General features: G+C 50.4%; 6 protein-coding genes and 1 non-coding gene across 8 annotated transcripts; 4 read left to right on the top strand and 3 right to left on the bottom strand.

Annotated features, from left to right (window-relative positions):
• Nucleotides 1-3,635: 3,635 nt before the first annotated feature.
• Nucleotides 3,636-4,508, bottom strand: LOC134731237 (ubiquinol-cytochrome-c reductase complex assembly factor 3). The gene is made up of 2 exons (XM_063608520.1): nt 4,151-4,508; nt 3,636-4,063 (listed from the first exon to the last, which is right to left on the bottom strand). Exons 1-2 carry the CDS (start codon nt 4,382-4,384, stop codon nt 3,902-3,904), a joined length of 396 nt encoding a protein of 131 aa, XP_063464590.1. The 5' UTR covers nt 4,385-4,508; the 3' UTR covers nt 3,636-3,901.
• Nucleotides 4,509-5,275: 767 nt separating this feature from the next.
• On the top strand, nt 5,276-8,545 carry LBHD1 (LBH domain containing 1). The gene is made up of 3 exons (XM_063608519.1): nt 5,276-6,130; nt 6,209-6,371; nt 8,229-8,545. The coding sequence occupies exons 1-3, from the start codon at nt 5,981-5,983 to the stop codon at nt 8,543-8,545; spliced, it is 630 nt and encodes a 209-aa protein (XP_063464589.1). The 5' UTR covers nt 5,276-5,980.
• A 360-nt stretch (nt 8,546-8,905) lies between these two features.
• On the bottom strand, nt 8,906-10,804 carry CSKMT (citrate synthase lysine methyltransferase). Its single transcript, XM_003828495.5, has 3 exons — nt 10,668-10,804; nt 10,038-10,335; nt 8,906-9,581 (listed from the first exon to the last, which is right to left on the bottom strand). Exons 2-3 carry the CDS (start codon nt 10,102-10,104, stop codon nt 8,926-8,928), a joined length of 723 nt encoding a protein of 240 aa, XP_003828543.1. The 5' UTR covers nt 10,105-10,335; nt 10,668-10,804; the 3' UTR covers nt 8,906-8,925.
• LOC112441275 (small nucleolar RNA SNORA57) lies at nt 10,412-10,560 on the bottom strand. Its single transcript, XR_003029212.1, has one exon. It is a non-coding gene; the product is annotated as a small nucleolar RNA SNORA57 (small nucleolar RNA).
• Nucleotides 10,726-13,169, top strand: C9H11orf98 (chromosome 9 C11orf98 homolog). Its single transcript, XM_063608521.1, has 4 exons — nt 10,726-10,869; nt 11,027-11,151; nt 12,653-12,750; nt 12,827-13,169. Exons 1-4 carry the CDS (start codon nt 10,831-10,833, stop codon nt 12,934-12,936), a joined length of 372 nt encoding a protein of 123 aa, XP_063464591.1. The 5' UTR covers nt 10,726-10,830; the 3' UTR covers nt 12,937-13,169.
• Nucleotides 13,170-22,293: 9,124 nt separating this feature from the next.
• On the top strand, nt 22,294-28,782 carry INTS5 (integrator complex subunit 5). Its single transcript, XM_003828491.5, has 2 exons — nt 22,294-22,453; nt 25,633-28,782. The coding sequence occupies exons 1-2, from the start codon at nt 22,374-22,376 to the stop codon at nt 28,610-28,612; spliced, it is 3,060 nt and encodes a 1,019-aa protein (XP_003828539.3). The 5' UTR covers nt 22,294-22,373; the 3' UTR covers nt 28,613-28,782.
• Nucleotides 28,783-28,909: 127 nt separating this feature from the next.
• On the top strand, nt 28,910-50,448 carry GANAB (glucosidase II alpha subunit). 2 transcript variants are annotated; one of them, XM_003828483.5, is made up of 25 exons: nt 28,910-29,070; nt 35,588-35,692; nt 35,844-35,952; nt 36,201-36,328; nt 40,284-40,463; nt 40,908-40,973; nt 41,769-41,838; nt 42,012-42,099; nt 42,182-42,278; nt 42,538-42,718; nt 44,101-44,254; nt 44,449-44,684; nt 44,780-44,906; nt 45,009-45,088; nt 45,327-45,470; nt 45,600-45,696; nt 45,989-46,090; nt 46,272-46,515; nt 47,929-47,993; nt 48,156-48,232; nt 48,346-48,420; nt 48,596-48,709; nt 48,833-48,945; nt 49,115-49,215; nt 49,356-50,448. In XM_003828483.5, exons 1-25 carry the CDS (start codon nt 29,033-29,035, stop codon nt 49,463-49,465), a joined length of 2,901 nt encoding a protein of 966 aa, XP_003828531.1. In that variant the 5' UTR covers nt 28,910-29,032; the 3' UTR covers nt 49,466-50,448. The 2 variants fall into 2 exon arrangements, with proteins under 2 accessions (XP_003828531.1, XP_003828530.1); XM_003828482.6 differs by lacking the exon at nt 40,908-40,973 and having other exon boundaries at nt 28,950-29,070.
• The last annotated feature ends 789 nt before the right edge of the window (nt 50,449-51,237 follow it).

Below are 51,237 nucleotides of genomic sequence, written 5' to 3'. Positions count from 1 at the left end.
CTGCCTCGGCCTCCCAAAGTGCTGGGATTACAGGCATGAGCCACCACGCCCGGCCTGCTGCTTTATTTATTTATTTATTTATTTATTGAGAACACGAGAGTGCCTTTTCATTTTAAAAATGTTTGGAAATATGCACAGCTTTGATACAGCTTTGGGGTGCTCCAGACACCCATGGCCACTTCATGTAAACCACTGAGAATTTCTTTTTTTTTTTGAAATGGAGTCTTGCTCTGTCACCCAAGCTGGAGTGCAGTGGCACAGTATTGGCTCACTGCAACCTCCACCTCCTGAGTTCAAGGGATTCTTCTGCCTCAGCCTCCCAAGTATCTGGGATTACAGGCGCGCATCACCATGCCCAGCTAATTTTTTGTATTTTTAGTAGAGACGGCGTTTCACCATGATGGCCAAGCTGGTTTCAAACTCCTGACCTCAAGTGATCCACCCGCCTCGGCCTCCCAAAGTGCTAGGATTACAGGCGTGAGCCACCATGCCCGGCCACCACTGACAATTTCTAGAGTACTTTGAGAGACTATACAATATGATCATGATCAAATTTTGTAATTAAACCTAATGAGGGCAACAGACACTTCTCAAATAAGAGATGTGTCCATTACGGGGCTCCCCTACTCTTAAGGTACTCACAAGGAGGCAGATAAACGTTTCTTTTTTTTTTTCCTTTGAGATGGAGTTTTGCTTTTGTTGCCCAGGCTGGAGTGCAATGGAGCGATCTCAGCTCACTGCAACCTCCACCTCCCGGGTTCAAGCGATTCTCCTGCCTTAGCCTCCTGAGTAGGTGGGGTTACAGGCATGCACCACTATGCCCAGCTAATTTTTTTTTTTTTTTTTTTTTTAAAGAGACAGGGTTTCACCTTGTTGGTCAGGTTGGTCTTGAACTCCTGACCTCAGGTGATCCGCCCGCCTCTGCCTCCCAAAGTGCTGGGATTACAGTCTTGAGCCACTGTGCCTGGCCAGATAAACAGTTTCTTTATTCATCCTCCTCCTCTTCATCTTCCTCTTCCACCTTTTTCCAGGCAACTTTAGCAGGACCCTTTGCATCATCAAACCAACCTTTCTACTTATAGTCAGGAACATCCTTCTTATACTTTTCCTTCAGCTTTGCTACCTTAGTGATGTCATTTAAGTTATTTCACATCTCACCCAGAAAACCTAGCTTCTTAATAGAATAGGAATAGTGCCTATTTCTTGGGATTGTCATGAGGGTTACATAATGCTGGTATAAGATGCTTTAGCATAGTGCCTGGTACCTAATAAGTCCCCAGTAAGCATTAGCTACTAAAAGGATAATTTTATTTACTTATTTGAGGTGGAGTCTTGCTCTAGATCCCAGGCTGTAGTACAGTGGTGCAATCTCGGCTCATTATAACCAACGTCTGCCAGGTTCAAGCAATTCTGCCTCAGCCTCTCGAGTAGCTGGGATTGCAGGTGTGTGCCACCACACCCAGCTAATTTTTGGTATTTTTTAGTAGAGATGGGGTTTCACCATGTTGGCCAGGATGGTCTTGAACTCCTGACCTCAAGATCCACCTGTCTCAGCCTCCCAAAATGCTGGGCTAAAAGGGTTTTTTTTGTTTTTGTTTTTGTTTTTTTTTTTGAGACATCTCCTCACTCTGTTACCCAGGCTGGAGTGCAGTGGCACGATCTCGGCTCACCGTAACCTCTGCCTCCTGAGTTCAAGCGATTCTCCTGCCTCAGCCTCCCGAGTAGCTGGGACCACAGGCACGTGCCGCCATGCCCAGCTAATTTTTGTATTTTTAGTAGATACAGGGCCTCACCATGTTGGCGCTTCTCTCTGCTTTTTAAAACCAACCAAGAAGCACTGATGAGCTTCTCTATGATAGTCCCTCTGGCTGCTGATCACCCCACCCTGCTGTCCTGTCAAACTGCTCCTGACTCCACTCCTTCCTGGACTAAGAGAAAGGCCACAGTTACTCTGTAAAGATCACATGTAACACGTGTTCCAGCAGCTGAAAAGAGCACCAATACTTATATCTGGGTTTACACCCCAGTGTTAGAAAGCTTTATTTGGGCCAGGCATGGCGGGTCATGCTTGTAATCCCAGCACTTTGGGAGGTTGAGGCGGGCAGATCACCTGAGGTCAGGAGTTCAAGACCAGCCTGGCCAACATGGTGAAACCCTGTCTCTACTAAAAATACAAAGATTATCCTGGCATAGTGGCGCACCCCTGTAGTCCCAGCTACTGGAGAGGCTGAGGCAGGAGAATCGCTTGAACCCAGGAGGCGGAGGTTGCATTGAGTTGAGATCGCTCCATTGCACTCCAGCGTGGGCAACAACACAAATTCTGTCTCAAAAAAAAAAAAGGCTTTATTTGGTGTTCTGACTTTAATAACAGCAGCCTTTTTTTCAATTGCAGTCTTGCTTGGGAACCACAGGATAGACAAAAGAGGAGCAACTTGGTTGACTAGGCTGTGGGGCTTTGACCCCACTTATTTAATCCCCTCAGTGGCAGCTCCAATAAATCCTGACCAGATTCAGAGATTGGGGACCACTTTACATTTCTAAATTAATGTTTTACAATAATCCTCGTAGTTATGACCTTTCATAGAACAGGGCTGAGGTTTGTAACATGCTGGAGTTGAACCAAGATCTGTGACTCAAAGCACACTCCTTTTACTACTAGTAAGTCAGCCTCCTAAGCTTGTTTAACCAGAGGTTAAATAATGGCCACAGAAAGCATTGTGGCATATGTTAAGTGCTAGATGCCCCTCCAATCTCGCTCCAAGGACAGGAGTCCTGAGTGTCCACTATAGGCATCCATTACTTCAAGACTTCCCAGGATAGTTCAGATTTCAAGAATGTCCCACGGTTATCCCTGGAAGTACACTCCAACCTGACACCACATGACCTGTTTTGAAAATGTGGTTGGCCGGGCGCAGTGGCTCACGCCTCTAATCCCAGCACTTTGGGAGGCTGAGACGGGTGAACTGCCTGAGGTCAGGAGTTCGAGATCAGCCTGGCCACATGGTGAAACCCGCCTCTACTAAAACTACTAATATCAGCCGGGCGTGGTTGCGGACGCCTGTAATCCCAGCTACATGGGAGGCTGAGTAAGGAGAACAGCTTGAACCCAGGAGGCAGAGGTTGCAGTGAGCCAAGATTGCGCCACTGCACTCCTGCCTGGGTGACAAGAGCAAGACTCCATCTCAAAAAAAAGAAAAAATGTGGCCGCGGCAGGGCGAGGTGGTTCACGCCTGTAATCCCAGCCCTTTGGGAGGCCGAGGCGGGCGGATCACCTGGGTCTGGAGTTCGAGACCAGTCTAGCCAACATGGTGAACCCTGTCTCTACTAAAAACACAAAAGTTAGCTGGGCTTGGTGGCGCGCACTTGTGATCCCGGCTACTCGGGAAGCTGAGGCAGAATTGCTGGAACCCAGGGGCGGAGGTTGCAGTGAGCCGAGATCGTGCCACTGCACTCCAGCCTGGGTGGCACTGACTCCGTCTCAAAAAAAAAAAAAAAAGAAAAGAAAAGAAAATGTGGTCAGATACCTATCGGGATCAGCCTCTTCTGGTGGGGTGGGACAGGCAGCAGCTCCAGGCCGCGCCCCCAGCACCGACCACGCGTCTCTAAGCATTGGTAGGTGTCGACTGCAGGGCTCATTCTGGGTGGAGGAACATGATTTTATTGGTTCTTTCAGTTCACCACATCCGACTCGCGTCTCGGCCCTGGCCCGCCTTGCGGACCTTAAAGCAGTCAGTCCAGGGTTTGGGGGAAACGTGCTCACCCGACGGCAGCTCACAGGACCCCGGAGAGTCCTGGCATGGTATCTCGGTCCGGACTCTCCGCTGGGCCCACGAAGGAGAAAGGCTGCCTCGGATTCCTGCGCCCGAGCCAAGGTCCGGCGCCCACGGAGGCAAGTCCGGTCTCACGGTGACCTCCCGCCGGCGCCGCCTTCGCCGCCAACCATCCAGTTCTTCCTCCAGGCCACGTTCTCCTGCGTGGTCGCTGCCTCCTGCAGAGTGGCCAGCAATAGCTGCTGGGTCCTGGCCGCCTCCTCCCTGCTCCTTGGGTCCTGCAGTGGCATCTCCTGAGGGCAGGAAGGGGAGTTCGCAGGAGCTCCAGTCCGGGGCTCTCCACCCGCCCACCCATCCTCGGGATTACCAGTTGCTTCTACCTTTAGCATTTCCTGCTTCCGCCGCTCTCCCGGGGTCACGATAACGAGGAGCGCGTAGCCCACGCCAGCCCCTGCGCCCAGCATTGCGACTGAGATCAGCATTTTCCGCAAGGAATCCATGGCCGCCTGCACAGCCAGCGGAGCGCCCACGGGAGCTCCCCGCAGCCGCAAGCTGTTGCCGCGCGGTCTCACTACCCCTTGGCGCAGGCTAGAGCGCCCTATAGCAGAAACCATAGATAAGCGGCCGGCTAGAGAGGACCTGCTCGAGGAAACGTTTGGAATCCGGAGCGCTTGGATCTCAGGTTTAGCTGAGGGGGTTGAGGTGTCCAAGAAGTGCTGGCACCAAGGGCTGAGCGCGGGGACCCTGTGTCCTCAATTCCGGGGTGGGATTGCTAGGGGGAGAGTGTGTGTCTTCATGGTTGCCGTGGGTTTTATGATTGCCCATTTTTCTGTCTTCCGACGTTTCCCGATCAGTAGAGGCCCGAGCTGTGCTCTGTGGTTTCCTGCAGTCACCCGCGCGTTTTCAACACAGCGCATGGAGGGCATCTACACACATACACATCCCTCTCCATCCCCTCAACTCTGGAACAAACACTCAAAGTCAAGTATACTGGTTGGAGAAATGGGTAATAGTTACTTATCTTTAACATTTATTTTACAAACCTATTCCTTTTCTCGTCATGGTACACACTTGGTATTGTTTGGGTTTTTTTTGGTTTTGTTGTTGTTGTTAGTGTGTGGGCGTGGTTTTGTTTGTTTTTGGAGACAAGGTCTCGCTCTGTCGCCCAGGGCTGGAGTGCAGTGGCGCGATCATGGCTCACTGAAGCCTCGACTTCCAGGGCCCAAGCGATCCTCCTGCCTCAACCTCCCGAATAGCTGGGATTACAGGCGTGCACCACCACGCCCGGCTGGTATTGCTTTTTGTTTTGCTTCGTTTTCTTTTTTGCTTTTTGAGACAGAGTCTCACTCTGTTGCCCAGCTGGAGTGCAGTGGCGTGATCTCGGCTCACTGCAAGCTCTGCCTCCCGGGTTCACGCCATTCTCCTGCCTCAGCCTCCCGAGTAGCTGGGACTACAGGCGCCCGCCACCACGGCCGGCTAATTTTTTGTATTTTTAGTAGAGAAAGAGTTTCACCATGTAAGTCAGGCTGGTCTCGAACTCCTGACCTCGTGATCCGCCCAATCCGCCCACCTCGGCCTCCCAAAGTGCTGGGATTACAGGTGTGAGCCACCGCGCCCGGCTGTTTTGCTTTGTTTTCAACCACTAAAAGGCTGGATTCGTGTAACATACTGAATTCTGCTTTACAGAAGAAAACACCTCTTAGCTGTGTGACTGATTATAGGCAAGTTCTTGTGCCCCGGTTTCTGCATCAGAAAATGAAGCTTACAACAACAGTACTTGTCTCACAGTTTTAGGATAATTAAATTAGTTATATGTAAAGCAATTAAAACAGCTCCTGCCAAAGATTAAACACCATATAAATATTCATTAAATAACATACAAACATACCAGGTTGGGAAAAATCAGTAAGCATAGGAGTCAGGAAATTCCAAGTTGGTTATCACAACTCTTGGCCCACAGGGCTTTAATCCAGGTGCCCTTGTCTCCTACCCTTGTTGCCATCCCAGTGTCTCCAGGGAGTAAGTAGAAATAAAGATCCTATCTCACCTCTTGGGCATTTTCCCCTCCCCTGAAAGCGTATAATCGCTTAGCACAGTCGGTGCTTAAGGGGCCAGGCTCCAAAGAAGATTAAAGGAACAGTTTGTGGGGTGCACTGGGCAGCAGTACTCTCCTCTGAGTTCAATCATCTTGCACTCTAAGAATCACCACCATGGCCCTTGTGCCAGGGAGAAGCAAGGAGGATGGGCTTTGGACTAGAAATAGCCCAGGCTCCTCCCAGCATCCAGAAAGTCCCAGGCTGCCCAACCCTCTCTGGGACAGAGGAAAAATTGGCAAGGTTGAAGGTCACCAGCACATTCAGGTTAGTACTTCCTCAGCCTGTGTCTGGCAGCTGGCTTACCCTCCAGTTTGGCCCAACCTCCCTGCTGTCCCTATTCAGGATTTCTCTCAAAAGTCCCATCTGCCGTCTATTGTGGTGGAATCCAGTGAGGTGAATGAAGAGAGTGGGGATCTCCATTTGCCCCATGAGGAGCTGCTGCTGCTCACTGATGGTGAGGAAGAGGACGCTGAGGCCTTCTTCCAAGACCAAAGTGAAGAGCCAGGTGAGGGAGGTGGCTCATTCAGGGGGCCACTGTGAGCTGAATGTTCTGGGCAGAGCCAAGATGGAAGTCAGTTACGGCCCCTGCATTCAGCAGTGCCAGGCACACAGCAGGTGCTCAATAAATGTGAAGATGTGGGAGAGAAAAGGCAGCTGGCAAAGTTGATGAATTGTAGAGAGCAGTTCTGGTATCAGAATGGGTGCCATCCTTTAATCTGTACTTTCTTTTTCTTCTTTTTTTTTTTTGAGACTGAGTCTCGCTCTGTCGCCCAGGCTGGAGTGCAGTGGCGCGATCTCAGCTCACTGCAAGCTCCGCCTCCCGGGTTCACGCCATTCTCCTGCCTCAGCCTCCCAAGCTGGCCAGTCTTGGGGTAATTTTATCTTTTCCTGCAGCAATGTAAACATTTTGAAAGTACAGATTAAGGCTGGGCGCGGTGGCTCACGCCTGTAATCCCAGCACTTTGGGAGGCTGAGGCGGGCAGATCACAAGGTCAGGAGATCGAGACCATCCTGGCTAACACGGTGAAACCCCGTCTCTACTAAAAATACAAAAAATTAGCCGGGCGTGGTGGCGGGTGCCTGTAGTCCCAGCTACTCGGGAGACAGGAGAATGGCGTGAACCCGGGATGTGGAGTTTGCAGTAAGCTGAGATCCCACCACTGCACTCCAGCCTGGGCAAGAGCCAGATTCTGCCTCAAAAAAAAAAAAAAAAAAAAATTACCCCAAGACCAACTACCTAAAAATAGTTTACATATTCGATACCTTCTCTTCTAGACTTTTTTCATCTCTGTGTACTGTTTTCTTTGTTTGTTTGTTTTGGTTTTGGTGTTTTTTTTTGAGACAGAGTCTTGCTCTGTCCCCCAGGCTGGAGTGCAGTGGCAATGACCTCTGCTCACTGCAAGCCCTGCCTCCTGGGTTCGTGCCATTCTCCTGCCTCAGCCTCCCGAGTAGCTGGGACTACAGGCACCCGCCACCACGCCCAGCTAATTTTTTTGTATTTTTAGTAGAGACAGGGTTTCACTTTGTTCGCCAGGATCTCCTTACCTCGTGATCTGCCTGCCTGGGCCTCTCGAAGTGCTGGGATTACAGGCGTGAGCCACCGCGCCCAGCCCCGTCTGTGTACTGTTACAGAAGCTACTTTTTTTTTTTTTTTTTTTTTTTGAGACAGAGTCACCCTCTGTTGCCCAGGCTGGAGTGCAGTGGCAGGATCTCGGCTTACTGCAACCTCTGCCTCCTGAGTAGCTGGGGCTACAGGTTCAGGCCACCACACCCGACTTTTTTTTTGTATTTTAGTAGAGATGGGGTTTCACCATATTGCCCAGTCTGGTCTCAAACTCCTGAGCTCAGGCAATCTGCCCGCCTCAGCCTCCCAAGAAGCTACGTTCTTTTGAGCATTTACTATGTATCAGGTACTATGCTAAACACTTTTACTTCATGATTTTCAGAACAACCCAATGAAGGTACTTCCCCTTTATAAATGAGAAAATTGAGGCTGTGAGGTTAGGCTCTTAGTGATATAATTGCTCTATTTTTTTATAAGCAAAAAATACCACAGAAATGAATTTTTAGCTCAAGTGCAGCAGTTTATCATGGCCCATTGCAGCTTCGACCTCCCAGGGTTCAAGCAGTCCTCCCAGCTCAGCCTCCTGAGTAGTTGGAACTACATGCCTGTGCCACTATCCCGGGCTCATTTGTTTTTGTAGAGTTAGGGGTGTCACTTTATTGCCAGGGCTCAAGCAATCTGCCCACCTTGGCCTCCCAAAGTGCTGTGATTATAGATATGAGCCAGCATGCCTGGCCTAGTTTTGTAATTTGATAATATATCAGTAATATTTTTCTCCCCTCTCTTCCTCCATCCCAGGCTGGGCTTGGAGCCCACAGGACCCTAGAAGTCCTTTAAGAACATTTAACGCTGGACTCAGCTGGGGGCAGGACGAGGATGAAGAAGATGCTTGTTGGATTCTTGAAGACACAGCGTGTCTGGAAGCCACCAACCACTGTCCCTTCTGGGACTCAACAACAGGCTCCCGTGTTTGTAGAAGCGGCTTTGTGGAATATTCCCATCTCCTGCCTCCTAATAGCTTTGAGGGTAAGTATTGTTCCCTCCCCCTCAAATATCTCATCCAGGTTTATGAAGCTCCTTATACCCATCCTCTTACAATCTCCTTTTACAGGTGACAAAAATGAGGCTTACAGGTTAGGCCACTAGATTATACAAGTCAGTCAGCGCAGGGGTTTTGATTCAGTTCCTGTCTGCTGCTTTTAGGAGCTCGTTAGTTGAAACTGGGGAATGACCCAATTGTACCTTCTCTTTTCAGCATTCATTTTGTGCTAAATATTGCGCACATCATTGTATGTAATCTCCGTAACTCCAAGTTATTCTCACTCTGCAGATGAGTAAACTGGGGAACAGAAACATTCAGCAATATGGCACCCAGCTAGTAAATGTGGAAGCCAGGACTCAAATTCTCACTTTGCAGCCAGATAGCTTGCAAAGACAGTTCTTCAGCCCTCTCCTTGCCCACAGAAATACTAGGGTCAGGACTACTAAAATGTCTTTAATGAGAGCCTTGAATCAAGTAAGCAAAGTAGGTGATGCCCCTGAACGGGCCTAGCTCCTGCACAGTCACAGTCCAGCCATGGGACCCTTGTTCCAGGCAGGGCAGTCGCACATCAGGGTCCTCATCTGAGAACTGAATCAGGGTCCCCTGAGGGTTTAGAACCCTCAAGCATTCTGATAGAAGCTGGTAAGCCCTAGGCAGACCTCCCCGGGCAACAGCATCCCATGTGCCTTTGTCCAGCAGTAGTTGGAAAGAGCCTGAAGAAGCCACAGCCCCCAGGTTCTGAGCATCGGCGTGCATGAAGTGGAGGCTTGAGGCAGGGTGCCCAGGGCATAGAGGTGTTTGGCCTGGGCCACCCTCCAGGAGGCTATTCATGTGGGCCACAGCCACAGGAGAGAAGTCCACCCCCAGCACATCCACTGGGTGTGGAGATTTGGTGTAGAGGCCTGTACATAGGCTGGAAGTCCCACAGCCCACATCCAGCACTCGCAGAGGACTGGCAGCCTGTGCCTCCTGCAGCAATGGCAGTAGGAGCCCCTGGACTTCCTCGTATCCAAAGAACCAGTCGAAGGTGGGGACAGTGCCCAAACGAGGCTGGGCATGCAGCCGATCCCAGAGACAGCGGTCTGCCAGGCAACTATCAGCCAGTGAGCCTGTGGGCACGGTTGGAGGGTGTCACTTGGTCTATGTCGCCACTGCAAAAACGTCGTATATACACACTGGCGTCTTTTTTTTTTTTTTTTTTTGAGACAGGGTCTCACTCTGTGACCCAGGGTTGAGTACAGTAGCACAATCATGGCTCACTGAAGCCTCCACCTCAGCCTCCTGAGTAGCTAGGACTATAGGCGCCATCGTGCCCGGTTAATTTTTTTTGTAGACAGGGTCTCGCTATGCTGCCCTAGGTTGGTCTCGAACTCCTGGGCCAAGCGATCTGCCCGCCTCGGCCTGGCAAAGTGTTAGCATTACAGCCGTGAGCCACCACGCACGGCCCACCGTAGGGTTTGAGAATCACAATTTCAGGGACTACACTCCTGAGTCACGAGGAACCCACCTTACCCTCCCCAATCTGCCCCCACCTTGCCCTCCCCACTCTGCCCCCACCTCCCTACCCGCAAAGGGGCGGCACGTCCCCATCATCAGGCTCGGCAAGTGGAGCATTCGACGCAGCGCGGCCATCTGGAGATTCGGGTAAGTTCGACCAGAGAACCTTATGTGAAGCGTCCACCCTACTCCAGCCGGAGAGGCCTGAGGTCCAGGGGAAGATCTGCAAATTCCGCGTAGCAAAAGGCGGCGTACAGCTTCCCCGAACTCTGCAGTCTCGGAAAAAAGAACGCGGACAGACTATGGTAGGAACGGCCTTTATTGGCTGCAGCGGGAAGTGGAGGAGGGTATACAGCGTCCGCAGACCTGAAATCAAATGAGAAAGTGTGAGCACCCCGATGGAGGAGCCAGCTGGATCTCGGTTGTCCTTCTCCGAGATTCCCGGTGTCCCGGCGCTTGAGGATAGAACCAGCGGATGGGAAGCCGCCAGCACCGAAGACATGACGCCGAGGGGGCCAGAGCCCTTTCCCTCTTCCTCCGTACATTACGGGGAGCGGTACCACAAGCCCGATCCCCGCCAAGAAAAGGAGGGTCCTGAGACCCCGCCTAGAGCCTTCCACCCGGCACCTCCACTCCTCCCGGCACCCCCACCACTCCCGGCCGCCCAATCTGGCTACTACAGCTAAAACCGCACTTACTAGCTCATCGCCCTCCAAAAGACTTCCCGAACCGCGGAGCTCCTTTATATAAACCGAGGACCCGCCCCCGAGTTGCGATTGGCCCGCGGAAGGCCGGGGCGGAGCCCCGCGGATCTGGCGCTGAGCGGAAGTACGGACCGTGAACTGGCGTGGAATCGCGACTATGGGAGCTCCGGGGGGAAAGATCAACCGGCCCCGAACGGTGACTGTGTGGGGGCCGCGACTTTGTTTCCTCAAGCGTCCCTGAGCCCTTTTATCTCGCACGAGATGGGATCAGTGGGGGGCCGGGGCTGCCTGGTGGAGGGGCCCCGGGTCGCGGCGAGCCCACTCCATCTGATTCGCATCTTTCTCCCCGGCAGGAGCTGAAGAAGAAGCTGTTCAAACGCCGGCGGGTGTTGAATCGGGAGCGGCGTCTGAGGCACCGGGTGGTCGGGGCTGTGATAGACCAAGGGCTGATCACGCGGCACCACCTCAAGAAGCGGTCGTAAGTACTAGACCCTCTTCCTGTTGGTCGTCTCTACCGAGTCTTCCTCCCTGCAGAGCTCCGGAGCAGCTTCACCTCTCAGCTCACCTTGTGCACTGACGCTTATGCGGGGAATGTCTGTCGGCTGTTAGTTCCTAAGCTCTGATAGCCTCTCACAATACCTGTAGCAGACAACCTTTCTTTGGGTTTTGGATTCTGTTAAGAATCTCAGGAAAGCCGGGGGTGGTGGCTCACACCTGTAATCCCAGCACTTTGGGGGGCTGAGGCGGGCGGATCACCTGAAGTCGGGAGTTCGAGACCAGCCTGACCAACATGGTGAAACCCCGTTTTTGCTAAAAACACAAAAATTAGCCAGGCGTTGTGGCCGGCACCTGTAGTCCCAGCTACACGGGAGGCTGAGGCAGGAGAATTGCTTGAACCTGGGAGGTGGAGGTTGCAGTGAGCCGAGATCACGCCACTGCACTCCAGCCTGGGCCACAGAGTGAGACTCCGTCTCAAAAAAAAAAAAAAAAAAGAATATCAGGAAATCTGTTGGCTCTCCACTCTCCAAGTAATGTTATACATTCACACAGATTTTTATAAGTAAACTTATTTTTACATACAGAAAAGTGCACACATAGGCGCATAAAACTCGAAGAATTTTCCCAAAGGCACTCATAGGATTTCACTTGTAAGTTTCAAGGCCTCCTGTGTCTTGAGGAAGAGTTCCCATCCCATTAATTACTTTCTGTGTCCTTTTTTTTTTTTTTTCCTCTTTTTTGAGACAGAGTCTCCCTCTGTTGCCCAGGCTGGAGTGAAGTGGCATGATCTCGGCTCACTGCAACCCCTGCCTCCTGGGTTTAAGCTATTCTCTTGCCTCAGCCTCCCGAGTAGCTGGGATTACAGGCGCTCCCCACTGCACCCGGCTAATTTTTGTATTTTTAGTAGAGACGGGGTTTCACCATGTTGGCCAGGCTGGTCTTGAACTCCTGACCTCAGGTGATCCGCCCACCTCAGCCTCCCAAAGTGTTGGGATTACAGGCATAAGCCACCGCCCCCGATCTATGTCCTTTCATTAGCTTCTTCAATGTAAATATTTAGGGTTTCTATTACTATTTATATTATATTTATTTAATACTTTTCCTTTTTTTTTTTTTTTTTTGAGACGGAGTCTCGCTTTGTCGCCCAGGCTGGAGTGCAGTGGCGCGATCTCGGCTCACTGCAAGCTCCGCCTTCTGGGTTCACGCCATTCTCCTGCCTCAGCCTCCCGAGTAGCTGGGACTACAGGCGCCCGCCACTGCGCCCAGCTAATGTTTTGTATTTTTAGTAGAGACAAGGTTTCACCGTGGTCTCGATCTCCTGACCTCGTGATCCAGCCGCCTCGGCCTCCCAAAGTGCTGGGATTACAGGCGTGAGCCACTGCGCCCAGCCTATTTAATACTTTTTCTATAGCCAGAACTATTTGTGTGACCTCAGTTGGTTCAGGTTAACCTAGCTCTCTTTATTTCCACTTACCCATCAGGTCCAGTGCACGTGCCAACATTACGCTGTCAGGGAAGAAGCGCAGAAAACTCCTCCAGCAGATCCGGCTTGCCCAGAAAGAGAAGACAGCTATGGAAGGTGAGGCTGGGACAGAGGTGGGTGAGGGGAATCCTGGATTTATTTGGGTTAATACTTCCTTCTTCCCTTTACTCAGTGGAAGCCCCTTCAAAGCCAGCCAGGACTAGTGAACCACAGCTCAAAAGGCAAAAGAAGACAAAAGCCCCCCAGGATGTAGAAATGAAGGACCTTGAAGATGAGAGCTAAACCTCTTCCACTAGAAGATTCTCAACTGGAGCCAGCCTTCAGACTCAGTGGTTGTTTCAGAGGACTTTGACAAAAGCAAGGCCCCTTTTCACTCTCCAGATTTCCTCCTACCTAATGGCCTACTGACCTCCCCTAGAGGGATGTCTTTGGAAGGGAAGAAGGTATAGAAGAAAGATTGGAGAAGGGCCTCTCTAGCAGTCAACTCCATTTGTAATAAAGCCCTAGCACTCTGAGATGTGTGTGATTAAATGTAGGAATGGGGATGGGTCATGAAAAGATTGGGGAGTATGGAAACAAGACAGTGAGGAAGCAGTACCCACAGCTTCCTTGTGCAAATGCAACAAGATGCCAGCCTCTGCCCTCAAGAGTGGTGGTGCCTGGCCGGGTGCAGTGGCTCACGCCTATAATCCCAGCACTTTGGGAGGCCGAGGCAGGTGGATCACCTGAGGTCACAAGTTCGAGACCAGCCTGGCTAACCCTGTTTCTACTAAAAATACAAAAAATTAGCCGGGCGTGGTGGTGCACGCCTGTAATCCCAGCTACTTGGAGGCTGAGGCAGGAGAATCGCTTGAACCCCGGAGGCGGAGATTGCCTACCGGGGTATTGCTTGAGGCCAGGAACTCAAGGCTATAGTGTGCTGTGATCTCATCTGTCTCCTTAGTGAGTGATACTCTAACTTTCCATTTATGACAAAGATACAGGTTATTCGAGAAGTTGAAGTTACAGTGAGCCAAGATGGTCCCACTGCACTCCAGCCTGGGCAACAGAGTGAGCCATTGTCTCGAAAAATATAGATAGATAATTGTAGGGATAGCAGAGGTAAAGGTCCTGATACCAGTTCTGCCACTGCCTCTGTGTGACTAAGGTAGGCAAGACACCTTACCTCTTCTGTCTTACTTCTTTTGCTGCATTATATTTTCATTTTAATTTATATATATATATTTATTTATTTTATTTTAATTTTTTTTTTGAGACAGAGTCTCACACTGTAGCCCAGGCTGGAGTGCAATGGCATAATCTCAGCTCACTGCAACCTCTGCCTCCCGGGTTCAAGCAATTCTCCTGCCTCAGCCTCCTGAGTAGCTGGGATTACAGGCACCTGCCACCAGGCCTGGCTTATTTTTTGTATTTTTTAGTAGAGACAGGGTTGCAGTATGTTGGCCAGGCTGATCTTGAACTCCTGACCCTGTGATCTTCCCACGTCGGCCTCTAAAAGTGCTGGGACTACAGGTGTGAGCCACCGTGCCCGGCCACCCCTGACTAATTTTAAAAAATTTTCTGTAGAAATGGAGTTTTACCCAGGCTGGTCTCAAACCCCTGGACTCAAGCGATCCACCCACCTTAACCTCCCAAAGTGCTGGGATTACTGGTGTAATAATAATAAAAAAAAAACTTTCAGTAAAGAGAAGAGATTAGTAAAATGAGCCCCCGTATATGCCCTCTACTTAGATTTACCAGTTGTTAACATTGTGCTACACTTCTGTATCTGCATTTTTCTTGTCCTTATTGAATGAAATCCTTTGAAAGTCAAATATAGACAACATGAAACCTTACTCCTAAGGACATCCTTCTATGTAGCCAAAATACTGTAATCACAGCTAAGACATTTAACATTGATTAAATACCTAATATGTATTTTTATTTTATTTTATTTTACTTTGATACAGAGTCTTGCTCTGTCGCCAGGCTGGAGTGCAGTGGCGCGATCTTGACTCACTGTAACCTCCGCCTCCAATGTTCAAGGGATATTCCTGCCTCAGCCTCCTGAGTAGCTGGGACTACAGGCACCTGCCACCACGCCCACCTAATTTTTGTATTTTTAGTAGAGACAGGGTTTCACCATGTTGGCCAGGATGGTCTCGAACTCTGACCTCAGGTGATCTGCCCACCTCAGCCTCCCAAAGTGCTGGGATTACAGGCGTGAGCCACTGCACCGGCTATTTTTCTGTATTTTTAGTAGAGGCGGAGTTTCACCATATTGGCCAGGCTGGTCTTGAACTCCTGACCTCAAATGATCCACTCACCTCGGCTTCCCAAAGTGTTGGGATTACAGGTGTGAGCCACTGTGCCTGGCCCACCCAATGGTTTAGTAGCCATGATGATCATTACCTGAATTAGTTATTACTGTGTTACAAAATGGTGATTTTCCAATACTGTCATTCATTCATTCATTCATTCATATTCCTATGACATTCTATAAAGAAGAGCCCAGGCCATGCATGGTGGTTCACTCCTGTAATCCCAGCACTATGGGCAGCTGAGGCCAGGGGATCACCTGAGGTCAGGAGTTCAAGACCAGCCTGTCCAACATGGTGAAACCCCATCTCTACTGAAAATAAAAAAATTAGTCAGGTGTGGTGGCCTGCACCTGTAGTCCCAGATACTCGGGAGGCTGAGGCAGAAGAATCACTTGAACCCGGGAGGGGGAAGTTGCAGTGAGCCGAGATCGTGCCACTGCACTCCAGCCTGGGTGACAGAGCAAGACTTCAGCAACAAAAAAGAGCCCTGCCCCTTTTTTATTATCACTATGAATTTACAGATTTTTTCCAATGTTACAATTTATTGCTAACACTTTTTCATGCTGAAATTATGACAAGTTTGGCAAATAATAGCTTCTTCAAGTTGGTCCCTAAGTCCTTATGACACAACCACAGTATTTGAGCACTTCATTGCTTTCTGGCACAATAATATATTCCAGACTCACCTATTACTTTCCCTGCCTAAGAACTTGGAGTCAGCAATTTCACTAGTAAAAAATTATTATGTCCAGTTGTTTTCCCTGTGCAATATTTCACTTAATGTTCAGTGGTTTTTGTTTGTTTTCTTTTCTTTTTTTTTTTTTTGAGTCTCGCTCTGTCCCCCAGGCTGGAGTGCAGTGGCGCAATCTCAGCTCACTGCAAGCTCCGCCTCCTGGGTTCACGCCATTCTCCCGCCTCAGTCTTCCCAGTAGCTGGGACTACAGGCGCATGCCATCATGGCCAGCAAAGTTATTTATTTATTTATTTATTTATTTATTTATTTATTTATTTTGAGACAGAGTGTTGCTCTGTCACCCAGGCTGTAGTGCAGTGGCGCAATCTCGGCTCACTGCAACCTCCGCCTCCCAGGTTCAAGCGATTCTCCTGCCTCAGCCTCCCGAATAGCTGGGATTACAGGTGCACGCCACCACGCCCAGCTAAGTTTTTGTATTTTCAGTAGAGATGGGTTTGCACCATGTTAGCCAGGATGGTCTCAATCTCCTGACCTTGTGATCTGCCGGCCTTGGTCTCCCAAAGTGCTGGGATTACAGGCGTGAGCCACTGCGCCTGGCCTTATTTTTTTTTTGAGACGGAGTCTTGCCCTGTTGCCCAGGCTGGAATGCAATGGCATGATCTCGGCTCACTGCAACCTCCGCCTCCCGGGTTAGAGCGATTCTCCTGTCTCAGCCTCTCGAGTAGCAGGGATTACAGGCATGCGCCACCATGCCCGGCTAAGTTTTTTTAATCTTTAGTAGAGACAGGGTTTTAGTAGAGACAGGATGGTCTCAAACTCCTGACTTCGTGATCCGCCTGCTTCGGCCTCCCAAAGTGCTGGGATTACAGGTGTGAGCCACCGTGCCTGGCCATTTTTTATTTTTTGTAGACATGGCTTCGCCATTTTGCCTAGGCTGGCCTCCAACTCCTGGGCTCAAATGATCCACCTGCATCGGTCTCCCAAAGTGTTGGGATTACAGGCATGAGCCACCACGCCCGGCTAATGTCCAGTTTTAAACACAGGAAAAGTATTCTTTTGACATTGAACTGGCCGGTTGTGATGGCTCACGCCTGTAATCCCAGCACTTTGGGAGGCTGAGGTGGGCGGATCACTTGGGGTCAGGAGTTTTAGAGCAGCCTGGCCAACATGATGAAACCCTGTCTCTACTAACAATACTAAAACTAGCTGGGTGTGGCAGCACATATCTGTAGTTTCAGCTACTTAGGAGGCTGAGGCAGGAGAATCGCTTGAACCTGGAAGGCAGAGGTTGCAGTGAGCCAAGATTGTGCCACTGCACTCCAACCTGGGCGACAGAGCGAGACTCTGTCTCAAAAAAAAAAAAAAAAAAAAAAAAAAAAAAAAAAAAACACGAAAAAAACGAAGGCCGGGCGCGGTGGCTGAAGCCTGTAATCCCAGCACTTTGGGAGGCCGAGGCTGGCGAATCACGAAGTCAAGAGATCGAGACCATCCTGCCTAACACGGTGAAACCCCGTCTCTACTAAAAGTACAAAAAAATTAGCCGGGCGTGGTGGCGGCCGCCTGTAGTCCCAGCTGCTTGGGAGGCTGAGGCAGGAGAATGGTGTGAACCCAGGAGGCGGAGCTTGCAGTGAGCCGAGATTGGGCCACTGCACTGGGAGACAGAGCAAGACTCCATCTCAAAAAAAAAAAAAAAACGAAAAGAAATTGAACTGTGTTCAGATGCAGTAAGGAAAGGAGAGGAGGAGATAGGAAAGAGAAAGAAAGACATTTTCAACGGCTTGGCATGCTCAATCCTTCATAGTTTTGTTCTCTCTGTGCCTAACAGGGAAAAGGAACTTACTGTGTTCTAGGAACTGTTAGAAGTTGAGTGTAGCTCTCGCCTGTAATACCAGCACTTTGGGAGGCCGAGGCGGGCGGATCGCGAAGTCAGGAGATTGAGACCATCCTGGCTAACACGGTGAAAACCCGTCTCTACTAAAAATACAAAAAATTAGCCGGGCGCGGTGGCGGGCGCCTGTAGTCCCAGCTACTCGGGAGGCTGAGGCAGGAGAATGGCGTGAATCCGGGAGGCGGAGCTTGCAGTGAGCCGAGATCGCGCCACTGCACTCCAGCCTGGGCGACAGAGCGAGACTCCGTCTCAAAAAAAAAAAAAAAAAGAAAAGAAAAAGAAAAAGAAAAGTAGGGCCAGTAGGGAATATGAATTTTATTCTAAGTATAATGAGAAGTATTAAAGTTGTTTCTTCTAGCTGTATTTTGCTTTTTATTATAGAAAAATCTCAAACATTTACAAAAGTAGACAAAATATGAAAATATTACTCATTGCCCAGCTCCAACCATCAGTAATCCCCTGTTCCCAACTTATAATTTCTTCTTTTTTTTGAGACAGAGTTTTGCTCTTGTTGCCGAGGCTGGAGTTCAATGGCACGATCTCGGCTCACCGCAACCTCCGCCTCCCAGGTTGAAGCGATTCTCCTGCCTCAGCCTACCTAGTAGCTGGGATTACAGGCATGTGCCACCACACCCAGCTAATTTTGTATTTTTAGTAGAGACGGGGTTTCTTCATGTTGGTCAGGCTGGTCTCGAACTCCCAACCTCAGGTGATCTGCCCGCCTTGTCCTCCCAAAGTGCTGGGATTACAGGTATGAACCACTGCGCCCGGCCCAACTTAAAATTTCTTTTCTTTTTTTTTGAGCCGGAGTTTCGCTCTGTCATCCAGGCTGGAGTGCAGTGGTGAGATCTCGGCTCACTCTAACCTCCGCCTCCTGGGTTCAAGCGATTCTCCTGCTTCAACCTTCCAAGTAGCTGGGATTACAGACACCCGCCACCATGCTCAGCTAATTATTTGTATTTTTAGTAGAGACAGGTTTTCACCACGTGGCCAGGCTGGTCTTGAACTCCCGACCTCAAGTGATCCGCTCTCCTCAGACTCCCAAAGTGCTGGGATTACAGGTGTGAACCACCTCGCCTTGCCACTATCCCCATTTTAGAGAGGCAAAATCAAGGTACAGAAAAACTTGCCCGTGGTAACTAGCTAGAAAATGATAGAAGCACTTGGGTCCGGGCAGTCTAATTCCAGAGTCCTTCAAACTTCCTCTTGTCACTGTTGTCATTCAAAGAGGAGTTTCTGTATCTAGCATTTACGCTAAGCTCTACATAAATTATCTCAAGTGACCTTCACAAAGTGTGTGAGATGGAGGTGTCATGCTCGTTTCACAGACAAGGAAACAGTTTCCAAACAGCTGGGTCACTTGCTCAGGGTTATTTTACTAATAAATGGCAGATAGGAATCCAGATCTGTCCAACTCCAAAATGAACACCCTTAGATTATGCAATCTCTAAGGTCAAGAAATACATTCTAGTCTCACAGCTGGAAGAATTCATCTGGTTCAAAAGCTTCCTTTCACAGATCTGAGGCCCTGAGAAGGGAAGTGTTGGGTCCAAGTTTGAGGCAGAGCTAGGGGTAGAAATTGCCTCAGATTTACCGTCCTAGAATGATGCTTGGTAATAGGTGGTAGAAACACTGTAAATGATTGAAATTCTAAAATGTAAGAACAGACAGGGCACTGTGGCTTATGCCTATAATTCTAGCACTTTGGGAGGCTGAGGTGGGAGGATTGCTTGAGGCCAGGATTTCAAGACCAGACTGGGGAACATCTCGAATTAAGAAAATTTAAGTAAGTAAAATTTAAGAACAAACACAAAATCATGCATGAGGGCTGGGCGCAGTGGCTCAGGCCTGTAATCCCAGCACTTTGGGAGGCCCAGGTGGGTGGATTATCTGAGGTCAGGAGTTCAGGACCAGCCTAGCCAACATGGTGAAACCCCGTCTCTACTAAAAAATATAAAAATTAGCCAGGTGTGGTGGCGGGCGCTAGGAATCCCATCTACTCAGGAGGCTGAGACAGGAGAATCGCCTGAACCTAGGAGGTGGAGGTTGCAGTGAGCCGAGATTATTCTGTTGCACTCCGGCCTGGGTGACAGAGCGAGACTCTGTCTCAAAAACAACAACAACAACAACAAAACCTGCTATATCCTCATCACCTATAACAGTGTCTGCCTGGCATGTAGTAGGTTCTGTTTTTTTGTTTGTTTTGTTTAAGACGGAGTCTTGCTCTGTTGCCCAGGCTGGAGTGCAGTGGTGCAGTCTCAGCTCACTGTAACCTCCACCTCCCGGGTTCAGGCGATTCTCCTGCCTCAGCCTCCTGAATAGCTGGGATCACAGGTGTTTACCACCACGCTGGCTAATTTTTTTTTTTTTTTTTTTTTTTTTTGAGACTGAGTCTCGCTCTGTTGCCCAGGCTGGAGTGCAGTGGTGCAATCTCGGCTTATCACAACCTCCACCTCCCGGTTTCAAGGGATTCTCCTGCCTCAGCCTCCAGAGTAGCTGGGACTATAGGTGGGCGCCACAATGCCCAGCTAATTTTTTGTATTTTTAGTAGAGACGGAGTTTCACTATGTTGGCCAGCTTGTCTTGAACTCCTGACCTTGTGATCCCCCTGCCTCGGCCTCCCAAAGTGCTAGGATTATAGGCATGATCCATCATGCCCAGCCCGAGGATATAGCTTTTAACAAAATAGGCCAAGTCTCTATTGTCAAGCAGCTTATTTTCTGTTTCATTCAATAAACATAATAAAAATAGCTAATGCTTATCTAGTGCTTATCATTGCTGGCACCAAGTGCTATACAATGACCATACTACACATTTCAATTTTCGTAACAACCCTTTGAGGTATTTGTACTATTAATATTACCTCCTCATTTCCAGAAGAAGGAACAGTTATGGAGTGGTTAAGTAAAGTATACAACTAGTCGGTAGAAGAGCTGGAACCTGATCTAGGTACACTGGCTTGAGTGAGGGCTCTTGATGAGGTGTTCTGGCTCCCTATACAGTTAGCAAGCTCTATCTCTGGCAGGTGTGGGGCTGTGAGTTAGACGAAGGTCCCTATGCTGGGAAGCTGTGGGAGAGAGAGAAGCTTAAATAATGAAGACGGATGGAAGGCTGTTATTCATACTTGCTACTGGGAGGACATCTTCAGGCTAGCTAGCCCAATTTGTTTTGGGCTCCCTCTCCCTCCTTCTCTTTCTTAGTTTTTCTTTTTCTTTTATGAGTTTTCTCTTCTTTCCATCTCTTTTCTGCTTTCTCTCTTCCCTTTTCTCTCTCTCTCTTGTAAAAGTATTTTTGTAGGAGGGGTGCAGTGGCTAACACCTGTAATCCCAGCACTTTGGGAGGCTGAGGCGGGCGGATCACCTGAGGTCAGGAGTTTGAGACCAGCCTGGCCAACATGTCTCCAATTAGCTGGGCGTGGTGGCACATGCTTGTAGTCCCAGCTACTTGGGAGGCTGAGGCAGGAGAATTGCTTGAACCTGGGAGGTGGAGGTTGCAGAGACGAGACTGCACTCCAGCCTGGGCGACAGAATGAGATTTTAAAAAAAGCCTGGGTGCGGTGGCTCTTGCCTGTAATCCCAGCATTTTGGGAGGCTGAGGTGGATGGATCACTTGAGGTCAGGAGTTTGAGACCAGATTGGCGGACAGGGGAAAACGTTGTCTCTATAAAAATAAAAAAATTAGCCAGATTTGGTAGTGGATGCCTATAGTACCAGCTACTTGGGAGGCTGAGGCAGGAGAATCTCCTGAATCTGGAAAGTGGAGGTTGCAGTGAGCTCAGATCTCACCACTGCACTCCAGCCTGGGTGAGGGAGTGAGACTCTGTCTCAAAAGGAAAACGAAACAAAACAAAACAAAAACAAAGAGAGACTGGCTGGGTGTGGTGGCTTACTCCTGAAATCCCAGTGCTTTGGGAAGCTGAGGTGGGTGAATCACTTGAGGACAGGAGTTTGAGATCAGACTGGGCAACATAGCGAGACGCTCGCCCCACCCACCTGCAAATCCCTAACTCTGAAAATATTTAAAAAGTAGCCAAGTGTGATGGCGCACGCCTGTAATCTCAGCTACCTAGAACGTTGAGGTGGGAGGATGTCTTGAGCCCAGGAGGTCGGGGCTGCCGAGAGGGGTGATCCTATCACTGCACGGTCACAAAATAAACAACAATAACAACAACAACAACAAAAAAAAAACCTTCCTATGCTTCATTTTTTTAAAGTCCTGAGTTGAACATTTTGTATTTTTGGCGTTAGGAAAAATGATTAAAATACCCCTGTGAGTGGCCGCGGCCAGTTTTAGTCTCTCTCTCTCTCTCTCTCTCTGTGTGTGTATTGGGAGTCTTGCTCTGTCGCCCAGGCTGGAGTGCAGTGGCGCGATCTCGGCTCACTGCAATCTCTGCCTCCCGGGATCAAGCGATTCTCCTGCCTCAGCCTCCCGAGTAATCGGGATTACAGGCATAAGCCACCACGCCTGGCTAATTTTTGTATTTTCAGTAGAGACGGCAGGCTGGTCTTGAACTCCTGACCTCAGGTGATCCGCCCTCTCGGGCTGTCAAAGTGCTGGGTTTATAGGCGTGAGCCACCGCGCCCGGCCTAGTCTGTACGTCAATAGGCTTTTGAATAAAGTGGTTGCATATAGGGCGAATCGGCTTCCTGCTATCATCGTCCCGGGATTATGCTCTGGGACTCCGACAGGGTGCGGAACTAATGTAAGAGGGTCGAGGACATCGCCGGATTAATTTTCCTGCGAGGCCTAGTAGCTGGTTCCTTTCGCGTTTCCTGTCAGCGCGCATGCGCCGCCTGCGCTCCGCCGCTCGCGCCTCGGGTTCGGCTCGGGCTCCGGGATGTCCGCGCTGTGCGACCCTCCCGGGGCCCCAGGGCCACCTGGGCCTGCCCCGGCCACCCACGGTCCCGCGCCTCTCAGGTAGTTAGAGCCCTTGGCACCTTCCCCCCACCGCGCGGCCCCGCGCCTATCCCTAGCCTTCTCGGTAGAAACCCGGATCCTACCTCGAGAACTCACGTCAGGGTTCTCAGAGAGATTCTTGGTCAGGTCCTCCCAGAACTCAGGGACTGCTTCACCAAAACTCAGGGCTCCAGTGCCCGCCCTCCCGACCTCGGGCCTGCCTCTCGCTAGACTCCAATGCCTAACTACCCTCGACCCCGGGCTTCCTCTCCCAAGAGTCGGGGGTATCAGAACTCTTGGGAACCCAGCTGCCCGGGCCATTTTTGACCCTAGGAAACCCAGGGTCCTGACTTCATAGAGACTCCCTGAGACCCCAGGCCCAGAAACAGAATGCAGTCCGGCTGAGATATTCCCTTATATTAGGGTGTTTTTTGGAGGAAACAGAGGAATGGCACTGTTAGAGCCTTATCAGCACCTAGAGGATGCTGTCTTCTTTGACAGAAAAGGCGATAAGAGAAAGGGGATTTGCCACCTCCCATGACATTGGCTTCTGAACCTCTGAGACTGAACCCATATATGTTTTAGGAGGGAAAGGGTTGAAAAGCATTATTACTCTGTGCCCTGGGACACCCTGATGTCCAAGCACATTGAGGGTGCTGAGTAGGTGGTGGTGGTTGATGTGGTGGTAGGTGACTAAGATTTTGCAGAATATGGGAAGAAACAGATGTTAGGAGGGAGAGCCCTTAATAAGGTGCTTACAATTTTTTTTTTTTCCCATTAAGAGATTTCAAGGTGCTTGTGTTGTGGGATGGGGCGGGGCGGGGGTGGTGGTAGAAGGTGATAAAGTGGAAAGGTGTTTTTTTTTTTTTTTTTTTTTTTTTTTGAGATGGTCGCCCTGACTCCCAGGCTGGAGTGCAGTGGCGTGATCTCGGCTTACTGCAACCTTCGCCTCCTGGGTTCAAGCGATTCTCATGCCTCAGCCTCCTGAGTAGCTGGGATTACACCATGCCTGGCTATTTTTTTTTTTTTTTTTGTATTTTTAATAGAGATGAGGTTTCACCCTGTTGGCCAGGCTGGTTTCGATCTTCTGACCTCAAGTGATCCACCCTCCTTGGCCTCCCAAAGTGCTAGGATTACAGACGTGAGGCACCTCAGCCAGCCTGGAAATGTTTTTAAAGCAGATATTATAGAAACACAAATATAGTCAATTCAACAAATATTTATTGACTACCTTCCATATACTGTGTACTTCAATAGAAGTGGATTCAGTGTTGAAGAGCACAGAAATGGTTCCTACACTCTTGGCGCATATAGTCTGATTGCTTAACCTTGATTTCGTTCTTTTTTTTGACGGCGCACACAGTCTGGGGTGCAGTGGTGTGATTTTGGCTCACTGCAGCCCTGCTTCCAGGGCTCAAGTGATCCTTCTGCCTCAACCTCCCCAGTAGGTGGGACCGCAGGCACATGCCACCATGCCTGGCTAATTATTATTATTATTTTTTTTGTAGAGATGGGGTTTCACTATGTTCCTCAGACTGGTCTTGAACTCTTGCGCTCAAGCGATCCACCAGCCTTGGCCTCCCAAAGTGCTGGGATTATAGGCGTGAGCCACTGAAGTCAGCCTTGATTTGTCTGTAAAATGGGATCATAATAGTACCTAACTTATTGAACTGTTGTCAGGATTGAAATAATACACGCAAAGTACTTAAAAGAGTACCTGATATATTCTAAGAGTTATCTATTGCTGATATTATTACTGTTGTCATTGAAAGAAACATAGTTTTGGCCGGGCACGTGGCTCACGCCTGTAATCCCAGCACTTTGGGAGGCCGAGGCGGGAGGATCACAAGGTCAGGAGATCGAGACCATCCTGGCTAACACGGTGAAACCCCGTCTCTACTAAAAATACAAAAAAAAATATTAGCCGGGCGTGGTGGCGGGCGCCTGTAGTCCCAACTACTCGAGAGGCTGAGGCAGGAGAATGGCGTGAACCCAGGAGGTGGAGCTTGCAGTGAGTGGAGATGGCACCACTGCACTCCAGCCTGGGCGGCAGAGCGAGACTCCGTCTCGGGGCGGGGGGAGAAAGAAACATAGCTTTTATTGAGTGATTAGTGTGAATCTGGTATGGAACCTAAGTGCTTTTTTTTCCCTCAGGCCATCCTTCTGCAGAACTTAAGTGCTTTATAAACATTCTCAACCAGGCATGGTGCCTCACACCTGTAATGCCAGCACTTTGGGAGGCTAAGGTGGGCAAACTGCTTGAGGCCATGAAACCAGCCTGTGGAACATAGCCAGACCTCATTTCTATAAAAAGGTTAAAAAGTTAGCTGGGTGTCGTGGCATGTGCTTGAAGTTGCAGCTACTCAGGAGGCTGAGATGGGAGGATGCTTTGAGTCTGGGAGTTCGAGACTGCAGTGAGCTGTGATCTTGGCACTGCACTCCAGCCTGGGTGACAGAGCGAGACCCTGTCTTGAAAAACAAAAACAGGGCGGGAGCAGTGGCTCATGCCTGTACTCCTAGCACTTTGGGAGGCTGAAGTGGGCGGATTACTTGAGGTCAGGAGTTTGAGACCAGCCTGGGCAACATGGTAAAATCTGTCTCTACTAAAAATACAAAAATTAGCCAGGTATGGTGGCACACACCTGTAGTCCCAGCTACTCTGGAGGCTGAGGCAGGAGAATTGCTTGAACCCAGTAGGCGGAGGTTGCAGTGAGCCAAGGTGGCGCCACTGCACTCCAGCCTGGGCGACAAAGCAAGACTCTATCTCAAAAAACAAAACAAAGGCCGGGCGCGGTGGCTCACGCCTGTAATCCCAACACTTTTGGAGGCCGAGGGGGACGGATCATGAGGTCAGGAGATCGAGACCATCCTGGCTAACACGGTGAAACCCCATCTGTACTAAAAATACAAAAAATTAGCTAGGCATGGTGGCGGGTGCCTGTAGTCCCAGCTACTCGGGAGGCTGAGGCAGGAGAATGGCGTGAACCCAGGAGGCGGAGCTTGCAGTGAGCTGAGATCATGCCACTGCACTCCAGCCTGGACAACAGAGCGAGACTCCATCTCAAAAAAAAAAAAATTATCTTATGAGGGAAGTATTTTTATTATCCCTATTTAACATAAAAGGCAAAGCTCATACAGGAAAGGTAAGTTGCCTAACATCTCACAACACTCTTAAGTCTGTTTCTTTTGCTTCCTTGTAGTGCTCAGGAGCTGTCCCAGGAAATCAAGGCTTTTCTGACTGGCGTAGACCCCATTCTGGGCCACCAACTTTCAGCCCGGGAACATGCTCGCTGTGGTCTTCTCCTGCTCCGTTCTTTGCCACCTGCTCGGGCTGCTGTGCTTGACCACTTGAGAGGTGTCTTTGATGAGAGTGTCCGGGCCCACCTGGCTGCCCTGGATGAAACCCCTGTGGCTGGTCCACCTCACCTCCGTCCACCTCCACCCTCCCATGTCCCTGCTGGTGGACCTGGTCTAGAGGATGTGGTTCAGGAAGTGCAGCAGGTGCTGTCTGAGTTTATCCGGGCCAACCCAAAGGCCTGGGCACCTGTGATTAGTGCATGGTCCATTGACCTCATGGGGCAACTGAGCAGCACGTACTCAGGCCAGCACCAGCGTGTTCCCCACGCTACTGGCGCTCTTAATGAACTGCTACAGCTGTGGATGGGTTGTAGGGCCACGCGTACATTAATGGACATCTATGTGCAGTGCCTCTCGGCTCTCATTGGTAGCTGCCCAGATGCGTGTGTGGATGCCTTGCTGGATACCTCTGTTCAGCATTCTCCACACTTTGACTGGGTTGTGGCACATATTGGCTCCTCTTTTCCTGGCACCATCATTTCCCGGGTTCTCTCCTGTGGCCTTAAGGACTTTTGTGTCCATGGTGGGGCTGGAGGTGGAGCTGGCAGTAGTGGTGGAAGCTCTTCTCAGACCCCCTCTACAGACCCCTTCCCTGGATCTCCTGCCATTCCTGCGGAGAAACGGGTGCCCAAGATTGCCTCAGTTGTAGGCATCCTAGGTCACCTGGCCTCCCGCCACGGAGATAGCATCCGACGGGAGCTCCTGCGAATGTTCCATGATAGCCTGGCAGGGGGATCTGGAGGCCGCAGTGGGGACCCCTCCCTTCAGGCCACGGTTCCCTTCCTACTGCAGCTGGCAGTCATGTCACCAGCTTTGCTGGGCACTGTCTCTGGAGAGCTTGTGGATTGCCTCAAGCCCCCAGCTGTGCTGAGCCAGCTGCAGCAACACCTTCAAGGATTCCCCCGAGAGGAGCTGGACAACATGTTGAACCTGGCTGTGCACCTGGTGAGCCAGGCCTCTGGGGCAGGTGCCTACCGCTTGCTGCAGTTCCTGGTGGACACAGCTATGCCTGCTTCGGTCATTACCACCCAGGGCCTGGCTGTGCCAGACACCGTGCGTGAGGCTTGTGACCGGCTAATCCAGCTGCTGCTGCTGCACCTGCAAAAACTGGTTCATCACCGGGGAGGGTCTCCTGGGGAAGGGGTGCTAGGCCCGCCCCCACCTCCCCGCTCGGTGCCCTTTTTAGATGCGCTCAAAAACCATGTTGGAGAGCTGTGTGGAGAGACGTTACGATTGGAACGGAAGCGCTTCCTCTGGCAGCACCAGCTCTTGGGCCTGCTGTCTGTCTATACCCGGCCTAGCTGTGGACCTGAGGCCTTGGGCCATCTGCTGAGCCGAGCCCGAAGCCCTGAAGAGTTGAGTTTGGCCACCCAGTTATATGCAGGGCTAGTGGTCAGCCTCTCTGGCCTCCTGCCCCTGGCTTTCCGAAGCTGTCTGGCTCGGGTGCATGCAGGGACATTACAGCCTCCCTTCACGGCCCGGTTCCTGCGCAACTTGGCACTGCTAGTAGGGTGGGAACAGCAGGGTGGCGAGGGCCCTGCAGCCCTAGGGGCGCACTTTGGGGAATCTGCCTCAGCCCATCTGTCTGACCTGGCTCCTCTCCTGCTACATCCTGAGGAGGAAGTAGCTGAAGCTGCTGCCTCTCTCCTGGCCATTTGTCCCTTTCCTTCTGAAGCCTTATCCCCCTCCCAGCTCCTGGGACTGGTAAGGGCTGGGGTGCACCGCTTCTTTGCCTCTCTGAGGCTGCATGGACCCCCAGGTGTGGCCTCAGCCTGTCAGCTTCTCACCCGCCTGTCTCAGACATCCCCAGCTGGGCTCAAGGCTGTCCTGCAGCTGCTGGTTGAAGGAGCCTTACATCGAGGCAACACAGAACTGTTTGGTGGGGAAGTAGATGGGGACAATGAGACTCTCTCAGTTGTTTCAGCTTCTTTGGCTTCTGCCTCCCTGTTGGACACTAACCGGAGGCACACTGCAGCTGTGCCAGGTCCTGGAGGGATTTGGTCAGTTTTCCATGCTGGAGTCATCGGCCGTGGCTTAAAGCCACCCAAGTTTGTCCAGTCACGAAATCAGCAGGAAGTGATCTATAACACCCAGAGCCTCCTCAGCCTCCTGGTTCACTGCTGCAGTGCCCCAGGGGGCACTGAATGTGGGGAATGCTGGGGGGCGCCCATCTTGAGTCCAGAGGCAGCCAAAGCAGTGGCAGTGACCTTGGTGGAGAGTGTGTGTCCCGATGCAGCTGGTGCAGAGCTGGCCTGGCCCCCCGAGGAACACGCCCGGGCCACCGTGGAGCGGGATCTCCGCATTGGCCGGCGCTTCCGCGAACAGCCCCTGCTCTTTGAGCTGTTAAAGCTGGTAGCAGCTGCACCCCCAGCCCTGTGCTACTGTTCCGTGCTGCTTCGGGGGCTGCTGGCCGCCCTCTTGGGCCATTGGGAAGCCTCTCGCCACCCTGACACGACCCACTCCCCCTGGCACCTGGAGGCATCCTGCACCTTAGTAGCTGTCATGGCTGAGGGAAGCCTCCTGCCTCCGGCCCTGGGTAATATGCATGAAGTATTTAGCCAACTGGCACCTTTCGAGGTGCGTCTGCTGCTGCTCAGTGTCTGGGGTTTTCTCCGGGAGCATGGGCCCTTGCCTCAGAAGTTCATCTTCCAATCAGAGCGGGGTCGCTTCATTCGGGACTTCTCCAGGGAGGGTGGAGGTGAGGGTGGACCCCATCTGGCTGTGCTGCACAGTGTCCTCCACCGCAACATCGACCGCCTAGGTCTTTTCTCTGGCCGTTTCCAGGCACCTTCACCGTCCACTCTCCTTCGACAGGGGACGTAGCCTTTTCTTGCTCTGGAAGCCCAGGGAGGTTGAGCAGTGAGAGAGGGAAGGGACTAACGTGCTACGGAAGGGTGGAGGTTTCTCTTCTAAGTCCTTGGTCTAAAGAGCGCTGTCACTTTTTTCTCTCCCACTTTTTTTTTTTCTAAATAAAATTTGCCAACTTGAGAAAACCAGTCCAGTGCTTGTGTCATGCTGAGAGCGTGCAAAGTCTGACAGCGCCTGGCTCTGGACGTTCCCGCCCCGGCCTGAAGCCCCGCCCCCTGCGATAATTTGGAGTGCGCACTCTACCAATGAGACAGCTGCCCGGCGGCGCTCAGGTCGAACCAATCATAAGGCCGGAAGGGGCGGGAACTAGGATACGTGGCTGAGCGCGCGCGGTGGGGCGGGAGGTTTGGGGTCAAGGAGCAAACTCTGCACAAGATGGCGGCGGTAGCGGCAGTGGCGGCGCGTAGGAGGCGGTGAGGAGCCCGGAATCTGGGGGCGCGCCCGGGACGCCCCCAGATCCCCCAAGTCCCATTCCACTCCTTCCTGTGTGTCTCTTGACACTCTGCCACCCCCGGCCTCGTGAGGAACCTTTGTTCCTATGGAGGCGGCCTCAGACGCCTCCGGTCTCCCCGTGGTAGATCCGAGCGACGCTGGGGGCCTTGCCTCTGGGGCTCCGGGCTCCCGCCCGGCGGTTTAGTAAAGCCACAGCTGTGCGTCTTTCTTGGTCTTGGCCGCTCTCAGCCGCCGCCCTCCTTTGGCTGCTTGCGGCGGTCAACGTCGCCGCCCCCTTCCTGCAGTGCCCGGGGTCGTCGGGGCGGGGGAAAAGATGCGGCCTGGCCCCGGGGAATGCAGCCTGCGGCCCCGCGGCCCCTCGGCTGAGCTGGAAGCACCGGGCCAGCAGTTAAGCCTGTACTACCCTTCTGGCTCTACCCTGTAGAGCTCCGAATCCTCCTCTGCCCTTGTCTTCACGTGAGCACCAGCTCTGGCTTAGTTCAGTGTCCACGGTCGCTGGGCACGGCCCAGGGTCCAGTAAGCTCACGGCGTGGATGGTGTTGCTCAAACACAACATGTAATCGAATGGCTTGGTCCACGCTCTCGGGTTTATATTACTGGGAAAAAAAAAGATTCGAAACATATCACCAGTGCCACAAATGTTTACTAGGACCTAACGGATATACTGGGGTGGGGTAGGCGTGTACTCTCCAAAGCGATGAAGAAAGCGTGGATCATAAACTCAGTTCCCTGGGAGCCTGTGATCTGAAACAATAAATGCGTGCAACTTGCCCTGCAGCTTATTCCTGACTTTGGCCTATGAACACCTCTCTTGGGGTGGTCAAGGCATCCGTGAATTCCTTAGGGCCCTCCAACAGGTCATATCTGAAAGATGCTTTAGGAATCCTATCTCCATTGGCATCTTTCCGAACCAATTTTACAGACTGTGCAAATAGGGCCCCAGAGGGTATTTAACTCACTGTACGTCTTTTTTTTTTTTGAGAGACAGAGTCTCGCTCTGTTGCCCAGGCTGGAGTGCAGTGGCTAGATCTCGGCTCACTGCAAGCTCCGCCTCCTGGGTTCACGCCATTCTCCTGCCTCAGCCTCCCGAGTAGCTGGGACTACAGGCACCCGCCACCACGCCTGGCTATTTTTTTGTATTTTTAGTAGAGACGGGGTTTCACTATGTTGGTGAGGATGATCTCGATCTCTTGACCTCGTGATCCACCCGCCTCGGCCTCCCAAAGTGCTGGGATTACAGGCGTGAGCCACCGCGCCCGGCCTCAACTCACTGTACTTGTATTTACTGCTGCTTTTGGCAGGTGGACGTGGGTCAGTGGCCAAGAGTGCCTGTTGCAGTCACTCAGGTCACTCACTGCAGGACCTGTGCCGCATGCCTTGCTATGGAGTTTTGTGGTAGCATTTATTCTGCTTGGCCTATTAAACCACAGTGCCTAGTGTTTTCTTCATTTTTCTGTCTGGCCTGCTGTGGAACAGTTGTTTCGTACATTCCTCTGGAGCTGGAGGAGAGTCCTGTGATGAGATCATAGTACACTCTGTGATCTCATTTCTGGTAATTTTCTTTTAGCTTTCAAGCAGATGCTGAAGCTAATGCTAGATAACTAGATACAATGTGTATAATAGATCCTGTCTTTAGTTACCTTATTATAGGTTGTCAACTTTTATTTATTTATTTATTTGTTTGTTTACTTATTGAGACAGGGTCTCGCTCTGTTGCCTAGGATGGAGTGCAGGGGTGCAATCTCGGCTTACTCCAGCTTCCACCTCCCGAGTTCAAGCGATTCTCCTGCCTCATCCTCCCGAGTCCTGGGATTACAGACGTGTGCCACCGCACCCAGCTAATTTTTGTATTTTTAGTAGACACCACATTGACCAGTCTTAATTAATTTACTTTTTTGAGACAGAGTCTTGTGCTGTGGCCCAGGCTGGAGAGCGGTGGTGCAATCGTAGCTCATGCAGCCTCAAACTCCTGCGTTCAGGCAGTCCTCCGGCTTCAGCCTCCTGATTAGCTGGGACTACAGGCACCTGCCACCATGCCTCGCTACTCTTTTTTTTTTTAAGTAGAGACGAGGTCTTGCTGTGTTGCCCAATCTTCCCTTTTTGACCTCCCAAAGTGCTAGGATTATAGACGTGAGCCACTGTGCCTGGCTAGTTGTAAAACTTTATTGCTTAGAAGAACCCTCCCACCCCCAGTTTGAAACACTTTCTCAGAGTATGCTCGTATTCTGCCCATATCAGTGTCACTGGGAGAGCATGTTTAAAATGTGGTGTCAGCCGGGCACGATGGCTCACACCTGTAATCCCAGCACTTTGGGAGGCCGAGGCTGGCGGATCACCTGAGGTTGGGAGTTCGAGACCAGCCTGACCAACACAGAGAAACCCCGTCTCTACTAAAAATACAAAATTAGCCGAGTGTGGTGGCACACGCCTGTAATCCCAGCTACTTGGGAGGCAGAGGCAGGAGAATTGCTTGAACCCGCGAGGCAGAGGTGGTGGTGAGCCGAGATCGTGCCATTGCACTCCAGCATGGGCAACAAGAGTGAAACTCAGTTTCAAAAAAATTAAAAATAAAATGCGGTATCCAGGGTGGGTGCAGTGGCTCACGCCTGTAATTCCAGCATTTTGGAAGGCCAAGGTGGAAAGATGGCTTTAGCCTAGAAGTTCAAGATAAGCCTGGGCAACTTTTTTTTCTTGTTTTTGAGACAGAGTCACACTTTGTCACCCAGGCTAGAGTGCAGTGGTGCGATCTCGGCTCACTGCAACCTCTGACTCCCAGGCTCAAACCATTCTCGTTCCTCAGCCTCCCCAGTAGCTGGGATTATAGGCATGTGCCACTACGCCTGGCTAATTTTTGTATATATCTATTTTTTTTAGGTGGTGTTTCGCTGTGTCGCCCAGGCTGGAATGCAGTGGCACAACCTTGGCTCACTGCAACCTCTGCCTCCCGGGTTCAAGCAATTTTCCTGCCTCAGCCTCCTGAGTAGCTGGGACTGCAGGCGTGTGCCACCATGCCCTGTTAATTTTTTTTTTGTATTTTTAGTAGAGACGGGGTTTCATCATGTTGGCCAGGCTGGCCTCGAACTCCTGACCTCAGGTGATCCACCCGCCTCAGCCTCACAAAGAGCTGGGATTACAGGTGTGAGCCACCACGCCCGGCCTAATTTTTGTATTTTTAGTAGAGATGGAGTTTCGCCATGTTGGCCAGGCTGGTCTAACTCCTGATCTCGTGATCTGCCCACCTGGGCCTCCCAAAGTGCCAAGATTATAGGTGTGAGCTACCATGCCTGGCTGATTCTTAACAGACATTAAAATTTGAGAATCTCTGTTTAGGATTTACTCAGAATCCTAAGGATGAATCCTGGATGAATATATTCTTCAAACTAACTTATTTAAATAAGCCTATTAGTCTCTTATCTGTCATTTCATAGCACATTGGGAAATTGACAATTCGTGGTAACCTTGGGATGACGGTCCTCAATGAGACAGGCCCATTTCATCCTGCTAGTGATTAGTGTGCTGTATTGTGCATCATGGTAAAGCACATGGGCCCCAGAGTCAAGCACAACTGGGTTCAGTTCGTTTCATCCCTTACCAGCTATTTAATCTTGGGTGAACTATTCAACCTTTTATGCTTTAATTTTCCCATCTGGAAATAAACCCCAACCCTATATTCACCAAGAAAACAATGGAAGAAAGGGAAAAGAAGATGCATGTAAAGAAGTGGTTGTGAACCCAGGTTGCTCATTAGAGTTGTTTAGGGAACTTTAAAAAAACTTTAGCCAGTGGGGCGCGATGACACAACGCCTGTAATCCCAGCACTGTGGGAGACTGAGACGGGCAGATCCAGGTCAGGAGTTCGATACGAGCCTGGCCAACATGATGAAACCCTGTCTCTACTAAAAATACAAAAAATTAGCTGGGCATGGTGGTGGGCACCTGTAATCCTAGCTGCTCGGGAGGCTGAGGCGGGAGAATCGCTTGAACCCAGGAGGCAGAGGTTGCAGTGAGCTGAGATCACGTCACTGCACTCCAACCTGGGTGACAGAGCAAGACTCCATCTCAAAAAAAAAAAAATTCTGATGCCCAGGCTTCTCTCTGATTAAGTTAAAATCTTTAGAAGTGAGACCAGGTCACTGATATTGTTAAAAACTGCAGGCAGGCTGGGCACAGTGGCTGACACTATAATCCCAACACTTTGGGAGGCCAAGATGGGAGGACTGCTTGAGCCCAGGAGTTTAAGACCAGCCTGGGCAACAAAGTGAGGCCCTGTTGCTACCAAAAAAATTTTTTATTTATTTTTTTTGAGTCAGAGTCATGCTCTGTTGCCCAGGCTGGAGTGCAATGGCGTGATCTGCTCACTGTAACCTCCACCTCCTGGTTCAAGCAGTTCTCCTGCCTCAGCCTCCTGAATAGCTGGGATTACAGGCCCCTGCTCCCATGCCTGGCTAATTTTTGTATTTTTAGTAGAGATGGGGTTTCACCATATTGGCCAGGCTGGTCTCTTTGCCAGGCTGGTCTCGAACTCCTGACCTTGTGATCCGCCCACCCCGGCCTCCCAAAGTGCTGGGATTACAGGTGTGAGCCACTGCGCCTGGCCAGAAAAAAAAAAACAACACAACTTTTTAAAAAATTAGCTGGGTGCTGTGGCGAGCAACTGTAGTCCCAGCTACTTGGGAGGGCGAGGCAGGTGGATCACCTGAGGTCAGGAATTCAAGACCAGCCTGGCCAACATGGTGAAACTCCGTCTCTACCAAAAATACAAAAATTAGCTGGGCATGGTGGCGTGCTCCTGTAATTCAGTTACTTAGGAGGTTGAGGCACGGGAATTGCTTGAACCTGGGAGGCGGAGGTTACAGTGAGCTGAGATCATGCCATGGCACTCTAGCCTGGGTGATGGAGTGAGACTGTCTCAAAAAAAGCAAAAAACAAAAACTGCAGGCAGAATTAAAAACTAGTAATATAAAGTGATTACCCAGGCCCCAGGGGTGCATTAGGGCTCAGAACATTTTAGCTATTGTTATTTTTTTTCAGCTTTGGGTAGTGATGGTGGTGTTTTGAAGATACAGGAGTAGAAATCAGAGAAACAGGCTGCCTAGGGTGCTAGGGATGTTAGGACCCTAGGAACTGTAACCAGCAGGTTAGCTGAGGGTACATCTTTTTTTTTTTTTTTCTGAGAGTTTTGCTCCATCACCTAGGCTGGAGTGCAGTGGCACAATCTTGGCTCACTGCAACCTCTGCCTCCCGGGTTCAAGCGATTCTCATGCCTCAGCCTCCCGAGTAGCTGTGACTACAGATGCTCAACGCCATGCCCAGCTAATTTTTGTATTTTAAGTAGAGATGGGGTTTCATCATGTTGGCCAGGCTGGTCTTGAACTCCTGACCTCAAGTGATCCACCCGCCTCAGCCTCCCAAAGTGGTGGGATTACAGACGTGACATGAGCCACTGTGCCCGGCCTTCATGTTTAGCTCTTTAACTTTGCATCCACCTAATGCCTTGCCGATAGAAAGATGTGGCTTGCTTTGTTTCTCTGTTCCACGCATATGGTACTACCATTTCCTCTGAGACTGGCTGTTACTGCTCCTTTCCTCTGAGAGGCTGATGTCACCAGAGTCAACACCAGGGCCTCTGAAGGTGAAAGATCCTCTGTGTACTCTGCCTTTTTTTTTTTTTGAGAGGGAGTTTTACTTTGTCGCCCAGGCTGGAGTGCAGTGGAGTGATCTCAGCTCACTGCAAGCTCCACCTCCCAGGTTCACACCATTCTCCTGCCTCAGCCTCCCGAGTAGCTGGGACTACAGCTGCCCACCACCACGCCTGGCTAATTTTTTGTATTTTTAATAGAGACAGAGTTTCACCGTGTTAGCCTGGATGGTCTCGAACTCCTGACCTCGTGATCTGTCGGCCTTGGCCTCCCAAAGTGCTGGGATTACAGGCATGAGCCACCGCACCCGGCCCTTTTTTTTTTTTTTTTTTTTGGAGATGGAGTCTCACTCTGTCACCCAGGCTGGAGTGCAGTGGTGCGATCTCGACTCACTGCAAGTTCTGCCTCCCGGATTCATGCCATTCTCCAGCTCCAGCCTCCCAAGTAGCTGGGACTACAGACGCCTGCCACCACGCCCGGCTAATTTTTTGTATTTTTAGTAGAGACGGGGTTTCACTGTGTTAGCCAGGATGGTCTCGATCTCCTGACCTCGTGATCCGCCCACTTCAGCCTCCCAGAGTGCTGGGATTACAGGCGTGAGCCACCGCGCCCAGCCTACTCTGCCTTTCAAAGGGAAGGTGTGAGTGAGCCAACTTCTCAGGCCTGATCCTTAACCCTGTGTCCACTCTGCCTTGTTTTGTATTTGATGTGACTACATCTTTCTCCCCTCTTTCCTCAACTATCTTCTAGTGCTATGACAGGAAGAAGCTTTTCCTTTTGAAGGGGGCCCCTTCTGACCCCCATGCTGATTGCTCTGTCTTTGTCCTTTTCTCCTTAGGTATTGGGCGTCTTTGGTACTGGCTTTTTTAGGGGTCTGCCTGGGAATTACCTTTGCTGTGGATAGAAGCAACTTTAAGACCTGTGAAGAGAGTTCTTTCTGCAAGTATGATATTTCTGGGAGACAGGGATGGAATGTAGGGTAATGTGGGAGATGTCTGTGGCAGATGGAGTGCCTGAGGACACTGCAGGTGATAGAGGGACTTAGGGACATTGCAGGTGGCCTTTACCTTACTTCCCAACCCTTCACTTGGCAGGCGACAGAGAAGCATACGGCCAGGCCTCTCTCCATACCGAGCCTTGCTGGACTCTCTACAGCTTGGTCCTGATTCCCTCACGGTCCATCTGATCCATGAGGTCACCAAGGTCAGGAGAAACAAGGAAGAGTCTGGTGGGGGTGGGGCAATGGCTGTGGGGTAATTTGGAAAGGGGGAAATTGTGGCCAACATCTTGTCCCAGCCTAATCTTTGGACTTTTACTTTATGAAGAAATGTGATCTTGGCCTTTAGGCAAAGGGCTCAAAGGAAGAAACCCCTTAGGAGAGAATGGGTTCAAAGAGCATTCCATGGTGTATCCCATTTCCTTTCTCCAGATCCAAACCTCTGTCCCCGCAGGTGTTGCTGGTGCTAGAGCTTCAGGGGCTTCAAAAGAACATGACTCGGTTCAGGATTGATGAGCTGGAGCCTCGGCGACCCCGATACCGTGTACCAGATGTTTTGGTGGCTGATCCACCAATAGCCCGGTAAATTTTTCCTGAGAAACATCCATTTCTGTGGCCCCTTTCTCCTTCCTGATGAACCTTTTTTTGGTTGCTGACATTCTTTCCCAAAATAAGGTAGTAGTTAACTAGCATAGCACCTTGCCATACTCCTCAACCTTTCCCCACCTCTTCTTCTGTTTCACTTTTCTCTTTATCCCTTTATCCTCATTCATTCATTCAGCAAACAATTATTGCTTTTTCCTCCCTGACAGGGCTGGGCTGGATGCTGGTTATATAAGCAGAAATAAACAAGGCCCTGTTTATTTACAGATCTAGTTCTCCAGGAATACAATGTCTACCTGCTTGCTTGTTTGCTTCCTTCCTTCCTTCCTTCCTTCCTCCCTCCCTCCTTTCCTTTTCCTTAGATATTCAGAATAGGATTACTCAGATTCTTGTGTCATGATACTCTGTCATCAGTGTTCCATGCATCCATCCATGACTTTCTCTTAAATATGTAATTTAGAAAATAACATAGTGGCTGGGCATGGTGGCTCAACACCTGTAATCCCAGCACTTTGGGAGGTCGAGGTGGGCAGATCATGAGGTCAGGAGTTGGAGACCAGCTTGGCCAACATAGTGAAACCCCATCTCTACTAAAAATACAAAAATCAGCCAGGTGTGGTGGTGCGGACCTGTAATCCCAGCTACTCAGGAGGCTGAGGCAGGACGGTTACTTGAACCCAGGAGGCAGAGGTTGCAGTGAGCCGAGATTGTGTCACTGCACTACAGCCTGGGCGACAGAGTGAGACTCCGTCTCAAATACTCCACCCTATAAACTCTTCACTCAGCCCAACCCGCACTGTCCTGTACCCTTGACGGCTCCAGACGTAGGTAGTCGTTATTCTGAAGCTTATTCTTCCTTTGCCTTTTTTTTGTTCTTACAGTTGTATTATGTGTGTATACATATGCACACATATGTCTGTGTGCCTAAGCAATAAATTATATATATTTTTTGTTTTTGAGCTTTACAGAGGAAGTATCTTAGTGCATGTGGTCTTCTGGGGTTTCCGTTTTTTCTTTTTTTTTTTTTGAGATGGAGTCTCACTGTCTCCCAGGCTGGAGTACAGTGGCGTGATCTGCGTTAGCCAGGATGGTCTCAATCTCCTGACCTCGTGATCCGCCCGCCTCAGCCTCCCAAAGTGCTGGGATTACAGGTGTGAGCCACCGCGCCCGGCTGGGTTTCCGTTTTTCACATAACTTTATTTAATTCCATTTCATATAGCTCTAGTTCATTCATTTTTACTGCTGCATATTATTATGTTGTATGAATATACCCCAACTGATTAATCCATTTTTAGGTTGATAAGCCTTGGGGTTGTTTCCAGTGTTTTGCTAGCCAAAGTGTTGCTACGAACCTTCTTGTACATGTCTCCTGTTATCCTTGCTTGGGAGTTTCTCTTTGGTGTATAACTAGGAGAGGAATTGCAGGATTGTAGAATATGGAGATGATCAGCTTCCCAAGATAAAGCCAAAGTGGTTTACCAATTTACACTTCCACCAGTGATTTATAAGAAGCCCTCATTGAAGCTGGGCAAGCCAGGATGGTCTCGATCTCCTGACATCGTGATCTGCCCATCTCAGCCTCCCAAAGTGCTGGGATTACAGGCTTGAGCCACCACGCCCGGCCAGCCTTCCCTATTATTAATATGACTATGGTTCATTTGTGATACCTAGTGAATTGATAGTGATACATTAGTTACTAAAGTTCATACTTGAGGTTTCTTTAGTTTTTGTGTATGTTCTTTTTCTGTTCCAGGATTTCATCCAGGATATGTTATTACATTTAGTTGTCATGTTTCCTTAGGGCCCTCTAGACTGATAAAATTTCTTAGACTTTTCCTTTTTCTTAACGATCCTAAAGGTACTTTTGATAAACAGAAATTCCTAATTTTAATGTGTTTAGATGTATCAGTCTTTTACCTTCTGTTGTTAGCCTTTTCTTTGTTGTGTTTAGTCTTTCTCTACCTCAAGGTCAGAAAAAAAAATATATATATATATATATTTTTTGAGACAGAGTCTTGCTCTGTTGCTTAGGCTGAGTGCAGTAGTGCGATCTTGGCTCACCACAACCTCCGCCTCCTGTGTTGAAGCGATTCTTTCTTCAGCGTCAGCCTCCCGAGTAGCTGGGACTACAGGCATGCACCACTATGCCTGAGTAGCTGGGACTACAGGCGTGCACCACTATGCCCGAGTAGCTGGGACTGCAGGCTCATGCCACTATGCCCAAGTAGCTGGGACTACAGGCGTGCGTCACTATACCCGGCTACTTTTTGTATTTTTAGTAGAGACAGGGTTTCACTATGTTGACCAGGCTGGTCTCGAACTCCTGACCTCATGATCCACCTGCCTTGGCCTCCGAAAGTGCTGAGATTACAGGAATGAGCCACCATGCCTGGCCAAAAATATATTTTTAAATTTTCTTCTAACACTTTTGCTTTCATTTATTTACTTATTTTGAGATCAGGTTATGAGACTGGCTAATTTTTGTATTTTTGGTAGAGATGGGTTTTCGCCATGTTGCCCAGTCTGGTCTTGAACACCAGGGCTCAAGCGATCCACCTGCCTCGGCCTCCCAAAGTGCTGGGATTACAATAGTGGGCCACCGAGCCCATCCTAAAGCTTTTACTTTTAAATTTTAAGCAGGCTGGGTGTGATGGCTCATACCTGTAATCCCAGCACTTCGAGAGGCCGAGACGGACAGATCACTTGAGGTCAGGAGTTCAAGACCAGCCTGGTCAACATGGTGAAACCCCGTCTCTACTGAAAATACAAAACTTAGCCAGGCGTGGTGGTGGGCGCCTGTAATTCTAGCTACTCGGGTGCCTGATGCACAAGAATCACTTGAAACTGGGAGGCAGAGGTTGCAATGAGCCGAGATTGTGCCACTGCACTCCAGTCTGGGTGATAGAGTGAGACTATCTTAAGAAAAAAAAATTTTTTAAGTCATAATCTTTCTGCAGTTGATACTTGTATCTGGTATTAGATAGAAATATGATATCAAGGGGTTGGGCGTGGTAGCTCATGCCTGTAATCCCAGCACTTTGGGAGGCCGAGGCAAGTGGATCACTTGAGGTCAGGAGTTTGAGATTAGCCTGGCCAACATGGCGAAAAATCATATCTCCTAAAAATACAAAAAAAAATTAGCCGGGTGTGGTGGCACCTGCCTGTAATATCAGTTACTAGGCAGGCTGAGTCAGGAGAATCACTTGAACCTGGAAGGTGGAGGTTGCAGTGAGCCAAGGTTGTGCCACTGTGCTCCAGCCTGGGCAACAGAGCGAGACTCCATCTCAAAAAAAAAAAAAAAAAAAAAAGAAGTACATCATTTTTCTTCATATTTGGAAAATCATTTTTTTTCCTATATGGAAAATGTTTTTTCAGTTCCATTTTTGAATAGTTCTCCTTTCCTCTCTCATGTGCTATGCCACCTCTTAGTATTTAGTACATTTAAAAAAGTAATAAGTGGCCAGGCACAGTGGCTCACGCCTGTAATCCCAGCACTTTGCGAGGCCGAGGTGGGTGGATCACCTGAGGTCAGGAGTTTGAGACCAGCCTCAACATGAAGAAACCCTATCTCTACTAAAAATACAAAATTAGCCAGGTGTGGTGGTGCATGCCTGTAATCCCAGCTATTTGGAGGCTGAGGCAGGAGAATTGCTTGAACCTGGGAGACGGAGGTTGCGGTGAGCTGAGATTGCGCCATTGCACTCCAGCCTGGGCAACGAGAGTGAAACTCCGTCTCAAAAAAGAAAAAAAAAGTAATAAATATGCTTGGGTCTGTTTCTGGGCCCTTTGGTTCTGTTTATTAACTTGTCTATCCCTGCTCTGTTACCACACTGCCTATTTCTCTTAACAGGTAGATTTCGCCCGGTCTTCTAAAGTGTCATTACTCCTCTTGGCCCTTTGTACTTCTTTATATTTCTTTTGATATGTTTCCCAGGCTTTCTGTCTCTGGTCGTGATGAGAACAGTGTGGAGTTAACCATGGCTGAGGGACCCTACAAGATCATCTTGACAGCACGGCCATTCCGCCTTGACCTACTAGAGGACCGAAGTCTTTTGCTTAGTGTCAATGCCCGAGGACTCTTGGAGTTTGAGCACCAGAGGGCCCCTAGGGTCTCGTGAGTACAGGGGTTGGGACTGCAGGGAACCTAGTGTGAAAGAGCGTAGGGGTGTTGTGAGGTCTGGCACGGGGAGGAGACGGTGGTGGGACAGCCAGGTAGGGCCTGGGGGCTGGGAGAAGCTCTCTGTCAGGGAGGGTAGGAACCAGACCCGGGTGCGGTTTTTTCCATTTCCTGTACAGACCAGGAGGCAGTCACTTTTGTCCCTGAGCTGTACCCTGGGCATCTCTGGGAGGCCTGCCTGGGTCTGTGTCTCCTTCTTCCCCTTCTCACATCATCACATTTCCCAGATTTATTTTCTTCGTTTTTATTTATTTATTTTTTTGGTTTCTTTTTCCCCCCATCTCTGGAAGTTTGTCGACTGAAACTCACTTTTATGTTTCTGTTTTTGTGTTGGTTTTGTGCCTCTTTTTCCCCTTCCCTACCCATCTCCTCCTGCCCCAGTTTCTCGGATAAGGTTAATCTCACGCTTGGTAGCATATGGGATAAGATCAAGAACCTTTTCTCTAGGTAAATCCATGGCCACCGGTACTGTATCTGTTCCTCTGCCCTTACCCATTCCTCACTCTAGCCTTCAGGGGGAGGTGCCCCAGACCCTTCCAGCCTTTCACTCACCCCACTTTCCCCTGCCGTGTGATGTCTGGTCCTGTTACCTGTTACCCTGGCTGGGAGCCCCCAGAAGAAGGAAGGTGAGATACTGAAAGTCAGGTCCTTCGGGAATGTAGGGAGCTTATTGCTTTGCCAGGGGATGGAGAGATGCTGCCTATTGCTGGGGTTCCTGACTCTCAGCTGAGGGGCACCTGAGGTTCTGGGCAGAGCTACTTGCCCTTGAAAGCATTTTTTGGCAGAATCTCTTGAAGTCCCTATGTATGTCTGTAGAGGCTTGGTATAGTATGACCCACATGCCTTTGCAAAGCCATTGTGTCAGGCCAGGAGGCTGAGGCCCAGGGAGAGCACTTGGGGCCAGAATCTCTCAGTAGAGGCAACAGAGCCAGGATTGGCATTCATAACCCAGGCCCCTGAATCATCCTGCCTTTCTCTTCTGGGATGTTGACAGAGGCTGGTGTTCAGGCCTGTGCCTCCTGGTGGCACTTATTCCTCATTTTCCTTTCTCATTTCTCTCCCCATCCTTTGCAAACTTATCTGCTCATTGTGGGTTCCCTCTCCAAGCTTTAACATTTAGTCCCTTCCTCCAATGCCTTCGTTCCTTTGGACCCTTGGCTCTCTATTCCCCAACCCCTCCTTCCACTAGCCCCTCGTCCCTGCCCCCTCTGGATTGGAGCAGACAGCTCTCCTACCTTCCAGGCAAGGATCAAAAGACCCAGCTGAGGGCGATGGGGCCCAGCCTGAGGAAACACCCAGGGATGGCGACAAGGCAAGTTGGAGCGGGTGGGTGGTTGGAGGATAGGGCTGGCTGGGAGGGTGGAGGGGAGAGGCCCATGAGAAACTTGAAATTAGTCTCCCCATTAGGGATGGGATTTAGTTGATGGGAGCGGGGAAAGAGAGAACTGGTATGATTGGAGAGTGGTCCTCTTTTCTTCTTAACAGCCAGAGGAGACTCAGGGGAAGGCAGAGAAAGATGAGCCAGGAGCCTGGGAGGAGACATTCAAAACTCACTCTGACAGCAAGCCGTATGGTGAGGGGCTCGGTTTCCTTGGGCTGGGGTGCAGGGCTCCTTTCCAAGCAGAGGCTCTGAAGCTTGTTTGTTTTTCTTCCAGGCCCCATGTCTGTGGGTTTGGACTTCTCTCTGCCAGGCATGGAGCATGTCTATGGGATCCCTGAGCATGCAGACAACCTGAGGCTGAAGGTCACTGAGTGAGTCCTATGGTGACATCAGGAAGATGGAGGTGGGCAGGAAGGAGTCAGGCCTTTAGGGAGATGGGTGTGCATATTGGATACTCTAGGCAAGCATGGGTCATTTCTTGTGTCCAGAATCACCTTTGGTGATAGAAAATTTTTTGAGAAAGGACAAGAGGAGCCTTTGCTTATCTCTCACCTGTGTCTGTGGAGTGGTGTTAGCATATAACGCAGCCTGGGGCCAGTTAGCAGCCCAAGTCTGTCTGTTTGCCTGCAGGGGTGGGGAGCCATATCGCCTCTACAATTTGGATGTGTTCCAGTATGAGCTGTACAACCCAATGGCCTTGTATGGGTCTGTGCCTGTGCTCCTGGCACACAACCCTCATCGCGACTTGGGCATCTTCTGGCTCAATGCTGCAGAGACCTGGGTTGATATATCTTCCAACACTGCCGGGAAGGTGAGAGCACAGGCACGGGGAAAAAGGAGGGAGTGAAGCTTCCAGGCCTTGAGGCAAATAGGTATACTAGGGGCATTAGCTATTTGGGGACTGGGTTTAAGAAGGGGCTGTGGGCCTGGTGGGCAGCATTTGAGTTCCCTAATCACTCCCAGGTGACACGCTCACTCACATTCTTAGGGAAGGCATTGCCTATTCTGGGCTGACGGAATGCACTTATTATCAGTGTGTTATGTGCTAGGTACTCTTCTGGGTGCTGGGGATATAGTGTTAACTGAGGTTGAAAAGGTTCTGGGCTGGGTGTGGTGGCTCATGCCTGTAATCCCAGCACTTTGGGAGGCTGAGGTGGGCGGATCACCTGAGGTCAGAAGTTGGAGACCAGCCTGGCCAACATGGCGAAACCTCATCTCTACTAGAAAAACAAAAATTAGCAGGGTGTGGCGGCGGACTCCTGTAATCCCAGCTATTCGGAAGGCTAAGGCAGGTTAATTGCATGAATCTGGTTGGTGGAGGTTGCAGTGAGCGGAGATTTCACCACTGCACTCCAGCCTGGGTGACAGAGTGAGACTCTGTTTCAGAAAAAAAAAAAAGAAAGGTTCTGACTCACAGGGAGGAAGACACGTTAAACACATAACAAAGGAGGGAAGATGGGGCCGGGCATGATGGCTCACGTCTGTAATCCCAGCACTTGGGGAGGCTGAGGCAAGAGGATCGCTTGAGGCCAGGAGTTCGAGACCAGCCTGGGCAACATGGCGAGACCCCATCTCTATAAAAACATTTGAAAAATAAAAATAATAAGCAAGATGATGCCGGGTGCAGTGGCTCCCACCTCTAATCCCAGCACTTTGGGAGGGCGAGGTGGACAGATCACAAGGTCAAGAGATCGAGACCATCCTGGCCAACATTGTGAAACCCTGTTTCTACTGAAAATACAAAAGTTAGCTGGGTGTGGTGGTGTGCGCCTGTAGTCTTAGCTACTCGGGAGGCTGAGGCAGGAGAACTGGTTGAACTGGGGAGGTGGAGATTGCAGTGAGCTAAGATCACACCATTGCACTCCAGCCTGGCAAAAGAGTGAGACTCTGTCTAAAAAAAAAAAAAAGGAATGCAAGATGAGTTTGGGGTGATTAAGTGCTAACAAAGACATGAAAGAGCGTCTTTGTTAGCACTTAACCACCCCAAACTGGTGGGGTAGGGGTGGGGGCTGTACTGCTTTAGATAGTGTGGTCTAGGAAAGCCTCACTGAAGAGGCCCCGTTTAGTCTTACCGAAAGCAACTTACACGAGCCAGCTCTGTGTGGACTCTGGGAGAAAATTGCTACTTTTTGTCTTGGGGTTGGAAAATGGGAGGGCAGGAGGTGTCTGACCCCTTTGTGGTCACCTGTACAGACCCTGTTTGGGAAGATGATGGACTACCTGCAGGGCTCTGGGGAGACCCCACAGACAGATGTTCGCTGGATGTCAGAGACTGGCATCATTGACGTCTTCCTGCTGCTGGGGCCCTCCATCTCTGATGTTTTTCGGCAATATGCTAGTCTCACAGGTACATGGTTTTCCCTGCCTCATTCTTCTGCTCTTTTCTTGTCGGGTGATTCTATGTGTTTTCAGAGATCCTGTGCCCCAGCTTGTTTTCTAGGTTTATACCCCTCAGCCTGCCTCTAGTTCACAAGCCTCCCTCAGTTTTTGGGTGTTGGGCCTGATCCTCCTTGTGACCCCCATCCCTCGATGAACCTGCAGGAACCCAGGCGTTGCCCCCACTCTTCTCCCTCGGCTACCACCAGAGCCGTTGGAACTACCGGGACGAGGCTGATGTGCTGGAAGTGGATCAGGGCTTTGATGATCACAACCTGCCCTGTGATGTCATCTGGCTAGACATTGAACATGCTGATGGCAAGCGGTATTTCACCTGGGACCCCAGTCGCTTCCCTCAGCCCCGCACCATGCTTGAGCGCTTGGCTTCTAAGAGGCGGAAGGTAAGGGGTTGCAGTCACGCTTGGTCTTCTCAGGGTAGGGCTGAAGCATAGTTTAGCCTTAAAGAGACCTGAACACCCCTGTTCCTTGCCCCCAGCTGGTGGCCATCGTAGACCCCCACATCAAGGTGGACTCCGGCTACCGAGTTCACGAGGAGCTGCGGAACCTGGGGCTGTATGTTAAAACCCGGGATGGCTCTGACTATGAGGGCTGGTGCTGGCCAGGTAAGCAGACCCAGAATTGAGGGAGAGGTGATTGGCCAGGGGGGTAGAATGGTGGCTCTTTTGCCCCTTAGGGGATTGAGAGCCACCCTTAACTTCTCCCAGGCTCAGCTGGTTACCCTGACTTCACTAATCCCACGATGAGGGCCTGGTGGGCTAACATGTTCAGCTATGACAATTATGAGGTAGGGAAGGCCTCTCCCCATGACCTGCGTCTGTCTGTTCCACCTGCCTCCCTGAATCTCTCTCCGCTTGCCAACCCTTCTATGGTTGATTGCCTGCAACATACAGGGGGCCTTGATGATCCGGGGAGGGCCCTGAAAAATGCATCTTTTTAGATTCCTAGGAGCTCTCTTCTCTGACACTGTTTGTCTTCTTCCTCCCCTCTGTCCTTCTGTCCCCATTTTCTGCCCACGTTCCCAGGGCTCAGCTCCCAACCTCTTTGTCTGGAATGACATGAACGAACCATCTGTGTTCAATGGTCCTGAGGTCACCATGCTCAAGGATGCCCAGCATTATGGGGGCTGGGAGCACCGGGATGTGCATAACATCTATGGCCTTTATGTGGTAAGGGCCTGAGAGAGGAGAGTTGGTGGAAAGAGGGAAAACAGCCCAGAGACTGAGGGCCTAGGGAACTTGCACCAGATGACAGCTGGCTTTTGCTCCTCACTACCCCTCTCTTCTCTTCTCACCCAGCACATGGCGACTGCTGATGGGCTGAGACAGCGCTCTGGGGGCATGGAACGCCCCTTTGTCCTGGCCAGGGCCTTCTTTGCTGGCTCCCAGCGCTTTGGTAAGGTTTAGAGAATGGAGCTGTGGCAGAAGGGTGTGAAGGCCAGATCTCAGGAGCCATGGACCTGGACCTGCCTCTCTGAGGAATGGGAGCCGCACACTGCATCTGTTTCCTCTCAGCTATGCGCTTTGAAGGAAGTCAGGGCGTGGGAGGTCCACTCCTTGTTCAAAAGTTCTTGTGAACTGCATCTTCAGCAGGGTTCTGGGGACCCAGAGCAGATGTGGGAGGTCAGCCATGTAAAAAGCTGAACTCCTTTACCATGTGCAAGCTCCCCACTTCTTGTCTTCCTCAGGAGCCGTGTGGACAGGGGACAACACTGCCGAGTGGGACCATTTGAAGATCTCTATTCCTATGTGTCTCAGCTTGGGGCTGGTGGGACTTTCCTTCTGTGGGGGTAAGACAGGGAGGAATTTGGGGTCTTGGTTTGGTGGGAAAGGGGCAAAGTAGAGGGCACAGGACCAAGGTGTTGTAAGCAAAGAGAGTTGAGAGTCCAAGTTAGGGCCTTGGGAAGTTTCTCAAGCAGTATCTCTCCTTCACCCTCTTTTCCAACCTGCTTCCTCTCTCTCCTCTACCAGCGGATGTGGGTGGCTTCTTCAAAAACCCAGAGCCAGAGCTGCTTGTGCGCTGGTACCAGATGGGTGCTTACCAGCCATTCTTCCGGGCACATGCCCACTTGGACACTGGGCGACGAGAGCCATGGCTGTTACCATCTCAGCACAATGATATAATCCGAGATGCCTTGGGCCAGCGATATTCTTTGCTGCCCTTCTGGTACACCCTCTTATATCAGGCCCATCGGGAAGGCATTCCTGTCATGAGGTGAGGCATTCACTTGGGCTGTGAAGAGTGGGCTGAGGTGGCTGGGGGTATTAGGGACTGGGCTTCATCTCTGGGTCTCTTTCTTCACTCACTACAGCCTTGTAAAGGATGGAAAATCATTAAGGTCAAGAGTGAAGGGGAGCTTAATGGAGATGAATAATAGTAAACATTTAAAGAAAATTGACAGCAGTCATAAGCTCTTTCAGAAAAATAAAACAGGGTAATGGGATTAGGTGGTCATAAAAACCCTTTTTGAGGCCGGGCACAGTGGCTCACACCTGTAATCCCAGCACTTTGGGAGGCTGAGGTGGGCAGATCACCTGAGGTCAGGAGTTTGAGACCAGCCTGGCCAACATGGCGAAACCCCATGTCTACTAAAAATACAAAAATTAGCTGGGCATCATGGCGCCTGTAATCCCAGCTACTCGGGAGGCTGAGGCATGAGAATCACTTGAACCCAGGAGGTAGAGGTTGCAGTGAGCCGAGATTGCTCTGCTGCATTCTAGCCTGGGTGACAGAGGGAGACTCCATCTCAAAAAAATGGAAAAAAAAAAAAAAAAAAACGTTTTGAGAAGAAGGCTGTGTGAGATGAGGCCTGAATGAATGGGACAGACCATGTTATGTAGGAAGAATCTTCCAAGCAGAGGGAATTGCAAGTACAAAAATTCTAAAGGAGAAATTAGTTATGTACTAGGAATAGAAAAAAACAGTATGTCTTGGGTAAAGAAGCAGAAGGAGAGCTAGGAGATGAGATTAAGAAGAAAGTGTGATCTGCTCCTGGAGGGCCTTGCAAGCCAGGGTTGCAACCCAGGGTTGTAAGCCAGGGCGGTGAAACATGCAAGGAGGCTACTGGCAGGCTGCTGTGCAGCATGGTTTCAGTAGAGGGCAGAGAAGAAGCAGGGAGATGGCTTAGGAAGTTAAATGACTAAGACTGGATTGTATAACTGAGACCTGAACCCCAACCCGACTGTCTGACTGCAAACTCCTGGGTCTTAACCCCTGTGCTGTTCTTTTCTTTTCTTTTTTTTTTTTGAGACAGAGTCTCACTCTCGTCCCCCAGGCTGGAGTGCGATGGTGTGATCTCGGCTCACTGAATGCACTCTGCCTCCCGGGTTCAAGTGATTCTCCAGCCTCAGCCTCCTGAGTAGCTGGGATCACAGGTGCCTGCCACCATGCCCGGCTAATTTTTGTATTTTTAGTAGAGACAGGGTTTCACCATGTTGGTCAGGCTGATCTCGAACTCCTGACCTCAGGTGATCTGCCCGCCTCGGCCTCCCAAAGTGTTGAGATTACAGGTGTGAGCCACCACACCCGGCCTATGCTGTTCTTTTCTTATTGCCAGTTCCTGGAGGAGCATCTCTGACTTGTGCCAAAATTGAAAAGTTTTCCTTTATTGTCTTTCTTCCTTCCTAGGCCCCTGTGGGTGCAGTATCCTCAGGATGTGACTACCTTCAATATAGATGATCAGTACTTGCTTGGTGAGAAATGAGGATAGTTGGTGGGGTTGGCTTTGGGCCAAGCAGCACTGTGGATGCCCAGGGAGGGACTAGTGAAGCTGGTGGTGCAGAGGGCAGGCACTTTGGTGTTCCCTGTTCTGGGAACTAATCCCCCTATTCAGAGTTGATTCTGGCATATTTTAGGGGATGCGTTGCTGGTTCACCCTGTATCAGACTCTGGAGCCCATGGTGTCCAGGTCTATCTGCCTGGCCAAGGGGAGGTGAGTTAAGGAAGGGCATGGTGGGGAAAGATGGTGGAAGCCAAAGGAGGCAAACAGGACGGGACCCCTGTGCACTGAGTGATCCGGTATCTTACCTCTTTTGTCACTCACAGGTGTGGTATGACATTCAAAGCTACCAGAAGCATCATGGTCCCCAGACCCTGTACCTGCCTGTAACTCTAAGCAGTGTGAGTAAGCCTGGTCTGGCCGCCGGTTCCATCTCCCTGTAAATTTCCAGAAGGGGAGGGAATGTGTGCCTTAGGGTCCAGTACCTATGTGGGCATACATGAGTAAGCAAAACATGCTGTGGGGCCCAAGGTTGGACAAGGGGGCAACTTCATCCTGGCATTGCTCTTGCCCTAGATCCCTGTGTTCCAGCGTGGAGGGACAATCGTGCCTCGATGGATGCGAGTGCGGCGGTCTTCAGAATGTATGAAGGATGACCCCATCACTCTCTTTGTTGCACTTAGCCCTCAGGTAAGTGCATAGGCAGCGAGTCTCCTCAGCCATTTGCCTGCCTTCCTAGGACTCAGTTCTCTGGGGTTGTGCCCCTCACTCCCTCTTGGGCTCAGGCGCTCACCTATCCCACTTCTTGCTCAGGGTACAGCTCAAGGAGAGCTCTTTCTGGATGATGGGCACACGTTCAACTATCAGACTCGCCAAGAGTTCCTGCTGCGTCGATTCTCATTCTCTGGCAACACCCTTGTCTCCAGGTAATGGGTCACCCACTCTTCCTTGGCTGCCTTTGCTGGGGCCTGATCCTTGTGGGGGCTCCCAGTTCACTGTGCTCTTTTCTCACATTCTGACCTTGCTTTGGGTCTCCTCCTTCCTTCTGTTCTGTTATTTTTCCCCCTGATGGACATCTGCTTTTACCATCTCCAGCTCAGCAGACCCTGAAGGACACTTTGAGACACCAATCTGGATTGAGCGGGTGGTGATAATAGGGGCTGGAAAGCCAGCAGCTGTGGTACTCCAGACAAAAGGTGAGTGACCAATCTGGCCCCTAGGATGGGGGAAGGAGGGGAAGCTGGGGCAGGTTTAGGGATGCCCTTGCCTGTAGGAACGTTGTTGTTATGCTATAGCCCATTGGTATGACTATGGCACTCTTTTATTCCTCCTCCAGGATCTCCAGAAAGCCGCCTGTCCTTCCAGCATGACCCTGAGACCTCTGTGTTGGTCCTGCGCAAGCCTGGCATCAATGTGGCATCTGATTGGAGTATTCACCTGCGATAACCTAAGGGATGTTCTGGGTTAGGGGGAGGGAAGGGGAGCATTAGTGCTGAGAGATATTCTTTCTTCTGCCTTGGAGTTCGGCCCTCCCCAGACTTCACTTATGCTAGTCTAAGACCCAGATTCTGCCAACATTTGGGCAGGATGAGAGGGCTGACCCTGGGCTCCAAATTCCTCTTGTGATCTCCTCACCTCTCCCACTCCATTGATACCAACTCTTTCCCTTCATTCCCCCAACATCCTGTTGCTCTAACTGGAGCACATTCACTTACGAACACCAGGAAACCACAGGGCCCTTGTCGCCCCTTCTCTTTCCCTTATTTAGGAGCCCTGAACTCCCCCAGACTATCCATTCATGCCTCTTGTATGTTGATGCCATTTCTTGGAAGAAGATGAGGGCAATGAGTTAGGGCTCCTTTTCCCCTTCCCTCCCACCAGATTGCTCTCCCACCTTTCATTTCTTCCTCCAGGCTTTACTCCCCTTTTTATGCCCCACCGATACACTGGGACCACCCCTTACCTGGGACAGGATGAATGGATCAAAGGAGTGAGGTTGCTAAGGAACATCCTTTTCCCTCTCATTCTACCCTTTTCCTCTCCCCGATTCCTTGTAGAGCTGCTGCAATTCTGAGAGGGGCAGTTCTACCTCCTCTGTCCCTCGGCAGAAAGACGTTTCCACACCTCTTAGGGGATGGGCATTAAACTTCTTTTGCCCCCTTCTTGTCCCCTTTGAGGGGCACTTAAGATGGAGAAATCAGTTGTGGTTTCAGTGAATCATGGTCACCTGTATTTATTGCTAGGAGAAGCCTGAGGGTGGGGGGAGATGATCATGTGTGCTGGGGTTGGCTGGAAGCCCTGGGTGGGGGGTTGGGGGAGGACTAATGGGGAGTCGGGGAATATTTGTGGGTATTTTTTTTACTTCCTCTTGGTTCCCAGCTGTGACACGTTTTGATCAAAGGAGAAACAATAAAGGGATAAACCATAAATAACTGGTGGTAGTCTGGATTCTAGTTCTAGCCTGAGCCACAGACCCTAGAAGCCTAGAGACCTTACATTTTCTTTCCTTTTTTTTTCTTTTTTGAGACTGAGTCTCACTCTGTTGCCCAGGCTGGAATGCAATGGCATGATCTGGGCTCATTGCAACCTCTGCCTCCCAGGTTCAAGCAGTTCTCGTGCCTCAACCTCCCGAGTCGCTGGGACTACAGGCATGCGCCACCATGCCCAGCTAATTTTTGTATTTTTATTAGAGATGGGGTTTCACCATGTTGGCCAGGCTGGTCTGGAACTCCTGACCTCAGGTGATCCGCCTGCCTCGGCCTCCCAAAGTGCTGGAATTAAAGGAGTGAGCCACTGCGCCCTGCGTCTTTTTTTTTTTTTTTTTTTTTTTTTTTTTTGAGACAGAGTGTCGCCAGGCTGGAGTACAGTGTGTGATCCTGGCTCGTTGCAACCTCTGCCTCTTGGGTTCAGGCAGTTCTCCCACCTCAGCCTCCTTAATAGCTGGGATTACAGGCACCTGCCACCATGGCCAGCTTCATTTTTGTATTTTTAGTAGAGAGGGGGTTTCGCCATGTTAGCCATGCTGATCTTGAACTCCTGACCTCAGGTGATCTGCCCGCCTTGGCCTCCCAAAGTGCTGGGATTACAGGCGTGAGGCACCATGCCTGGCCATGGGCCTTACATTTTCATTTGGCTTCAGCATAAGCATCCTTTTTGGGTTTTTTTTTTTTTTTTTTTTTGAGATGGAGTCTCACTGTTGCCCAGGCTGGAGTGCAATG

The sequence above is a fragment of the Pan paniscus genome, chromosome 9 (genome assembly GCF_029289425.2).
Source record: "Pan paniscus chromosome 9, NHGRI_mPanPan1-v2.0_pri, whole genome shotgun sequence".
NCBI classification, from domain to species: Eukaryota; Metazoa; Chordata; class Mammalia; order Primates; family Hominidae; genus Pan; species Pan paniscus.
The sequence above is the reverse complement of the archived record's forward strand: the minus strand, read 5'-3'. Positions and strand labels throughout refer to the sequence as shown.

What these genes read in the sequence shown, in the direction of transcription:
- LOC134731237 (XM_063608520.1), bottom strand. Translation starts at nt 4,384, where the DNA reads ATGGTTTCTGCTATAGGGCGCTCTAGCCTGCGCCAAGGGGTAGTGAGA. An exon ending in GGAAGCAGGAAATGCTAAAG is followed by an intron (nt 4,064 to 4,150) that starts GTAGAAGCAACT and finishes TCCTGCCCTCAG; the next exon opens with GAGATGCCACTGCAGGACCC.
- LBHD1 (XM_063608519.1), top strand. Translation starts at nt 5,981, where the DNA reads ATGGCCCTTGTGCCAGGGAGAAGCAAGGAGGATGGGCTTTGGACTAGA. An exon ending in AAGGTCACCAGCACATTCAG is followed by an intron (nt 6,131 to 6,208) that starts GTTAGTACTTCC and finishes GTCCCTATTCAG; the next exon opens with GATTTCTCTCAAAAGTCCCA. An exon ending in AGACCAAAGTGAAGAGCCAG is followed by an intron (nt 6,372 to 8,228) that starts GTGAGGGAGGTG and finishes CCTCCATCCCAG; the next exon opens with GCTGGGCTTGGAGCCCACAG.
- CSKMT (XM_003828495.5), bottom strand. Translation starts at nt 10,104, where the DNA reads ATGGCCGCGCTGCGTCGAATGCTCCACTTGCCGAGCCTGATGATGGGG. An exon ending in GACGTGCCGCCCCTTTGCGG is followed by an intron (nt 9,582 to 10,037) that starts GTAGGGAGGTGG and finishes CCGTGCCCACAG; the next exon opens with GCTCACTGGCTGATAGTTGC.
- C9H11orf98 (XM_063608521.1), top strand. Translation starts at nt 10,831, where the DNA reads ATGGGAGCTCCGGGGGGAAAGATCAACCGGCCCCGAACG. An exon ending in CACCACCTCAAGAAGCGGTC is followed by an intron (nt 11,152 to 12,652) that starts GTAAGTACTAGA and finishes CTTACCCATCAG; the next exon opens with GTCCAGTGCACGTGCCAACA. An exon ending in AGAGAAGACAGCTATGGAAG is followed by an intron (nt 12,751 to 12,826) that starts GTGAGGCTGGGA and finishes CCCTTTACTCAG; the next exon opens with TGGAAGCCCCTTCAAAGCCA.
- INTS5 (XM_003828491.5), top strand. Translation starts at nt 22,374, where the DNA reads ATGTCCGCGCTGTGCGACCCTCCCGGGGCCCCAGGGCCACCTGGGCCT. An exon ending in CACGGTCCCGCGCCTCTCAG is followed by an intron (nt 22,454 to 25,632) that starts GTAGTTAGAGCC and finishes GCTTCCTTGTAG; the next exon opens with TGCTCAGGAGCTGTCCCAGG.
- GANAB (XM_003828483.5), top strand. Translation starts at nt 29,033, where the DNA reads ATGGCGGCGGTAGCGGCAGTGGCGGCGCGTAGGAGGCG. An exon ending in TGATCCATGAGGTCACCAAG is followed by an intron (nt 35,953 to 36,200) that starts GTCAGGAGAAAC and finishes CTGTCCCCGCAG; the next exon opens with GTGTTGCTGGTGCTAGAGCT. An exon ending in ACATCTATGGCCTTTATGTG is followed by an intron (nt 45,471 to 45,599) that starts GTAAGGGCCTGA and finishes CTTCTCACCCAG; the next exon opens with CACATGGCGACTGCTGATGG.